The sequence below is a fragment of the Bombina bombina genome, chromosome 3 (assembly GCF_027579735.1).
Source record: "Bombina bombina isolate aBomBom1 chromosome 3, aBomBom1.pri, whole genome shotgun sequence".
In the NCBI taxonomy this organism is placed as follows: domain Eukaryota; kingdom Metazoa; phylum Chordata; class Amphibia; order Anura; family Bombinatoridae; genus Bombina; species Bombina bombina.
This window is the reverse complement of record NC_069501.1, coordinates 274,837,456-274,909,544: the sequence shown is the minus strand read 5'-3', so window position 1 is coordinate 274,909,544 and position 72,089 is coordinate 274,837,456. Positions and strand designations below refer to the sequence as shown.

The window sequence follows — 72,089 nt, the reverse complement described above, 5'->3', positions numbered from 1 at the left end:
GTAGCGGCGACGTTGGGGGGGGCAGATTAGGGGTTAATATATAATATAGGTGTCGGCGATGTTAGGGGCAGCAGATTAGGGGTTCATAGCTATAATGTAGGTTGTGGCGGTGTCCGGAGCGGCAGATTAGGGGGTTAATAGTATAATGCAGGTGTCAGCAATAGCAAGGGCGGCAGATTAGGGGTTAATAAGTATAAGGTTAGGGGTGTTTAGACTCGGGGTTCATGTTAGGGTGTTAGGTGCAGACTTAGAAACTGTTTCCCCATAGGAAACAATGGGGCTGCGTTGGGAGCTTAACACTGCTTTTTTTTTCAGCCCAAACTGCCCCATTGTTTCCTATGGGGGAATCGTGCACGAGCACGTTTTGCCAGCTTATCGCTACCATAAGCAACGCTGGTATTGAGGGTTGAAGTTGCGGTAAATTCGGCTCAACGCACCCTTTTTTGAGCCTAACACAGCCCCTCAGACAACTCTCAATACCAGCGTTGTTTGGAAGCAGCGGTAGGAAAAAAAGCTGCGTTAGCTATGCAGGTCTTTATCGACAAAACTCTAAATCTAGCCGTTAGACTTTGAGAAAGAAAGTATGATACTAAAGAATCAGCTGAGGGAGAGAGGCTATAAAAATAAAGTCATTAACAGGGCTTATTTAGAAGTCACCAGAATATCAAGAGATGATATTATACGGAATGACCGAGATAGGCAAGAAGTAGAATGTATAAAGTTTGGTGCGGATAAACCAGTTTTTATAACTACATATAGTCCCCAGTATAATGCTATCTGTGATATAGTTAATATAGTTAATAAACATCTCCCTATCCTGACAGCAGAAGATAGATTGAAAAACTATGCCTCACAAGGATGTACTTTGGGAAATGTCCTTTCCCCTAGCATGCTTAAAGTAGATAACAAAACTGGTAGTAGTTGGCTTCAAGCTAAGGGCCATTACAAATGTCATTACAGTAAATGCATAGCATGTAATTATGCTAAAACTATACATACTTTTCAGTCCAAAGTGACTCAGAGAATGTATAACCAACTTGATCTGACCAATTGCAGAACTACTCACATAGTGTATCTTGTCGAATGTTCTATGTGTGATAAAAAGTATGTTGGGTGCTCAACAAGGGAAGCAAGGACACGTATTAGAGAGCATCTAAAAAATATGGAACAAAATTATGATTGTTCAGGTTTAGCACAGCATTTTATTCAGATGCACAATCAGAATGTTAGTAGCTTCTCTGAAGCTGTGTATATGAGTGTATTATTCAAATTATATATCTCTCTCTTAGTACATACTGGTACTGTACCTTTAATAAGTTTGCAATCCTCAGCAGGACATGATTAAGCTAATCAGTCTAGAGCTATTTATGCCCTGTCTGGTGAAAGATAGCTATGTCTATGAGTAAGGCGTGTAAACAGCCGAAATGCGTTAGACACAAGTCCTGCTGAGAGACTTTGTCTTAGTTTTAATAATTTTTTCTTATGATGTTTGTATCCAGCTCAGAATAAAGAAATATTTTTTTATACTAAACGCCTGGAGGTTTGCCGGAGTATTTCTGTTTTCATGTTTGCTCTCACCTTTACTCGACTTGAACACTACTGCTTTACTAGCAGCAGTGTGCATCTTGAGGTCCACCCGGATCCAGCATTGGATGTCACCACGTCAGACCCGGATACTGTGGGAGGAGCACATCCGAGAAAGCAGAGCGGCAGCACGAAGACCGTGATGGAGGCACCGGATCTTGGGCTTACTGTCAAGATGGCGTGCATGCAAGCCAACGGACTTGTACTTACAAGGATCTGATTGAAGATTTTGCTCGCTGCCAATCCACAAGAGTAAAGGGGACCGGGTTACCGGATTTATGGTGAGAACTTTCTTTCCTCCTATTTACTAACTGCTGGGTGTGCTTTCATGTCCGGATAACATATCCCTATGCATGCATAGAGGGTGGACGAACAATTGATGTGCCTGTACTAAAACGCATTGTAGCCGAATTTGGGAGAGTGTATGCTGCTTATGAACTGTTGACTCATTGTTTTTCTCCTTTGGATCGGCGTTATCACACTGCTGTTATTTGTACAACTGACACATAGTGTTAATTCCTTTATTAGCCCTACGAAATAAAAGGGTTTTTGTTACTGTGGACTGTATTTTGGGACTTTTATACCCAACACACTAAGGGTAAAAATGGAGACAGGAAATACAAGCTCATTCTCATTGAAACAGTTGACTGAGACAGACACTGAGAGACTGACTTTGGATGATACCTTTATAAAACAGAAAGAAACACTTAACATCAGTGAGACTTTCCTATGGATGGAAAAAATGCTCTTAAAGGAGTATAAAGTTTGGTGGGATAAAAGGGCCATGGAAAAATATCTTATGATGGACTTAATCCCACGAGGACTGAGATTAAACAAATTTCCAACATTCCAAGTGGATGATGTGGACTTCATAAATGAGTGGAACACTACCTTAAGTGACTGTTCTAAGAAATTAATGGGCATGATTAATATCCCTATGCATACATAGAGGGCGGACGAACGATTGATGTGCCTGTACTAAAACGCATTGTAGCTGAATTTGGGAGAGTGTATGCTGCTTATGAACTGTTGACTCATTGTTTTTCTCCTTTGGATCGGCGTTATCACACTGCTGTTATTTGTACAACTGACACATAGTGTTAATTCCTTTATTAGCCCTACGAAATAAAAGGGTTTTTGTTACTGTGGACTGTATTTTGGGACTTTTATACCCAACACACTAAGGGTAAAAATGGAGACAGGAAATACAAGCTCATTCTCATTGAAACCGTTGACTGAGACAGACACTGAGAGACTGACTTTGGATGATACATTTATAAAACAGAAAGAAACACTTAACATCAGTGAGACTTTCCTATGGATGGAAAAAATGCTCTTAAAGGAGTATAAAGTTTGGTGGGATAAAAGGGCCATGGAAAAATATCTTATGATGCAATTTATAGTAGTAGTGGTATTCTAGCGCTAAGAGTGCCCTAAGCTGTGACCAAAAAATGGGGTCTAACCTACCCCAGAAAAAAGGGTTTACTGAGACAAAGGAATCAGTCCAGCGCCAAAAAAGGCCAAGGGACAAATATACAAAACTGCCAATACTTTAAAATGTGGATTTAATACAATCAAATACAGCGATATACAGTAAAACAGGAGTAAAAACAAAACAATGGCAATGGATGCCGAGCATATATTTAAAAAATGCAATAAAAGAAAATCAGTTTAAAACAATAAAATTGCTAGCAAAACAAAAATCGATATCAGCCTGACAAACTGGTTATCAACATAGAAGTCTTGGGTACATATTGGGTAAACCAAGCTATCTAAGCATACAGAGCGTAGGAGGCTGTGGGTTGTGGTTGTCTGTTATGGATCCATAGTGTGGTGTGCACCGTGGTAAAAATAAGGGAGATTCGTGTTGCGTGATGTGTAGCGTGATGTGAATGATCCAATGAAAGATCAGACCTGGGTGTGGATGCTTACAAATTACAACAACAAAAAACAAAAATACAAAAATACAATGTGGCAAGTTACAACACAATAGAAATTTGTATAATGATGAAAAAAACCTATAATTATGAAAAAAACATCATGAAAAAACCACAAAAAATGATGCTGAGTGGAGACTAAGACTCCAATACAAAAGGTAGTGATCGATCCTGAAGACAAGTGAAAAGTCAATCAAAAAAAGGCAAATAAACAGTCAATTAAAAGATCAGAAAAAATTCAGAAAAATTTTTCTTCAACAAAGGATGGTGGAGAACAAAGTTGATGTAAATAACAGTACAAAAATTTTTTTCAAAAATCCAAAAAATTCCAAAAGTTCAAAACAATGAATAAAAAAGGTAAAAAGGGGGGGTGGCAGAAAATTTGGCCAATCCAAATAAAGGCACAGTGGTGTGCTAAAAGACAAAGTCAAACCACGACAGAGCAGAGTGAGGAAATAGGAATGTAGAAAATTTGAAAAATTGTAAAAATGTAAAAATATATAAAGGTGTGACAGGATAAATTCCAAGGATCCCAAAAAACTTTAGGCAATCAGCGGCTCTTAATGTCGTCCCAAGTAGATACCTGTAACCCAAAATAGCAACATAGCGTGATACAGTTTAAATTATAGTAGTAATCAAATGGAAAGATGCTTACCAAAGGGTCTACGCGTTTCGGTCCTCAATAGACCTTTTTCAAGACTGATCCAGTGGTAAGCAAAGCATCTTTAAATAGGGGTTTGCTGGATTACCCGGATGTGGCTTGCAAAACATTCCACTTCCGGTTCCGCTTAGTATTTTGAAATTAAAGTCCCTTATTTCTGAAATGTAGGGATGATCTATGAGCATAATTAGTGTTATATATGGTTTACTTCCATGGCCGTACTATCGGCAATGATAACTGCATATTTTTAAAATCTATCTGAGGTGGAAATCGAAAAGCCGTGACTTCACTTCCGGTTTAGGTACCGGATCGGCCCACCTCTGTGTTCAGTACATCAAGATAGATTAGAGTCTTGCAGTAGCAAACCAATTAGCAATGGTCAACTTCAAAACTCCTGACATTTGGGTATTGCCCAAAATTGGCTAATAAAATCTAATACAATATTGTGTGCATCTATTTGTGTATATATGTATTTTGTACCATTTCTGGAAATCAAAGTTGCTGGGAGTAAAATATTGTGGAGAGCATAATCAGTGTTTAAATATTTCTATTAGTGAACTCGGCTAGTTTTGATATGTCTTCATAAGTATGTACGGTATATGTCATTATCGTTACACCATAGCCCATTTGTTATAGGCGGGGTGTATATAGCAATCTCTAACATAGTCAAAAAGGTCTAGGTAGCTGTTATTGATAAGTTTGATAAATGTGAATTTTTCTATAGGTATATTTTAGCCCTTATTGGTTCTTTTTGGGCTGTACTAACCGTCAAGAGGCGGTTATTTAGAGAAATGAGGGCAAATTTAACATTTTAGGTCAGAGTTAAGGGCAGACTGAACATTTTAGGTCCAAGTCTTCTCTATTGTTTTGAGGTTATCCTATACTTTAGTATGAGGTGATAGATTGATTTTTAGAGGTGGAGCAAGATATCGGATGTAATTTACATATAAAGAGACCGGGTGAATGTATAAAAACAGGGATTGATGAACTTATCGGGTTTGTATCAAACCCATAAATGGTTTATGTGTAAATAGCAATTTTATTATGTGGTCCTAAGGTAATATACCATTGATCCTTATGTATGAGTTCCTTTAAGAGAGAAGAGATTTCTATTTATCTTTATTCCTGACTACCTATCTTAAGAGTCGGCTGAGTTATAGTTGGAAATTTTCATATGTGTGGGAAGAGAACGGGCCTAACAGATAATTTAAGTCATGAGTGGGCATAGGAGTAGATTCTCATTACTAGTTGAAGAGGTGGGCTAAGTCCTCTCTATTGTTTAGACCTTTTGGGTGTAGGCAGTCCAAAAGGAAAATCCATTTCGATTCTGCCCTGAGAAGGATTTTTTCGAAGTCCCCTCCCCTCCAGTTTTTAATTATTTTTTGTAAAATAATTAAAAACTGGAGGGGAGGGGACTTCGAAAAAATCCTTCTCAGGGCAGAATCGAAATGGATTTTCCTTTTGGACTGCCTACACCCAAAAGGTCTAAACAATAGAGAGGACTTAGCCCACCTCTTCAACTAGTAATGAGAATCTACTCCTATGCCCACTCATGACTTAAATTATCTGTTAGGCCCGTTCTCTTCCCACACATATGAAAATTTCCAACTATAACTCAGCCGACTCTTAAGATAGGTAGTCAGGAATAAAGATAAATAGAAATCTCTTCTCTCTTAAAGGAACTCATACATAAGGATCAATGGTATATTACCTTAGGACCACATAATAAAATTGCTATTTACACATAAACCATTTATGGGTTTGATACAAACCCGATAAGTTCATCAATCCCTGTTTTTATACATTCACCCGGTCTCTTTATATGTAAATTACATCCGATATCTTGCTCCACCTCTAAAAATCAATCTATCACCTCATACTAAAGTATAGGATAACCTCAAAACAATAGAGAAGACTTGGACCTAAAATGTTCAGTCTGCCCTTAACTCTGACCTAAAATGTTCAATTTGCCCTCATTTCTCTAAATAACCGCCTCTTGACGGTTAGTACAGCCCAAAAAGAACCAATAAGGGCTAAAATATACCTATAGAAAAATTCACATTTATCAAACTTATCAATAACAGCTACCTAGACCTTTTTGACTATGTTAGAGATTGCTATATACACCCCGCCTATAACAAATGGGCTATGGTGTAACGATAATGACATATACCGTACATACTTATGAAGACATATCAAAACTAGCCGAGTTCACTAATAGAAATATTTAAACACTGATTATGCTCTCCACAATATTTTACTCCCAGCAACTTTGATTTCCAGAAATGGTACAAAATACATATATACACAAATAGATGCACACAATATTGTATTAGATTTTATTAGCCAATTTTGGGCAATACCCAAATGTCAGGAGTTTTGAAGTTGACCATTGCTAATTGGTTTGCTACTGCAAGACTCTAATCTATCTTGATGTACTGAACACAGAGGTGGGCCGATCCGGTACCTAAACCGGAAGTGAAGTCACGGCTTTTCGATTTCCACCTCAGATAGATTTTAAAAATATGCAGTTATCATTGCCGATAGTACGGCCATGGAAGTAAACCATATATAACACTAATTATGCTCATAGATCATCCCTACATTTCAGAAATAAGGGACTTTAATTTCAAAATACTAAGCGGAACCGGAAGTGGAATGTTTTGCAAGCCACATCCGGGTAATCCAGCAAACCCCTATTTAAAGATGCTTTGCTTACCACTGGATCAGTCTTGAAAAAGGTCTATTGAGGACCGAAACGCGTAGACCCTTTGGTAAGCATCTTTCCATTTGATTACTACTATAATTTAAACTGTATCACGCTATGTTGCTATTTTGGGTTACAGGTATCTACTTGGGACGACATTAAGAGCCGCTGATTGCCTAAAGTTTTTTGGGATCCTTGGAATTTATCCTGTCACACCTTTATATATTTTTACATTTTTACAATTTTTCAAATTTTCTACATTCCTATTTCCTCACTCTGCTCTGTCGTGGTTTGACTTTGTCTTTTAGCACACCACTGTGCCTTTATTTGGATTGGCCAAATTTTCTGCCACCCCCCCTTTTTACCTTTTTTATTCATTGTTTTGAACTTTTGGAATTTTTTGGATTTTTGAAAAAAATTTTTGTACTGTTATTTACATCAACTTTGTTCTCCACCATCCTTTGTTGAAGAAATTTTTTTCTGAATTTTTTCTGATCTTTTAATTGACTGTTTATTTGCCTTTTTTTGATTGACTTTTCACTTGTCTTCAGGATCGATCACTACCTTTTGTATTGGAGTCTTAGTCTCCACTCAGCATCATTTTTTGTGGTTTTTTCATGATGTTTTTTTCATAATTATAGGTTTTTTTCATCATTATACAAATTTCTATTGTGTTGTAACTTGCCACATTGTATTTTTGTATTTTTGTTTTTTGTTGTTGTAATTTGTAAGCATCCACACCCAGGTCTGATCTTTCATTGGATCATTCACATCACGCTACACATCACGCAACACGAATCTCCCTTATTTTTACCACGGTGCACACCACACTATGGATCCATAACAGACAACCACAACCCACAGCCTCCTACGCTCTGTATGCTTAGATAGCTTGGTTTACCCAATATGTACCCAAGACTTCTATGTTGATAACCAGTTTGTCAGGCTGATATCGATTTTTGTTTTGCTAGCAATTTTATTGTTTTAAACTGATTTTCTTTTATTGCATTTTTTAAATATATGCTCGGCATCCATTGCCATTGTTTTGTTTTTACTCCTGTTTTACTGTATATCGCTGTATTTGATTGTATTAAATCCACATTTTAAAGTATTGGCAGTTTTGTATATTTGTCCCTTGGCCTTTTTTGGCGCTGGACTGATTCCTTTGTCTCAAAAATATCTTATGATGGACTTAATCCCACGAGGACTGAGATTAAACAAATTTCCAACATTCTAAGTGGATGATGTGGACTTCATAAATGAGTGGAACACTACCTTAAGTGACTGTTCTAAGAAATTAATGGGCATGATTGTTAAATTTAAAACTAATCAATTAACCAATATGAGATGAAGTGGTTAAGATACAGGTTCAGCTATATCATTTTACAGATCATCCTAAATTTAATGACCTGGATAAATTGTTACAGGAGACAGTAGATAGATTTAGAACAGAATTAGACAACTTTAAATTGAAGAAATTTAACAGAGATAACACTGATTACGTTACTAATAAGGTATATGTGTGGCATAACCACTCTGGTACCACTAACTCCAGACAAAGGAGATTCAGATCTCGCCAAAGGTTTAGAGAAAACAGCTCAGCTCATGTTCAAGAAAAGAGAGTGACCTTTAGTGATACAGAATTCTCTGATGAGGACAGAGTTGACTCAGGCTCTAGACGGGGTCTAGTGGTATGTCAGATGAAAAAGTACCAGTAGTTAGACCAAAAATAAACAGTGTTGTTAGGATAGATCCCATTATCACTAGGAACTCATTGAGATAAGCTAACGTAGAGATAAGTAGTACAGAACAGCTCCTAGATGATCGGAGATTAGAGTTCCTTAGTGACAGTGAGGGGGATATTAGGCCCCTAACCCACCCAGGGAAACCATGCATTAAAAGTAACGATAAACAGGTTTTTCAGATGGATATCAAGGAAAGAGAGGGGGGAGGAGACAGAGGAAGAGGCGTAAGAGGAAGGCAGGGTCACAGAAGAGCAAGGGGAGGACGCAACAAGTACACAATATGAAAATCATTAACCTGTCTGATATTACAATTAAATCAGAAGAGGAACAGGTATTAAGTCTAGGCTTGGGTTTTGTGCCCACATGTAACTTCGACTTCTTTAAAACTATAGTCGATATTAACAGATTAGTCAGAGATTTAACCTTAAAAAAGTTCTTCTGGAAAAGAGGCCTAAATGAGAATATGTCAGATGGTAATAAACAATTGGATCAAAATGTAGAACATAGCGACATAAATAATCCCTCTGACCTTACAGATTTTGCGGATACATGTGATTATTTCTCCTTACATGACCTTCTTTCTGAATCCCGTGCTTATGATTTAATTCACAACATGAAAAGTACACATGTGGGTTTTAAACCTCGCTCAGTATTTTATCCCACTAGAGAGTGGGGCCCCTTTTTAGAAGCTTTCCACCGCAGAATAGAGGAGGATCTCATTGATCTAGCTAAAAATCAGAAGCATGTCTTTCCAAATTTGAATATATTGCAACAACAGGCTCTTACACAACTTAAGGACAAGAAGAATATCATTATTAAAGACTCCGATATGGGAGGCAGTATAGTTATTATGAATAGGCTAGACTATATTGTGGAGGCAAGAAGACAACTTTATGATGTTAATGTATATGACAAATTAAAGGGTAACCCGGTTGAAGGCTATAAAAATCAACTGTGGGATCTTATAGATGATGGAATGCAGGAGGGTGTCATCAACCAAGATACCAGAGATTTTCTCTTTATAACTAGGCCTATTATTCCTATCTTCCACCACCTCCCGAAGGTACATAAATCGCTGGAGCAGGTGCGTGGAAGACCTATTATATCAGGTATTGGCTCACTTTTTGAAAAACTTTCTAGTTGGGTTGAAACCCTCTTGCAGCCTTTTGTCCATCTCCTACCCTCTTTTGTCAAAGACACAAAACATCTTCTGAATACACTTGAAAAAGTGAAGTGGGAAGCAAACTGCTCATGGCTTACTATCAATGTAGTAGGGCTTTACTCAGCCATACCCCATACATACGGTGTGGAGGCAATAGGAAATGTACTAGATATGTATAGCAACTATGATAGTGGATTGAAAGAATATCTCTTGAGGGTAATTTACTTTTTATTACAACATAACTTTTTTTAATTTGGAGGGGAGTTCTTTCTGCAGAGACGTGGGACCGCTATGGGGGCTGTTTGCCCGGCATATGCCAACCTCTTCATGGGCTGGTGGGAGCGGTCCCACGTCTATGCGGAAAGAAACCCCTTTAGAAACTGTATCAAGATGTATAAAAGATACATAGACGACTTGCTGTTGGTGTGGACAGGTACACAACTAGAAGCACAAGAGTTTGTTGAATTTTTGAATAGTAACAGAGTCAACTTGGAATTTACATTTTCACTGAAATTCCATATTTAGATGTCATCTTGATGGTGGATGTTCAAAGTGGTAAAATAAATACAACCCTGTATCGAAAACCCATTACATAAAATGCACTTTTACACACACGTAGCAACCACCCACCACATACGGGTTTTGGGGTTGCTAAAGGGCAGTTTATCCGTATTAAGCAGAACTGCTCAAATAACTTAGACTTAGAGAAAGAAAGTATGATACTGAAGAATCAGCTGAGGGAGAGAGGCTATAAAAATAAAGTCATTAACAGGGCTTATTTAGAAGTCACCAGAATATCAAGAGATGATATTATACGGAATGACCGAGATAGGCAAGAACGTATAAAGTTTGGTGCGGATAAACCAGTTTTAATAACTACATATAGTCCCCAGTATAATGCTATCTGTGATATAGTTAATAAACATCTCCCTATCCTGAAGGCAGAAGATAGTTTGAAAAACTATGCCTCACAAGGATGTACTTTTGTTGCTAAAAGGGGTTGTACTTTGGGAAATGTCCTTTCCCCTAGCATGCTTAAAGTAGATAACAAAACTGGTAGTAGTTGGCTTCAAGCTAAGAGCCATTACAAATGTCATTACAGTAAATGCATAGCATGTAGCTATGCTAAAACTACACATACTTTTCAGTCCAAAGTGACTCAGAGAATGTATAACCTACTTAATCTGACCAGTTGCAGAACTACTCACATAGTGTATCTTGTCGAATGTTCTCTGTGTGATAAACAGTTGGGTGCTCAACGAGGGAAGCAAGGACACGTATTAGAGAGCATCTAAAAAATATCGAACAAAATAATGATTGTTCAGGTTTAGCACAGTATTTTATTCAGATGCACAATCAGAATGTTAGTAGCTTCAAATGGCAGGTTATTGAGTATATCAGACCCTCACTGAGAGGAGGGGATAGGGGAAGAGAGTGCTATATAGAAAAGCCTTCTGGATTTTCCAATTAAAAACTAGGAGACCAGGAGGGCTCAACATAGATTTTGATGTCATAAATTTTTGGCAACAAGAATGACATAGTAAATATAGTGTATATTTGTCCACTGTATAGACATAGTATAGTCAGTGATGTCGCGAACATAAAAATTTGGGTTCGCGAACGGCGAACGCGAACTTCCACAAATGTTCGCGAACCGGCGAACTGGGCGAACCGCCATAGACTTCAATAGGCAGGCGAATTTTAAAACCCACAGGGACTCTTTCTGGCCACAATAGTGATGGAAAAGTTGTTTCAAGGGGACTAACACCTGGACTGTGGCATGCCGGAGGGGGATCCATGGCAAAACTCCCATAGAAAATTACATAGTTGATGCAGAGTCTAGTTTTAATCCATAAAGGGCATAAATCACCTAACATTCCTAAATTGTTTGGAATAACGTGCTTTAAAACATCAGGTATGATGTTGTATCGATCAGGTAGTGACAGACCAAACTCCCCGTTTAACGCACCGCACTGCATTATTCTAGGGCCAAAGGGAATCACAGCACCACAACCACGACAGCCCCTGCGGGGTGGCCTGCCTCTGCCTGTCATTTTTTTTTTCGATTAGTGGTACTATGCGTGCAAGCTACTGTGACAACAGATATGAGTGGCACTGTGCACTGGCAGAAGTTGGCAGAGTAGACGCTGTAGGCCTGACACACACGCTTGCCGACAACTAACTGCTATTCAATCTATTACAGTCAAAATTGTATTTTTTTTTTAAATGTACACTACTGTTACACCAGATATGAGTTGCACTGGTGTGACACTGTGCCCTGGCAGGCCCTGAAACAAACACGTGTGAAGGAAACTGACTGCTATTATTTCACAGTCAAATTTCTAGGTTTTTTTTTAATGTACACTACTGTTACACCAGATATGAGTTGCACTGGTGTGACACTGTGCCCTGGCAGGCACTGAAACGCATACGTGTGAAGGAAACTGACTGCTATTATTTCACAGTCAAATTTTTAGGTTTTTTTTTAACCCCTTAAAGGGACATGAAAACCAATTTTTTTTCTTTCATGATTTAGTAAGAGCATACAATTATAAACAACTTTCTAATTTACTTCTATTATCTAATTTGCTTTATTCTCTTGATATTCTTTGCTGAAAAGCATATCTAAATATGCTTAGTAGCTGCTGATTGTTAGCTGCACAAAGATGCCTTCTGTGATTGGTTCACTGTGTGCATTGCTATTTCTTCATTAAAGTATATCTAAAGAATGAAGCAAATTATGTAATAGAAGTAAATTGGAATGTTGTTTAAAATTGTATTCTCTACCTTAATCATGAAAGAAAATGTTTGGGTATAGTGTCCCTTTAAGGACCAAGGCCATTTTTCAATTTCTTTCCCTTAAGGACCAGGGCTATTTTTACATTTCTGCTGTGTTTGTGTTTAGGTGTAATTTTCCTCTTACTCATTTACTGTACCCACACATATTATATTCCGTTTCTCTCGCCACTAAATGGACTTTCTAAAGATACCATTATTTTCATCATATCTTATAATTTATTATTAAAAATATTATAAAATATGAGGAAAAAATGGAAAAAAACATACTTTTTCTAACTTTGACCCCCAAAATCTGTTACACATCTACAACCACCAAAAAACAACCATGCTAAATAGTTTCTAAATTTTGTCATGAGTTTAGAAATACCCAATGTTTACATGTTCTTTGCTCTTTTTGCAAGTTATAGGGAAATAAATACAAGAAGCACTTTGCTATTTCAAAACCACTTTTTTTCAAAATGAGCGCTAGTTACATTGGGACACTGATATCTTTCAGGAATACCTGAATATCCCTTGACATGTATATATTTTTTTTTAGAAGACATCCCAAAGTATTGATCTAGGCCCATTTTGGTATATTTCATGCCACCATTTCACCGCCAAATGCGATCAAATAAAAAAAATTGTTCACTTTTTCACAAACTTTAGGTTTCTCACAGAAATTATTTACAAACAACTTATGCAATTATGGCATAAATGGTTGTAAATGCTTCTCTGGGATCCCCTTTGTTCAGAAATAGCAGACTTATATGGCTTTGGCGTTGCTTTTTGGTAATTAGAAGGCTGCTAAATGCCACTGTCACCACACGTGTTTTATGCCCAGCAGTGAAGGGGTTAATTAGGGAGCATGTAGGGAGCTTGTAGAGTTAATTTTAGCTTAAGTGTAGTGTAGTAGACAACCTAAAGTATTGATCTAGGCCCATTTTGGTATATTTCATGCCACCATTTCACTGCCAAATGCGATCAAATACAAAAAAATTGTTCACTTTTTCACAAACTTTAGGTTTCTCACAGAAATTATTTACAAACAACTTATGCAATTATGGCATAAATGGTTGTAAATGCTTCTCTGGGATCCCCTTTGTTCAGAAATAGCAGACTTATATGGCTTTGGCATTGCTTTTTGGTAATTAGAAGGCTGCTAAATGCCACTGTGCACCACACGTGTTTTATGCCCAGCAGTGAAGGGGTTAATTAGGGAGCATGTAGTGAGCTTGTAGAGTTAATTTTAGCTTAAGTGTGTAGTAGTATAGTAGACAACCCAAAGTATTGATCTAGGCCCATATTGGTATATTTCATGCCACCATTTCACTGCCAAATGCGATCAAATTTAAAAAAAAAATATTTTTTTTTCGCAATTTTAGGTTTCTCACTGAAATTATTTACAAACAGCTTGTGCAATTATGGCACAAATGGTTGTAAATGCTTCTCTGGGATCCCCTTTGTTCAGAAATAGCAGAGATATATGACTTTAGCGTTGCTTTCTGGTAATTAGAAGGCAGCTAAATGCTGCTGCGCATCACACGTGTATTATGGCTAGCAGTGAAGGGGTTAATTAGGTAGTTTGTAGGGAGCTTGCAGGGTTAATTTTAGCTTTAGTGTAGAGATCAGCCTCCCACCTGACACATCAGACCCCCTGATCTCTCCCAAACAGCTCCCTTCCCTCCCTCACCCCACAATTGTCCCTGCCATCTTAAGTATTGGCAGAAAGTCTGCCAGTACTAAAATAAAAGGTTTTCAAATGTTTTTTTTAATTTTTTTAGCATATTTACATATGCTGTGGTGTAGCATCCCCCCTTAGCCCCCAACCTCCCTGATCCCCCCCAAAACAGCTCTCTAACCCTCCCCATCTGCCTTATTGGCGGCCATCTTGGGTACTGGCAGCTGTCTGCTATTATTTCACAGTCAAAAAAGTGTTTTTTTTTTAATGTACACTACTGTTACACCAGATATGAGTGGTGGCACTGGGCAAGTGGGCACAGTATACGCTGTGAGCCTGACACACATGCTGGCAGGCAGGCAAATGCAATTAGATTACACAGGAAAAAAAAAAAAAAGCAGACTGATGTTCTAGCCCTAAAAAGGGCTTTTTGGGGGGCTGTCCTTACAGCAGAGATCAGATGAGTCCTTCAGGACTGTAGTGGACACTGAATACACTAGCCTAGCTATCGATTTCCCTATTAAATCAGCAGCAGCTACACTGTCCCTCCTCTCACTAAAAATGCAGCTTCCGAATGAAGTGTAACACTCAGAAACGCGTTGCTGTTGTTTTTTTATCATTTTAATAAACTTTTTTAAAGTTTCTCCAACCCTCTATTTGCTGCCAACCTATTATTTTCCCTATTCTGGGATTTATCCACCTATTTGGAGCTGTGGACCCTCCCTCCTAGACTCTCCATCCAGGCCTCTGGACCTGTGTGACTGACCATTACTGTAAAGACTTCCTTCCTTGGTATCTCTGGACTCTCCCTGGCGAGACGAGGATTCCCCTTCTATCTATTGGTCTACCGGACGACGGGCGGTTCCGGACTGCTGGTATTGCACATCTGTGCTTTACATTTTGTGAGTAGGATTCTTCTGCCATTCCTGTATCTGTATCTAAATTACTTTATGATATGCACTATGTGGCACCCTCTACTCTGATTTGTTTAGATTTCCTAAACAGAGTGAATGACTGTTTATGGGTGTTTGGGTTTTTTCCTTATAGAACTGTGACTCCTTCTGTTGAATATGTATATTTGAGCAAGTGTAAGCTCTATTTAGACATCCCACATTTTACCTATCATTGCATAACAATGTACATACCTTTTCTCTGAAGCTGTGTATATGAGTGTATTATTCAAATTATATGTCTCTCTCTTAGTACATACTGATACTGTACCTTTAATAAGTTTGCATTTCTCAGCAGGACATGATTAAGCTAATCAGTCTAGGGCTATTTATGCCCTGTCTGGTGAACGATAGCTATGTCTATGAGTAAGGCGTGTAAACAGCCGAAACGCGTTAGACACAAGTCCTGCTGAGAGACTTTGTCTTTGTTTTTATCATTTTTTTAATGATGTTTGTATCCAGCTCTGAATAAAGAATTACTTTTTTATTCTAAACGCCTGGAGGTTTGCCGGAGTATTTCTGTTTTCATATGTAGAAATGTGTATTTATGAATAAATAGAATATATTCTTCTATGTTAAAAACATTGGAATGTTCATATTTTTATGTTGGGTTAGCACACTTGAGAATATGCAATTCCCACTTTTTTTCCTCTAATGACTTCTATGGGTGAATACGTGAATGCGCTCGTGACATTCTAACTTTGGCTTTTTGCGCTTGTAAGGTTAGCGAGCCAGCGAAAACAGTTTAATTTCAAATCATCATACGAGCACAACTCGACAAACGCGAATAGCTTTTTTCTACCACAATTAATGGTCGACTTGTAATCTGGCCCAAAATGATTGTTTACATTTTAATAATAGAAGTAAATTGGAAAGTTGTATCTGACTAATGACGTTAGTCTTCCTTTAAGGGAAGGCAGAAGGTAGCTTTTGTATGGGGGGCATGGAAATCAGTGAAGGTAAAAACCTTAAAGAAAATGTACCTGGTTTTGTATATAAATTCTGCTTGTCTAACTCTCCTTATAGAGGCCAAAAGGCAAATTCTATAACCTGCAAGCAGATCAAATGGCTGGTTAGAGGTTAGAGATTTTGCTTTTTGGTCTATCTAGGGAGTGTGGAACAAAGCACAATTTCTATACAAAAGCAAATGGTGTTTAAAGAGACATTGTACACTAGATTTTTCTTTGCGTAAATGTTTTGTAGATGATTCGTTTATATAGCCCATCTGGGAGCGTTTTTGTAACAATGTATAGTTTCGCTTATTTTTTTATAACATTGTGCTGATTTTCAGACACCTAACCAAGCCCCAAAGTTTCTGATGTAGACCCAAGTCTACCGACTCTTGCTTGCTCCTGTTTGTGTTATGGGTCTTTTCATATGCAGGTGAGGGGGGAGTGTCTGCTCTTCCCTTTCACTGGGTGCCCCAGCCTAACCTCATCAACAGTGCAAATACTATATTAAAGTTATTAACCCTTAATCTGCTGCTCCTGACATTGCTGCCACTAATAAAATGTATTAACTCCTATTCCGCCTCTCCAGACATCGTCACCACTATACTAATGTTATTAACCTCTATTCCCAAGCACAACATTGACCACACTATAATAAATATATTAACCCCTATTCCGTCGCTCCCCAACCTAAATAAAGTTATTAACCCCTAACTCTGTCCTCCCACATCACTACCACTAAATAAACCTATTAACCCCTAAACCGACAGCCCCCCACTTCGCCAAAAACTAAATTAAACTATTAACCCCTAAACCTAACAACCCCCTAACTTTAAATTAAAATTACAAGACCCTATCTTAAAATAAATAAAAACTTTCCTGTGAAATTAAAAAAAAAATAAGTTTAAACTATGAATTAAACTAACATTACTATTAGACTAAAATTAAAATAACTATCAATTAAATGAATTAAATTACACATTAAAAAACTAACCTTACTAAAAAAATTGAATCTACAATTACAAAAAATAAAAAATACTAAATTACAAAAAAAAAAAAAAATAAAGTACAAAAAATAACAAACACTAAATTACGAAACACAACTAACGAAATTATCCAAAATATAAAAAAATTACACCTAATCTAATAGCCCTATTAAAATAAAAAAGCCCCCCATAAACGAAAAAAAAAAACCCTAGCCTACAATAAACTACCAATAGCCCTTAAAAGGGCCTTTTGTAGGGCATTGCCCTAAAGAAATCAGCTCTTTTTCCTGAAAAAAAAAAATACAAAGACCCCCCAACAGTAAAACCCACTACCCAACCAACCCCCCAAAATAAAAAACCTAACTCTAAAAAAAATAATCTACCCATTGCCCTGAAAAGGGCATTTGTATGGGCATTTAAGGGCATTCAGCTCTTTTAAGAAATGCCCAAACCCTAATCTAAATACCCCCCAAAAAAAACCTTAAAAAAAAACCTCACACTAATACCTCTTTAGGCACTCACAGTTGCTGAAGTCTTGCTTGAACGATCTTTATTCCGGCGGCTCCATCTTCATCCAGATGACTCCATCTTCATTCATTGCGGGACCGGCATCTTCTTCATCTCTGCGGAGGAGGAGAGGTCGATGCACAGAGGCGGAGGTCCAGGCGAAGATCCAAGGCGGAGATCCAGAGGATGATCCAAGGTAGAGGTCCAGCCTTTTATACTGGGGGTACCATTGCATTCCTATTGGCTGAAAATTTTAAATCAGCCAATAGGAATTAGGGCTGCTAAAATCCTATTGGCTGTTCAAATCAGCCAATAGGATATAAGCAGCTCTCATTCCTATTGGCTGATTTGAAAACAAAATTCTAACATGCTCTCCCCATTGATGTCTATGGGAAAAAGCGTGCACGAGCACGTAAAAGCAGCGATTGTATTTTGTGCGGTATGGAGCTCAACGCAACAATATCGCACACACAAGCCAGCTTTTTAAAAACTCATAATGGCAGCGCTATGGAAGGTGAAATAACGCAACTTTTGTTGCGTTCCTTAACTACCCTCTATAGCGCACTTGTAATCTAGGTGTATGTTTGCTGAGCCAATCAGGAGCAGCATATGCTTGTATCCGCCAATCTGCATCTACAAACAGCACAGGACCAGCAGAGTATTTGTGAGGTTTGAGCCCATAGCCAAACTCAAGCTATGAGGGGGTTAGGGTGTGTGGAACAGATACAGAGAACAATAAAAGTATTTTTTAAAGCTTTACTGATTGATAAGCAAAAAAACAGTTGGTGGTTCAGACTAAAGATCACAGAAACAGCAAGTTTGAACATAGGCCAAATGCAGAACACTAAAGTCCAATACAAGGTTCAGAATACTTTAAGTAGTTTTCAGTAACAAAGTCCAATGGGCACTGATGCTTAAATTGAACAGTAAAGGTTGAGGTTGTCACAGAATACCTGGTAGGTACAGCAGGCACAGCTAGTGAGAGGAAAACAGACACAGGTTTCTCAGCAGGCATAGGATACCCAGTGGGTACTGATGGTGAGACTGTCACAGGATACCAGATAGGTACAGCAGGCACAGCTAGTGAGAGGAATGCAGACACAGGTTTCTCAGCAGGCACAGCTAGTGAGAGGAATGCAGACACAGGTTTCTCAGCAGACACAGTTAGTGAGAGGAATGCAGACACAGGTTTCTCAGCAGGCACAGCTAGTGAGAGGAATGCAGACACATGTTTCTCAGCAGGCACAGCTAGTGAGAGGAATGCAGACACAGGTTTCTCAGCAGGCACAGCTAGTGAGAGGAATGCAGACACAGGATTCTCAGCAGGCACAGCTAGTTAGAGGAATGCAGTCACATGTTTCTCAGCAGGCACAGGATACCCAGCGGGTACTGATTGTGAGACTGTCACAGGATACCAGATGGTTACAGCAGGTACAGAATACCCAGGGTGTATTGATTGTGAGACTGTCACAGGATACCAAGTAGGTGAAGCAGACACAGCTGTTTGGAAGAAGGCTGTCACTGTTATAGCAGACACAGGTTTCTCAGCAGGCACAGGAAACCCAGCATGTACTGTTGGTGAGACTCTCACGGAATACCAGATAGGTACAGCTTTAGGAATAAGGTGAGCATACACAGGTATCAGTATCAGGTAAGTATGCATGGTGTATGGAACAGGCTGAGCATATGCAGGTACAAGGCAAGTATGGTTGATCTCTAGAACAAGGTGAGCATACACAGGTTTTAGGAAAGTATGATTGGTTTCTGGAACAAGATGAGAATATGCAGGTATCAGGTAAATATGGGTAATGTCTTGAACAAGGTGAGCATACACAGGTGCAAGGTAAGTATGCAAGAGTCTCTGGAGCAAGGTGAGCATAACTAGGTAAGTATGCTTTTGCATCACAGAAACCAGGAACAAGGTTGGAATGCAATAACTCAGCCCAGAGTTATGAGCTGAGTGAGCTTTTATACCTACTTCCACACCTTAGTCCTTCAGGTGGGAGTTCTTTTAATTAAGATGTGGCCAATTTAAATCTATGCAGCGTGCCGCTACATGCCTAGAGAGCTGCAGCCGCAGCTGAAGGAGAACCGGAGTTTTGGCATCCCTCCATGTGGGATGCCAAGATGGAAGAAGGCACACTCTGGTTCGCTGAAACCAGAGGGGCCGGACTGGGAGCTCTCATTGAGTAGCCTTACACTAGAAATAGTAACATAATGTTGAAATGCAACTCTATCGGCTAGATTACGAGTCCTGCGTTAGAGGCTATGCGGTGCTAATGAGCAGTTTTCTCTGACTGCTCACTTACCTGCAGTGCTGGTATTACGGGTTTTTACAAACCCGATGTTAAAAGACAAAAAGTGAGCGTAGAGCAAAATGTTGCTCCATATCTCACTCCAATACCAGCACTGCTTAAGTCAGCGGTGAGCTGGTCGTACGTCCTCGTGCATGATTTCCCCATAGATATCAATGGGGAGAGCCGGCTGAAAAAAGTCTAACACCTGCCAAAAAGCTGCGTAAAACTCAGTAACGCAGCCCCATTGATTCCTATGGGAAATAAAATTTATGTTTACACCTAACACCCTAACATGAACCCCGAGTCTAAACACCCCTAATCTTATACTTATTAACCCCTAATCTGGCGCCCCCCCCGACATCGCGACACCTGCATTATATTTATTAACCCCTAATCTGCCGCTCCAGACACCGCCACCACCTACATTATACTTATGAACCCCTAATCTTACACTTATTAACCCCTAATCTGCTGCCCCAACATTGCCGACACCTACATTATATTTATTAACCCCTAATCTGCCATCCCCAATGTCGCCGCAACCTACCTACACTTATTAACCTCTAATCTGCCGCCCCCAACATCGCTGCCACTATAATAAACATATTAACCCCTAAACCGCCGCACTCCCTCCTCGCAAACATTAGTTAAATATTATTAACCCCTAATCTGCCGTCCCTAACATCACCGCCACCTACCTACATTTATTAACCTCTAATCTGCCGCCCCTAACGTTGCCGCCACTATACTAAATGTATTAACCCCTAAACCAAAGTCTAATCCTAACACCCCCTAACAAATATAATTACAATAAATCTACTTTTGTATTTATTTTAGCTAGGTAGTTAGTAAATAGTTAATAACTATTTAATAACTATTCTACCTAGTTAAAATAAATACAAACTTGCCTGTAAAATAAAAATAAACCCTAAGATAGCTACAATGTAACTATTAGTTATATTGTAGCTAGCTTAGGGTTTATTTTATAGGTAAGTATTTAGTTTTAAATAGGATTAATTTAGTTAATGATAGTAATTTTTATTTAGATTTATTGTGATTATATTTAAGTTAGGGGGTGTTAGGGTTAGGGTTAGACTTAGGTTTAGGGGTTAATACATTTAGTATAGTGGCGGCAACGTTGGGGGCGGCAGATTAGGGGTTTATAAATGTAGGTAGGTGGTGGGGATGTTAGGGACGGCAGATTAGAGGTTAATAATATTTAACTAGTGTTTGCGAGGCAGGGTGCGGCGGTTTAGGGGTTAATATGTTTATTATAGTTGCAGCGATGTCTGGAGCAGCAGATTAGGGGTTAATAACTGTAATGTAGGTTGCGGCGATGTTAGGGACAGCAGATTAGGGGTTAATTATATTAGTGCAGCAGTTTAGGGGTTAATATGTTTATTATAGTGGCGGCAATGTCTGGAGCGGCAGATTAGGGGTTAATAATTTTATTTTAGTGTTTGCAATGCGGGAGGGCCTCGGTTTAGGGGTTAATAGGTAGTTTATGGGTGTTAGTGTACTTTTTGGCACTTTAGTTATGAGTTTTATGTTACAGCGTTGTACCATAAAACTCTTAACTACTGACTTTAAAATGCGTTAGGACTCTTGACAAGGTAGGGTGTACCGCTCACATTTTGGCCTCCTAGGACAGACTCGTAATACCGGCGCTATGGAAGTCCCATAGAAAAAGACTTTACAAAGTTTACGTAAGTCGTTTTGCGGTAAGGCCAAAAAAGTGTGCGGTGCCCCTAAACCTGCAAGACTTGTAGTACCTGCGGTAGTGAAAAAGCAGCGTTAAGACTTGTTAAGGAGCAGCGGTCTTACAACTGCTGCTTTTTAACTTATGGTTCCGGCGAGCATCTGGCAGAGAAAGCAGCATCCGTTGCTTATTAACTCTCCCCCAAGGCCTTAAAAAGCTTAAAGGGCCACTAAACCCAAAATCCTTCTTTCATGATTCAGATAGAGAATAGAAATTTAAACAACATTACAATTTACTTCCATTATTTATTTTGCTTCATTTTTAAATATCCTTAGTTGAAGAAAAAGCAATGCACATGGTGAGCCAATCACACAAGGCTTCTATGTGCAGCAACCAATCAGCAACTAGTGAGCATATCTAGATATGCTTTTCATCAAAGAATATCAAGAGAATAAAACAAATTAGATAATATAAGTACATTAGAAAGATGTTTAAAATTGCATTCTCTTTCTAAATCATAAAAGAAAAAATGTGGGTGGCATGTCCCTTTAACTCACCACTTACATATGAGTGTAAAGTTTTGCCTGCATTAAGATGTTTTGGTTAAAGTATTTAACCATCAACTTGAAAAAACAGATAATGCAAACTGCACTATTGATTGCACTACTCTAATAATCTAGCCCTTTAAAAAAAAAGATTCTTCAAACTCATTGGGGCCCATTTATCAAGCTCCGAACGGAGCTTGAGAGCCTGTGTTTCTGGTGAGTCTTCATACTCGCCAGAAACAGCAGTTAAGACCGCTGCTCCATAACCCTGTCTGCCTGCTCTGATGAGGCGGACAGGAATCGCCGGAATTCAACCCGATCGAGTACGATCGGGTTGATTGACACCTCCCTGCTGGCGGCCGATTGACAGCGAGTCAGCAGGGGGTGGAGTTGCACCAGCAGCTCTTGTGAGCTGCTAGTGCAATGTTAAATGCAGAGAGCGTATTGCTCTCCGCATTCAGCGAGGTCTTGCGGACCTGATCCGCACTGTCGGATCAGGTCCGCAAGAATTTTCATAAATAGGCCCCTTTGAGTTTACTGTCCCTTAAAGTACATATCAGTCCAACCTGATAAAATCCCGGATACGATTTAGAATGTTGCTTACTGCATAAAAAGCAGACATGTAAATGTGTATAGCGCTTCAGCCGTATATTCGTGCACATTCATTTATATATGGGAGCTAAACTGGTGATTAATGACTTACTAAATACTTGTTTGACCATTTGAGTTGTAACAGACATTTACAGTTTTAGAAACTACTTTCTGATGTTTGGAAATTTTCAGTGGTTACACGTTTCAACACCATCCATTTCCCAATTGCAGAGACATTCAGTTTTAAACACATTTATAACACACATCCTCTTGGGATATGTTAAAAAAAAAGTTTTCTTATTTGTATACTTGTGGGTATTTGTCCACCAACAGAGCTGAGGGAGTTGTCTTTATCAGCCAGAGAACAATTGATATTTGGTTATCAGTTGTGCACAAATATGCATTTGCTGCTGGATTCAATACAAAGTTACAAGCTGCAATTAAGGGTTTTCCACAGTTTAATATTACGGGATTTACATTTTTATGACATCTATCAGTATGAACTATGTTTACATGTGCTAAATGTAAACAGATGTGAGTTTGCAGAATAGTGCACAATATGGTGTTACTAGTCCATGATAAAACAGAGTTACCAGCAAATGTTAAAGGGACAGTATACACTCATTTTCATATAACTGCATGTAATAGGCACTACTATAAAGTATAAGATGCACAGATACTGATATAAAAATCCAGTATAAAATGGTTTAAAAACTTACTTAGAAGCTCTCAGTTTAGCTCTGTTTAAAAGGTAGCTGGAAAGCCCACTGCAAGTGGGAAATAAGACACTCCCCCATCCCCCTTCATTTGCATATGAAAAGACCCTTTAGACAAACAGGAGCAAGCTGGAGAAGGTAGCTGACGGTATTCACATAAAACTTTGGGGCTTGGTTAGGAGTCTGAAAATCAGAGCGATGTTATTTAAAAATAAGCAAAATTATAAATTTAAAAAAACAAAAAACTTTATGGGCTTTATAAATAGATCATCTACAAAACATTTATGGAAAGAAAAAATGAGTGTATAATGTCCCTTTAAGCACATCTCTTCAGCATGGCCTATACTTTCAATGGATAGTGAAGCCACGCTAAACATCGCTCATATTGCAAGTTGTGAGCACAACACATAAAAGTGCTAAAAATGTTTGTGACTTGAGACTTTGAGGCCTATTTATCAAAGGTCTTGTGGACCTGATCCGACAGTGCGGATCAGGTCCGCAAGACCTCGCTGAATGCGGAGAGCAATACGCTCTCTGCATTTAACATTGCACCAGCAGCTCACCAAGAGCTGCTGGTGCAACGCCGCCCCCTGCAGACTCGCGGCCAATGGGCCACCAGCAGGGAGGTGTCAATCAACTCGATCGAGTATGTGGCGATTCCTGTCCGCCTGCTCAGAGCAGATGGACAGGGTTATGGAGCAGCGGTCTTTAGACCGCGGCTTTATAACTGCTGTTTCTGGCGAGTCTGAAGACTCGCCAGAAACACGGGCCCACAAGCTCCATACAGAGCTTGATAAATGGGCCTCTTTAATTAAAGTGATAAAAGTATAGTAAAACACATGTAAAACATATTAAAATAAAATATCTGACTCTCTCTTTCTCTCTCTCTCTCTCTCTCTCTCTCAATCTCTATCTCTCTCTCTCTTTCTCTCTCTCTCTCAATCTCTCTCTCTCTCTTTCTCTCTCTCTTCCTCTCTCTCTTTCTCTCTCTCTCTCTCTCTCTCTCTCTCTCTCTCTCTCAATCTCTATCTCTCTCTCTCTCTTTCTCTCTCTCTCTCTCTCTCTCTCTCTCTCTCTCTCTCTCTCTCTCTCTCTCTCTCTCAATCTCTCTCTCTTTCTCTCTCTCTTCCTCTCTCTCTTTCTCTCTCTCTCTCTCTCTCTCTCTCTCTCTCTCTGTCTCTCTCTCTCTCTTTCTCTCTCTCTCTCTCTCTCTCTCTCAATCTCTATCTCTCTCTCTCTCTCTCTCTCAGTCTCTCTCTCTCTCTTTCTCTCTCTCTCTCTCTCTCTCTCTCTCTCTCTCTCTCTCTCTCTCTCTCTCTCTCTCTCTCTCTCTCTCTCTCTCTCTCCAGCTGTATCCTACCCCATCAAAGGGATTGCTTTGTTTAAAACAGTACTTGGAAACAAAAACGTGACATATCTAATTTGCATTTCTTACCCAGAGTTCCCTGGTGCATCAGTAATGATGTATACAGAGTATTTCTGGGGGTAAGCAATAATTAAATAATTCTATGGGGCCGATTTATTAAGGACCCGAACGGGACCGAACGTATCTGTTTCCGCGTGAGCCTTCAGGTTCGCCTGAAACAGGAGTTAAGAAGCAGTGGTCTTAAGACCACTGCTCCTTAACTCGTCCACCACATCTGAGGTGGTGTACAGCAATCTGCCCGATCGTATACAATCGAGTCAATTGACACCCCCTGCTAACGGCCGATTAGCCACAAATCTGCAGGGGACGGCATTGCACAAGCATTTCTAGTGAAATACTTTTGCAATGATAAATGTCAACATTGTATGCTGTCGGAATTTATCGATGTGCGGCAGACATGATAGCTACAGCAGATCATGTCTGTCCACACATTGATAATTTGGCCCCTTAATCTCTTACTTTTATGTAATGGAGGATTTTAATTTAAAATAAAAAACATCTGAGTGAATGATATTTCTTAACGCACCTTTGGCTTTTAGTGCACTTGAGCAAAAGCCATAACAGGGTTTTGTAGAGCACCCCATAAAAGCATATGGGGAGAGGGATCTAGCACAGCCGTGCTATGACCTCCAAAAGTTAGCTCACCTGAGGCTTTCGCTCAAGCGATAACTTTGAACTTGAAATATTACACAAGAATAAGAGCGCAATTAATTTAACTTGAAGGGTGCTAGTGCTAAATAGCGATAATATTTTTGCGCTCCCCTTGTAATCTAGCCTATTATGTACTGAATTGCCTAATTTTATTATTATTATGCTTAAAAAGACATTAACTTAATAAGTAATTCACGATAAAGGGTTTAATAATGCATAGTATAAAAACCAATAGCAATTCACTTTCATTATTTATATTGCATGCTTTTCCTGTAATATTAATCTGAAAGTTGTACTTTTCTACCACCCCAGAGAGGCTGTAGAATTCCCTCTCACATGCAACAGAGTGATATATGCAGAAGCTGAAAACTATTATATTTATACTGACATAATATGTGCCACATTGTGGTAGAAGAGGCCCACGTTATATATATAAAAAAGCATTCTATTGAATAAGAATATGTACATATCTTTTACTACTTGGAGCTAGCTGGAGATTGGTGGCTATACCAAATGTGCTTAGCTAACTCCCAGTAATGCATGGCTTTTCTGGAGCTAGCTTTAATTTTGCAGGGGTTAAACACACAGTTTAATACAAGCAATAGCTCATTAAAGGGACACTAAACCCAATTTTTTTTTCTTTAATGATTTAGATAGAACATGCAATTTTAAGCAATTTTCTAATTTACTCCTATTGTCAATTTTTCTTTGTTCTCTTGCTATCTTTATTTAAAAAGCAATAATGTAGAGCTTAAGAGCCGGCCCATTTTTGGTTGAGAACCTGGGTTATGCTTGCTAATTGGTTTGCTAACTGTATCCACCAATAAGCAAGCAATATTCATGGTGCTGAACCTAAAATGGGCCGGCTACTAAGCTTTAAATTCCTACTTTTTAAATAAACATAGCAAGAGAACAAATAAAAATTGATAGTAAGAGTAAATTAGAAAGTTGCTTAAAACTGCATGCTCTATCTGAATCATTAAAGAAAAAATATGGGTTTAGTGTCCCTTTAATAAAATGTTCTAATATATAAGAACATTTTCTTTTTGCACTTTTATATCCCTTTAAGCAAAATAGTAAAATACTCAGGTAGGTACCGTGCACATGTCTTCAGGACTATATGGCAGCAGTTTTGCATAAAGGCTTGTGAAGAATAGATGGCAGAAGTGGTTTCAAAATGTATAACATTGTTAAAAGCATTGTTGCAAAACTGCTACCATAAAGAGCTTCAGACACGTGCACATTCTTGAGCCTGCCTTCCAACAAATGATTACAATGTAAATTAAAAACAAATTAAATTGTTTTCTGTCTGAATCATAAAACAAAAACTAATTGTTTCATATCCCTTTAACCTAATTAAGAATTGTTGTTGTTTGTATCCTTTTGTGGAAGTAGAATAAGTTAAAATGGTAAAATCGCTTGCAAGATATAATGAAACCCTACAAGACTCTGGTGCCAGGGAGCTGGAGACTCAGTCAGGGAGACCTTTGAGTCATGTTGGTTCTATGAGTCAGAAAAGATGGAGGAGAAGGTTCTCTGTGGGTGGAATTTAGCATTCAGAGGGGGGAATTTGGTGGTCTGGGGGCAAAGATATTTGGGGTGGTGCAATATGCATAAACCAGACTTCAGAAGCTTCACCCTGCTACATGCTACATCACTGTAGTAGTTCATTTACATTGGTCCGTAATTGGAACAGAAAAGGAGATAAGATAAACAATATTCAAAGTGCAACATACAGTCCTGCAACATCTTACTTTTAACAATGTGTTTTTTATTATTATTGTGAAAACACAGTGTATATTATTTAACAGTTTAATTGTAAAATGTATTTGATTTATATATATATATATATATATATATATATATATATATATATATATATATATATATATATATATATATAATAATAATGCTGTTAAATATTTCTGTAATTCAGATTAAAACCATTGTACATCTTAGGAACACAGGGCCAGATATTAAGCTTTGCGGGGGCAGCACATTGTGACCCCAGTGTCTTTAGCTGGGCAGTCATGTTCTAGTAAGTGTTTTTTCTCCTCTTCCAATATAGGAGTATCTTTATATTGCTGTACAAGTCTGTGTCAATCAGAATATCCAGTGGGTGTCACATCTTTCCCTAATGGTTACCAACAGCTACACTCAGTTCCCCTCCCACTGGGTGTCACAATCATAGTTACCTTATAAAGTCTGAATGAAGCTGGATTGTACCATCCAGTGCCCTGAACTGGTTTGTCATATTCCTTACATTGTGACTGTGCCCAGTGTGTAATGACAAGTAGGTGAATTCATTTCTCTCTCTTTAGGATCTGAAGTATGACGTCCTTGTTTTTTGTGATCCTGCTGGTCTTTGGATTGGTACAGATGAACTCATCCTCCTTCTATGGTAATATTTAATTTTCCTGCATCCTGCACACTTTAAACAGTATATAGAGAATGTAGATTAGTGTAACTACTGCTAAGCAATCTACTTTATATGATTAAACTACATTTTATACATTAAACATCCATAATAGCTATTTTTATCTGATTATAATTATCTATAAATGTTTTATTCTATTTATTATTTTTAGCACCAGGCAAACCTGAGCAATTACAAGTATAACAAGCTGGGTCATTTCCATAGTTTTTTTTTTATATAGATGGTTCAGAAATTAATCACCACATTGCAAAAGATCTTTTCACAAATATATGTCTTATAGTATCTTTAATTTTGTTAGCAAAAAAGTGCATTGTTTTGCAGTTCAAGGATATATCCCTTGAGCATTGTTTATAATATCTTCCTTGCTAAGGCCAATTAGGAAGAAATCTAAAAAGTGCCTGCACATATCAGTCTTTAAACCCTGGGCAGCAGGAATGAGGAGGAGAGTTCTGAATGCCCAGAATGCACTCCAGTCTCTATGGTTGTAGTAGACAAACTGCTATTTTCAGAATGTAATCAATGATACATGAACCCAACATTTTTCTTTCCTGATTCAGATAGAACATGCAGTTTTAAACAATTTTCCATTTTACTTCTATTATCAAATTTGCTTCATTCTTTTGGTATTTTTATGGTATGATTTGTTGAGGGAGCAGCAATGCACTACTGAAAGGCTGCTAGCTGAACCCATTGGCCAATGACATCAGGCATTTATTTGAAGCCACCAGTCAGCAGTTAGCTCTGTTTAGTAAATTGCTGCTCATGAGTCTTTCTATGTTAACACAGGATACCAAGAGAATAAAGCACATTAGCTAATTAGTAAATTGGAAAGTTGCTTAAAATTCCATGCTCTGTCTCATTAATTAAAATTTAGTTTTTACTTTACTGTCCCTTTAAAGTAAAGACTGGCAAAATAGGTAATGAGCACTGCAAATTGTATTTAACTGTGCAGAAACATTTTGGTTCATATTACAAGTTTAGTGCAAAATATTGCTTTTGCAAAAGCGTTATTTGTGCTCGACTTAGTAATACCAGCGCGATCAAATGTGCGCTGGTATTACAAGCTAGGTGCAATGTGAACACGACTTTGCGTTCGCATTGCATGGAAGCATTGAGCTCACTATAGAGTGTGCTTCTATAGGCTCCAAAGATGTCGTGCAAAGATGGGTAGCAAATATAAATGTATTTCCCATAGACCGCTATGTAAAGGCATTTTTAGCGCTGTTTTATTTTTCTAACACCCCCCAAATCTGCCACTTTTAACCCCTAAAATCTGCTTAGTGTGGTTTCTTTTTTTTAATGCTACATTTTTTAATTATTATTTTTTTTTTTTTTTTTTTTTTTAAACGACCTCACGTGTTATTTTGGGGGCAATTGCAGGACATTTAAAAAATTAACCAGAGGTACTCATAATGGCTGGTTATTTATCGCACGCCTGTAAACGGGCACATTTGCCTGTTTACAAGCATGCAATAAATTAGCACCCCACTTTTAATCTAGCCCTTATGGAAAATCATATTTTGAGTTAAATATTTCTTAAATTAAAGTTTGTTGAATAGCAGTTAGATTTAAAACAAGGCAGACACATCAGTCAGTGCCACTTTATTTAAAAGCTTACTCATCTTAGACCTTGAACTAGCATCTGTTCTTACCGGACAGGACATTAAACATCTCTTGCTTTTGTGTAAAATCGGTGCTTGTCTCACGCTCCCTTCGAGGCCAAAAAGCAAATTCTGTAACCTTGAAATGCTGCAAATCAAAAAATTGATTTATGTACTTTCCAGCATTTTGAAAACTTAGGCTACAGATTTTGCTTTTTGCCTCTCTAGGGAGCGTGGAACAAAGTAAATGTTTTACACAATATCATGAATTATTTAATATCCCTATAACTCAGTGGAACCCATTCACTAGAAAATTGAGAGGCTTCAGTGAATGGTCTCTAGAGAACAGCAAAGCAGCTGTTAACTGAATATATTGAACATGAAGATCCCGAGCAAGGCTCTTGAATGACTTATTCCAAGGGCTAAAATTCACTAAAACATCTCTCCATTATCTCTAATGTCTATGTTTACTAGCTCCTTCATTATACTATGCAGCAGATTCACTTCACGGGTGAGATTTAGTGCATGAGCTGCATAGAATAGCATAACTGTTGAAACTGAAGAGGCTGAACAAATTGGAGAGACTGGAGAGATATTTTAGAGAATGTTGCCAATTTTGCAACTTCCTGATAAATAATATATAACCAGGCTGAACCAATCAGCAGAAGGCAGTCAGAGGACTCTGCCACATACTCAGAGAGTTGAGTAGACAAAATCGTTTAATGCAATTTACAGGAAAAGTTTACAATTTAAGTAACACTGGCATAGATTTTTTTAAACAAGTTTGTTAAACATTTATGTGGTGGGTATTGACTGTCCTTTTAATTTGAAAATGAAAATTGTGCAGCTGATATATAAATAGATTCTGTGTCTACCAATAGGTCAACACTTACATTTAAAGGGACATGAAAAAAATAATTTATTTCATGATTTAGAAAGAGCATGCAATTTTAAACAACTTTCTAATTGACTTTATTTGATCTATTTTGCTTTATTCTCTTGATATCCTTTGCTGAAAAGCATATCTAGATAGGCTTAGTAGCTATTGATTGGTGACTGCACATAGATGCCCATGTGATTGGCTCACCCATGTGCATTGCTATTTCTTCAGCAAAGAATATCTAAAGAATGAAGCAAATTAGATAATAGAAGTAAATTGTATTATCTAGCTAATTCATGAAAGAAAATGTTTAGGGCTAGTGTCCCTTGAAATGCCTTGACAGAGTTTTAATGCCAAACAAAGTGAGCGTAAATGTTTGTTTCTGTGTGAAATAAACCCACTTTTTGCGGGAGGTGTCCCTATCAGCTAGTGTGCTGTAGAGTCCCAGTACTCAGTTGTACAAAATCATGCACTTCCAGGAAGATTTTACTTTTAATTTAATAAACTTTTACTTAAACTTTTCATGCAAACTATATTTAAGATATTTAACTGCTTCTTTTTTATATATGTTACAAAAATTGAGTACTAGTATGTTAATTATTGGATTATGCAAAGGGAAGGGGTTATATGATACATGCAAACCTTTTTTTTTTGTTTGTTTGTATTTTTGTTTCATTTTTCCATTTATGTTTTAGGGCCCTCATCCAAAGTTTTCTGTATGATATATTACATTTGTGTGCAGCATACTTTTATTAACCATCTCCCTTAAAGGGACACTAAAACCATTTTTTCTTCCCTTAAGATTCAGACAGTGCATATAAATTTAAACAACTTTCCAATGTATTTTTATTAGCTAATTTGCTTCCTTCTCTTGATATCCTTTCTTGAAAGGTTCAGGTAGGTTCAGGAGCTGCTAATTGGTGGCTGAACATATATGCCTCTTGTCATTGGCTCACCCAATATGTTCAGCTAGCTCCCAGTAGTGCATTGCTGCTCCTTCAACAAAGGATACAGACAGAATGAAGCAAATATGATAATATAAGTAAATTGAAAAGTTGTTTAAAATGCTATGCTCTATTTGAATAATGAAAATTGTGGAGAGCTCTCCACATACATCGCTAGAAAATAGTATGTGCTTAATTTCCCTATTGATAAATAAACAAAGCTTTAAAATTCACAAAATCCATTTTTTTTATATGAAAGTGATGTTGAAATATGTTAAAAATGTTATAGTTCTATTTAATAAAACATAGCTAAATGTCCCTGTTTATAAAATATTACATTATTACGTTAAATATTTGTATGTCACTTAGCTTCGGTGATAATGCTTTACGTTTGTTTTCTGACAGATGGAGTTGAGGAGCTGAACAATGACTTTATTCTTAGTTGTGCAAAAGATGCAAAACAGCTGGTGGATACTGCTTACAAAAAAACTCGCCACATGTGAGTTTTATTATTGCTTATTATGCTCAGACATAAATGGGAGGTGGGATTTAATCTTTCTAAAATTATTGTCTTTTATTTGCAATTAGATTTTTTATACAATAAATATACACTGAGCAATGAGAAAATCACTAATAATGAAGGATATGATGAGAATAGCTTACATGCAATAACTAAAGGGATCTCAGATCAGATCTGGCCACCCATCCAACACTATAGAACCTGGTAGCTCCCGTACTCAATGCAGTTTACTATAAGAAATGACTGAGGAAAGTATAATGCATAAGGGGTGTGATGACATCAGCATGATGACAGCACAAATCAAATCATAATGCCATAATGAAGGCAACCAGGGCATGGCACAGCAATAACTGATAGAATTCAAGTTCTAAACATCCTAGTAATGGCTAAGAATGGACCAATCAGTACATGTGGAAGTGGAAGTCTTCTTCACTGACAGGGTCATTCTTGTGGAGAGCAAGCCAATTAGAACAAAAATAAAGTGTAAATGCCTTGTCTGCCTGATTGACAGTGAATTCTGGGACTCGGTCATCTGGTGTAAGCATGAAAGAGGCTGCTGCCTACAAATAACTTTATATAAAGGTGTCCAAACATATATGTGAGTGGGGGGTATAAATAAGCAAATGAATATATGTATACATTCTGGCACTCTCTCTTGCAAGCACCAGCTAGATTAAAAGCAACATGGAAGAGTTAGTTACAGCATTTAGCCAAATGGCGAAAGGCCCAGAACCATGATAAGATCTCTTCTTCCCTGGGCCCCTAACCTACAGCCTCACAATGCAGCCTTCAACCAAACACTGAGATACAAACAAGGGTGGCACAGGCCCATAATAATCTACCTAGACACATACAAAAAGCAGAAATGGACAGCACTCTCAAACCGCCCTGGGTTTTGTAATTGTAGGTGTTGTGTGTCAATTGTGATCATTCCAATTTAAGCAATCTGCATCAAATTTGCCATTGCCATATTGAATACTTCATGTGGTTTTGTAAGATTAAAAATATTAAAAATGTTATTAGGATAAACTACTTAACAAAAACTAGATTTTGTGAACTGTATCCTGTTTCTATATACAGAACTACTATATTTTCCAATCCAGATAATAAAAATTGATTATATTATATTCACAAATGTAATACATCAATATTAGATTTTTATCTAGTTATGTCCCTGATGGAAAGGCTTATTATTTTCCACTTATTTGATTAACTTTCATCAAAACCCTCTTTCCATCTCATTACTGACCACTGCAAATTACATAAAGCTCCTTTCCTATTCCAGCTTGAAGGAGCGTTTACGGACGCAGACCGCAACTGCTACTGATGTCATGGCGTATTTCAAACAACCTGTGGCTGGCAGCAGGACAGCCATACGATCTGCTGACTATATGGGCACCACTCTCCAACTCCTGACAGAGAGAGTGAAAAAATTTCATCAGGGTCGTTTCAATATCACAGGTAAAAAAGAATAAACACCCTGCGTTCCCTTACTATACACAAACCTGCCTGCTGCCCGAGGAGGCAAATTATTTTCCACATGGCCAATACCATAAAATGATTAAATGACACTTTGTATTTTTTGTTTACTAAACAATTACTTGACAGTTGCATCATTAACTTTTTAGTTTATTCATTTGTTATTGTAAGCCATTTAATTATCCCCCATTTTTTGTATATTATATAGTAGTTTCTTTCAGCTTTTCTCTTAAGTGGCATAAATAAAAGGGAATAAAGAATTAGTGGAATGGCAACACTCATGCTAGTAGCAGCAGAATAACATAGAATGTTGTCCTTCAGATATTCTGACAGCTGGACAGTTGGATGGTATTTATAAGGTGACTGGCTGTGCTTACCAGAATCTTCCAAAGGCTTGTCAGGAAAGCCCCTATCGGACAATTACAGGACAATGCAATAACAGGTAAGTCAGCACTATTTCAACAGTTGTGTCTACTGGGGGTATATAGAGAAAGACAAACTTTTCAGGGCAAGCAAGGCAGCTGTCTAGGGTTTCCTTCAGAGAAGGCCCTTGCCTGACTGATCAAGTACTGCAAAATGTACAATCTACCGCTCACTGTATAACAAAAGGTGTGCTCTAAATGTGCACTAATTATATTTAGAGAAGTAAACCAAGTGTATTCAACATTAATATCACTAGGGGTAGTGTGCACAGATCCAGTAAACTTTTTAATGCACATAATCCATAAATAATACATAACTAAATGCAAATGCCCAAATTTAATTTCTTTGAATTTTGGCCCAAGATGGTTTAAGAGTGTCTTTATGCTATATTTCTGCTCTGCGATATGTGCATTTTAAATGAATGGTGGTTTGTTATTCTTAATTTGATATATTCAAAGATTCATTTATTGACAAGGACATTATTTTATTTTTAATTACAAGCAGTGTTATTTCATGAAGCCAGTCAGGGGCTACAACAGCTGAACAGTGCAGCCCTATACATAGTTTAAGTACACTATGGTTGCAAGAAGCAATGCTGTGCAGAAAATAAAAACACCCTGAATAAGGGGACAGGGTTATGAGGTGCTAAAATTAATCTTAACCCCCCCCCCTATTATTATATTTTGGAACCGGGAGGCTTAGGTAGAGTCTGGGTGATCTGGGTGTTGGAGTTGGGCAGACACATGGATGGAGTGTTGCAGTATAAGTACAGTATTGTTAGGAGCTCTGATAATCATTTAGGTGCCTATTTTAACCTATAATATATATATATATATATATATATATATATATATATATATATATATATATATATATATATATAAAATGCTTAGTACAAAGGCTGAACTAGAGTTATTAAGGTTCCCAGATGATAATCAGATCTGGGACTTCATATACACAAGCTATGACATGTCTAGATTTATCCGTTTGAAGACCCTAGATAGAGGATTCCCACACATGTAGCATCAGCTGATTGTTTCACCCGTGCTTTAGTTCAGCTATAATGAAAATCTGGGCTGTTAGGGTTACTTGAGGACCGTGGTTGAGAAACACTGCTATAAAGGGCTTTGTATTGTCTTACTGTAGGTGGAAAGTGATATATTAAATGATACCATTAAAATACTTGTCACATTTAATGACAATTACTGTTTGTAGGAGGAACCCTCTCCTTGGTGCTTCCAACACTGGGTTTACACGTTTGCTGCCAGCTGAATATGAAGACGGCACCACCCTTCCACGTGGTTGGACGCTAGAGCGGCCAATCAATGGTTTCCGGCTACCCTTGGTAATAATTCTCTTAGTGATTTTTTTTCAGCCCTGGTATAAATTCTTTCTGTTTACTGAAAGTTCAGTGAAATAATTAAATGTATTAATTCATTCTATTTATTTTTCATTCTCATTTTTTATATCTGTACCCCATTCTCCTACTTTGTTTTCCTTGACTGTTAATTCTCCGTAGAGTCATTTTTAAATCATTTTCTATAGCACCCTACATTTTGGACCTATGGAACTCCTTAAAGTGAATGTCAATTTTGATGCTATAGTCCCCGGTTTTTAAAAATTTGATTAAAAACAGGGGCACTTTAATTCATCAAAATTTACATTTCACTCCTGTTGAGAAAAAAAAAATACCTTTTAATCTTCACAGTAGCTCCAGCTTCCTCCGGTCGTTGCAAGCCATTTATGACGTCAGAAATGATGGATAGGTCATCCTCCAATCACGGCTTCCCCCCGGGGGAATCAGTGTCTGATTCAACGCCGTGATTGGAGGAAGCCGGGTTCCTCATTTTAGACCCAGGAATAGGCTTTGCGACGGGCGGAGGAAGCTGGAGCTGCTGTGAAAATTAAAAGGTAAGTATTTTTTTCTCAACAGGAGTGAAATGTAAATTTTGATCATTTAAAGTGCCCCTGTTTTTAATCAAATTTTTAAAAACCGGGCACTTTAGCATCAAAATTGACATTCACTGTAAAGGGACATGAAACCCACAATGTTTCCTTTCATGATTCAGATAGAACATATACATTTAAACAACTTTCCAATTTACTTTTATTATCAAATTTGCTACATTCTCTTTGTTTCCTTTGTGGAACTACTGGGAGCTACCAATCAGCATCTAGCTTCTAATAATGCTTTGCTGCTCCTGAGAATACCTAGGTATGTTTTTCAACAGTGGATATCAAAGGAACAAAGCAAATGAGATAAGAGAAGTACTTTGTAATCTTTTATCTGAATCATACAAATTTAACTTTGACATTACTGATATACATTATCTTACATTTCTGCCAGCTTTAATTACAACATGTCACCTCATAGAAAACTCTAACACTGCTCTTGGTAATAAAGCCGCACTTCTGGGGATAATGTGCCTGCTTTTTCCATTGCTGGGTTTCTACATAGTGTTCACAAAAATGATTGTATCTAAAAGCAACACTGCAATTATATGTGTTCAGATGTTTACTTATATATAGAAATGGGAGGTTGGCTGTGCTGTTTCCCTTTTCTTTGTTTATGTCCCAGTTTGGAAATATGGTAAAGCCCTGCCTTTAGAATACACATACCCCTCCCTTAATTATCTTAATCTTGGGGGTATGTACAGTATACATATATGTATCTATCTATCTACAGTATCTATCTATCTATCTATCTATCTATCTATCTATCTATCTATCTATCTATCTATCATCTATCTACCTACCTACCTATCTATCTATATATCTATCTACCTATTATCTATCTGTCTGTCTATCTATCTACCTACCTATCTACCCACCTATTATCTATCTATCTATCTATCTATCTATCTATCTATCTATCTATCTATATGTCTGTCAGTCCATCATCTATCTATCTATCTATCTATCTATCTATCTATCTATCTATCTATCTATCTGTCTGTCAGTCCATCATCTATATCTATCTATCTATCTATCTATCTATCTATCTATCTATATATCTATCTATCAATCTATTTAAAATTATACAATTTCACAGCAAATAGCCGGCACTCACTCATGCAGCACACACACTCATTTTAGAATTGTAATAATAGGCTTGTAGGCAGTACAAAATGTCCTTGTTTCAGGCAATTACATGCCACTAGATATATGATCTATCAAATGCCAGGTATTCTTATGTTGGCAAAATGGAATGAATGATCTAGGTGTAACAATAACTGCATCATCCCCTGCATGCACTGTTTTGTATATGCAATAAAATAAATGTTTTTATATAGTTATATACAATAAACTAAGCAACTAGAATATAACCAAATATAAAATTGTAGAAATAGTAATAAGTGTAAGAGAACACAGTGATACAATTGGCTACATATCAAGCTATTACATTTCAGTCCATAATCAGGGTGTTTAATCAAGGTCTAGAGACATTATATGTACAGTATGTCTTTGGTGCTTGCAAGTGCAGAAGTTCTGTATAAAAATGGATTGCTGAATCTAAAAAAGAGTTTCCAGGTCCATAGAGGAAATTGAATAAAAAAACAAACAAACAATGACCAAAATAGTAAAATTATTTATTCATGTCACAATGTTTTTTTTTTCTAAAGGCTTTTTAAAGGGACAGTAAACACTTTGTAATCACAAGAGATTTCTGTTGTGTTGCTATAGAATATCAGCCTAGTCTTAGTACCAGATTACAAGTGGTACAACATCCCCCCCCCCCCCCGCTCAAGCGCTAACTGTGCTCAAAGCAAAAAATGAGTGCGACTGCATTAGCACACGTATTACAAGTTGAAAGTATAAAGGTAGCGCACTAGGAAAACACTCAGGTGCGATAACTTCGGATATCGCGATTGTGGTAACTCCTTCTCCCTATAGACTTCTATGGAGTGCACTGAAGAAATGCCTTTTAGTTATCGCTAACCTGACACTAGTTAGTTATTGCGCTAGACCAACTGCACTAAAGCGAAAGCCATTAGGAATACTTTTTATTTTTTATGTTCTTTTTATTTTTAAACAGATATTTCTAAATATTTCTGATTATTTCTTTTGTAAAATATATATCTATAACAATATATCTATATGAATATATATAATATATATATATTATACATATATGTATAAATATAATATGACTAGTAAGGGCTCAAAAGTGTATACATATGTACATATCTATATTTATATCTATCTATCTATCTATCTATCTATCTATCTATCATCTATCTATCTATCTATCTATATATCTATCTATCTATCTATCTATCTATCTATCTATCTATCTATATATACATATATGTTTCTATATGTGGACTGTATACATATTTATTTATGTGTTTATATGTGTATATATGTATGTGTGTATTTGTGGACATACATATTTCCGGGTTTAAGTCTGCAGACAACATAGCTAATCACAGTCATAAAGGTAGTAAAAACTAAATTGTTTTTTTGCAATTGTTATTATTTAAAGCGAAGTAGTGACAGTCTTGTAGCAGGGTTATAGCCTTGAGAAGTCAGCATATGCATTTCAAGGTCTGAGGGTTAGACATTGCTCAATTTTCAGAGTTAAATTACATGAAAAGGGAGCAAAATAAATAATATAAAAATATATTGCAAAGTTGTTTAATTTTGCAAAACTAAACAGTTTATATAAACATTTCAAGGTATTTGTCCCTTTCATAGAATTACCTATAAGTCTTAGTAAATACAAAGAGCAAAATACTTTATAAAGTTCTGAGCAGGAAAAAAAAAAAGTTTTTTGCCAGTAAGCTAACAGAGCAACAATGTTAATTAGTAATAATAATGAATAATGTTAAACTAATCTTTCCTTATAGCAAATCTGTAATATATGCTCTCCCTTAATTTCACAGTCACGTGCAGTATCCAATTCGCTTGTCCGTTTCCCTAATGAGAATTTGACTATAGATAGCGAAAGGTCCCTTATGTTCATGCAGTTTGGTCAGTGGACAGACCACGACCTTGATCTCTCTCCTGAGACCCCAGCACGGTCAACATTTCTTGAAGGCCTGGACTGTGACCACACATGTGTCCGAGAGCAGCCCTGCTTCCCTCTGGGGGTAAGTAACAACAATTTACTTAAAGTGGCATGATAACAAAACACTTTCAACTAGATTACAAGTTTTGCGCTATAGAGGGTGTGAAATGAACGCAACAAAAGTTGCGTTATTTCACCCTTCATATTGCTGCCATTACGAGTTTTTGAAAAGCCGCCTTGTGCATGTGATATGGTGATGATGAGCTCCATACCGCACAAAATCCAAGCGCTGCTTTGACGTGCTCGTGCACGCTTCCCCCATAGACATCAATGGGGAGAAGGTATTAGAAAAAAACCTAACACCTGAAGCGCGGAATGAAAAGATCCGTAACGCAACCCCATTGATGTCTAAGGGGGAAAAAAAGTTATGTTTAACCCTAACACCCTGACATAAACCCCAAGTCTAAACACCCCTAATCTGCCACCCCCAGTATCGGCGCCACTGAAATAAATTTATTAACCCCTAATCTGCCGCTCCCGATATCGCCGCCACTATAATAAAGTTATTAACCCCTAAACCTCTAGCCTCCCACATCACTGTCACTAAATAAACCTATTAACCCCTTTAACTGCCAGCCCCCCACATCGTAAAAAACTAAATTAAACTATTAACCCCTAAACCTAACAACCCCCTAACTTTATATTAAAATTACAAGATCCCTATCTTAAAATAAATAAAAACTTACCCGGAAAATTAAAAAAAACCTAAGTTTAAACTATAAATTAAACTAACATTACTATTATACTAAAATTAAAATAACTATCAATTAGATAAATTAAATTACACATTAAAAAAAACAAACACTACTAAAAAATTAAATCTACAATTACAAAAAATAAAAAAATACTAAATTACAAAAAATAAAAAAACACTAAATTACAAAAAATAACAAACGAAATTATCCAAAATAAAAACAATTACACCTAATCTAATAGCCCTATAAAAATAAAAAAGCCCCCCCAAAATAAAAAAAATACCCTAGCCTACAATAAACTACCAATAGCCCTTAAAAGGACCTTTTGTAGGGCATTGCCCTAAAGAAATCAGCTATTTTCCCTGAAAAAAATACAAAGACCCCCCAACAGTAAAACCCACCACCCAACCAACGCCTCAAAATAAAAAACCTAACTCTAACAAAAACCTAAGCTACCCATTGCCCTGAAAAGGGTATTTGTTTGGGCATTGCCCTTAAAAGGTCCTTCAGCTCTTTTTCTTGCCCTGAAAAGGGCATTTAGCTCTTTTAAGAAAAGCTTAAACCCTAATCTAAAAAAAAAACCTACCCCAAAAAAGTTTAACAAAACCTAACATTAACCCCTGACCATCCACTTACAGTTTCTGAAGTCCGGACATCCAGGCGGCGAGAAGTCTTCATCCAGACGGCAAGGTCTTCATCCATCCAGGCGGCGTCCTCTATCTTCATCCAGGCGGCATCTTCTATCTTCGTCTTGGCGGCGCGGAGCTGGTCCATCCTGAAGACATCCAGCACGGAGCATCCTCTTCATGCGGTCGCCGCGGTATACTGAATCTTCAATGCAAGGGAGTCTTTTCAAAATGGCGTCCCTTGCATTCCTATTGGCTGATTTGATTTTTGAAATTCAAATCAGCCAATAGGATGAGAGCTACTGAAATTCTATTGGCTGATTTGAATAGCCAATAGAATTTCAGTAGCTCTCATCCTATTGGCTGATTTGAACAGCCAATAGGATTTTAGTAGCTCTCATCCTATTGGCTGATTTGAATTTCAAAAATCAAATCAGCCAAAAAGAATGCAAGGGACGCCATTTTGAAAAGGCTCCCTTGCATTGAAGATTCAGTATACCATGGCGACCGTATGAAGAGGATGCTCCGCGCCAGATTTCTTCAGGATGGACCCACTCTGTGCCACCGGGATGAAGATAGAAGATGCCTCCTGGATGAAGATAGAGGAAGCTGCCTGGATGGATGAAGACCTCGCCGCCTGGATGAAGACTTCACTGCCTGGATGTCCAGACTTCAGAAACTGTAAGTGGATCGTCGGGGGTTAGTGTTAGGTTTTTTTTTAGTGGGTTTTTAAAGGCAAGAAAAAGAGCTTAATGCCCTTTTAAGGGCAATGCCCATACAAATGCCATTTTCAGGGCAATGGGTAGCTTAGGTTTTTGTTAGAGTTAGTTTTTTTATTTTGGGGGGTTGGTTGGTTGGGTGGTGGGTTTTACTGTCGGGGGGGTCTTTTTTTCAGGGAAAAGAGCTGATTTCTTTAGGGCAATGCCCTACAGAAGGCCCTTTTAAGGGTTATTGGTAGTTTATTGTAGGCTAGGGTATTTTTTTATTTGGGGGGGGGGTATTTTTATAGGGCTATTAGATTAGGTGTAATTGTTTTAATTTTGGATAATTTCGTTTGTTATTTTTCGTAATTTAGTGTTTTTTATTTTTTGTAATTCAGTTTTTTTTTATTTTTTTTAATTGTAGAATTAATTTTTTTAGTTTTGTTAGTTTTTTTAACGTGTAATTTAATTTATTTAATTGATAGTTATTTTAATTTTAGTATAATAGTAATGTTAGTTTAAACTTAGGTTTTTTTAATTTCGCAGGTAAGTTTTTATTTTAATATAAAGTTAGGGGAATGTTAGGTTTAGGGGTTAATAGTTTAATTTAGTTTTTTGTGATGTGGGGGGTTGGCGGTTTAGGGGTTAATAGGTTTATTTAGTGGCAATGATGTGGGAGCCCAGAGGTTTAGGGGTTAATAACTTTATTTAGTGGCTTCAATGTCGGGGAGTGGGGGAATAGGGGTTAATATCTTTATTATAGTGTGGGCGATGTTGGGGTGTGGGGGAATAGGGGTTAATACATTTTATTAGTGGCGGCGATGTTGGAAGCGGCAGATTAGGGGTTAATAACTTTATTATAGTGTTTGCGATGCGGGAGGGCCTCAGTTTAGGGGTTAATAGGTAGTTTATGGGTGTTCATGTACTTTGTAACATTTTAGTTATGAGTTTTGTGAAACATTTTTGTTGCACACAACTCATAACTACTGGTCTCAGATTGCAGAACGGATCGTGTCGGTATAGGCTGTAATGCAAGCATTTTAGCCTTACCGCAAAACTTGTAATGGCAGCACTATGAAAATCCTATGCAAAGACGTCATTTTTTTGAGTGCGGGACTTACGTTGCGTTACAGGCTAAAATGCTTGCGGTACAGCTATACCGACAAGACTTGTAATGGCTGCATTACGGTTTTTACGCTGAAACTGCCATTTTTTCAGTGTTAAAACCGGAAAGCAAAACTCGTAATCTAGGTGTATCTCTGTTCTGTCTAAAAAGAATGTAATACAGTGCTTTGTTTTTGTTTTGAAAAATGGTTGTTCCTGTACTGAGTAAAAACATTTTTTTCTGTGAGAGTTGTGTGCTATCAGCAAGTGAGCAGTAGAGTCCCAGGACTTAGTTGCACATGATCATGTACTACCTATTTGTTTTATTTTACATTTAAACAATATATACTTAGCCTTTTTCAGCCCAAAAAATATTTTAATGTTTTTAAGTGTTAATCTTTCATACACATGTAGGCCCCTATTTAAGAAAGGTCTTGCGGACCTGATCCGACACTGCGGGTCAGGTCCGCAAGACCTCTTTGAATGCGGAGAGCAATACGCTCTCCGTATTCAGCATTGCACCAGCAGCTCACAAGAGCTGCTGGTGCAACGCCGCCCCCTGCAGACTTGCGGCCAATCGGCCGCCAGCAGGGGGTGTCAATCAACCCGATCGTACTCGATCGGGTTGATTTCTGGCGATTCCTGTCCGCCTGCTCAGAGCAGGCGGACAGGGTTATGGAGCAGCGGTCTTTAGACCACTGTTTCATAACTGCTGTTTCTGGCGAGTCTGAAGACTTGCCAGAAACACAGGCCCACAAGCTCCCTACAGAGCTTGGTAAATGGGCTCCGTAGTATGTAACATTATCTCTAAAGTACATGAAATTTAATTCATAGTTTAGATAAGCGTACAATTTTAAACAACTTTCCAATTTACTCCTATTATTTAATTTGCCTCATTTTCTTGGTACCCTTTGTTAAAAAGCATTTCTAGGTAGGCTCAGGAGCAGCAATGCACTACTGGGAGCTAGCTGCTGATTCGTAGTTGCACATATATGCCTCTTGTCATTGGATCACCCAGTTTGTTCAGCTAGCTCCTTGTAGTGCACTGCAGCTCCTTCAACAAAGGATATCAATAGAATAAAACAATTTAATTGGAATCAAAGAAGTAAATTGGAAAATTGTTTAAAATGTTATGCTCATTCTGAATCATTAAAAAAATGGATTTCATGTCTCTTTAAAGGGAATAAAATGGTAATTATATAAAAATCCAGACATTTTCATTAATATTTTTTTTTTTAAATAAAATTATTAAAAATTACCATTTTTCCCACCAGTACGTTGCAGTCTTCTCTACTTGCATCTTTGGTTTGCTTTTTGTGTTCTAAAATGCAAATTCTAGTCTATATTTATTTAGAACAAAATCTATTAACTTTCTGATTGCAGTATTATACTATTGTTCTGATGATACTATATAAATTAAAGTATTACAAATAATATAAAACTACCTTTAGGTTGAATGTATAATCTGTATTATGACATATAAATATTACTTAAATTATATAAGATGTTGTTTACCCAAATTCCCCCTCTACAAACTGTCCCTTTTTACAGAAGTAAATACAGGGAGTGCAGAATTATTAGGCAAGTTGTATTTTTGAGGAATAATTTTATTATTGAACAACAACCATGTTCTCAATGAACCCAAAAAACTCATTAATATCAAAGCTGAATATTTTTGGAAGTAGTTTTTAGTTTGTTTTTAGTTTTAGCTATTTTAGGGGGATATCTGTGTGTGCAGGTGACTATTACTGTGCATAATTATTAGGCAACTTAACAAAAAACAAATATATACCCATTTCAATTATTTATTTTTACCAGTGAAACCAATATAACATCTCAACATTCACAAATATACATTTCTGACATTCAAAAACAAAACAAAAACAAATCAGTGACCAATATAGCCACCTTTCTTTGCAAGGACACTCAAAAGCCTGCCATCCATGGATTCTGTCAGTGTTTTGATCTGTTCACCATCAACATTGCGTGCAGCAGCAACCACAGCCTCCCAGACACTGTTCAGAGAGGTGTACTGTTTACCCTCCTTGTAAATCTCACATTTGATGATGGACCACAGGTTCTCAATGGGGTTCAGATCAGGTGAACAAGGAGGCCATGTCATTAGATTTTCTTCTTTTATACCCTTTCTTGCCAGCCACGCTGTGGAGTACTTGGACGCGTGTGATGGAGCATTGTCCTGCATGAAAATCATGTTTTTCTTGAAGGATGCAGACTTCTTCCTGTACCACTGCTTGAAGAAGGTGTCTTCCAGAAACTGGCAGTAGGACTGGGAGTTGAGCTTGACTCCATCCTCAACCCGAAAAGGCCCCACAAGCTCATCTTTGATGATACCAGCCCAAACCAGTACTCCACCTCCACCTTGCTGGCGTCTGAGTCGGACTGGAGCTCTCTACCCTTTACCAATCCAGCCACGGGCCCATCCATCTGGCCCATCAAGACTCACTCTCATTTCATCAGTCCATAAAACCTTAGAAAAATCAGTCTTGAGATATTTCTTGGCCCAGTCTTGACGTTTCAGCTTGTGTGTCTTGTTCAGTGGTGGTCGTCTTTCAGCCTTTCTTACCTTGGCCATGTCTCTGAGTATTGCACACCTTGTGCTTTTGGGCACTCCAGTGATGTTGCAGCTCTGAAATATGGCCAAACTGGTGGCAAGTGGCATCTTGGCAGCTGCACGCTTGACTTTTCTCAGTTCATGGGCAGTTATTTTGCGCCTTGGTTTTTCCACACGCTTCTTGCGACCCTGTTGACTATTTTGAATGAAACGCTTGATTGTTCGATGATCACGCTTCAGAAGCTTTGCAATTTTAAGAGTGCTGCATCCCTCTGCAAGATATCTCACTATTTTTGACTTTTCTGAGCCTGTCAAGTCCTTCTTTTGACCCATTTTGCCAAAGGAAAAGAAGTTGCCTAATAATTATGCACACCTGATATAGGGTGTTGATGTCATTAGACCACACCCCTTCTCATTACAGAGATGCACATCACCTAATATGCTTAATTGGTAGTAGGCTTTCGAGCCTATACAGCTTGGAGTAAGACAACATGCATAAAGAGGATGATGTGGTCAAAATACTAATTTGCCTAATAATTCTACACTCCCTGTATATAAATTCCTAAATCAAACTATTCCAAAATCCAAACGTTTTCCGGTCCCGAACAAATAATAAATTAATTGACTGAGATGATGCAATTAAGAAGTATGAAAGGAAATATCAGGCAAAAAAGAAGAGATTTTCACAGGCTTCAGGAATATATACTAAAATAAAGTTCCCTTAGGAAAACATTGTAAAAATCCTATGCAGCAATATGTGCATGCCTGCATCATCATTACAATTAAGTTTATATAGTACTCATGTTTTCTTTTATTTACTTCAAAATATATTACATTAGTTTTTTGGGGAGAGAACTTTCGGGCGGTGGCCATGATAGGTCACAAGACTGTCTACTGCTCAAACTCTGAACACCAATCTGCACATAAACCACCTTTACCTACTCAATCGATCATTGTCTAATATGAAATCCTTTACAGTAGAGAAAGCTCCTTTGAACAACATCACTATTGTTGGATTTGATGCATTATTCAGCCTACCGGAATGTCACAAAGGCTGCAGACTACTACATAACCCCCCGGCAGGCCACATGTGTGACTCTGTCGTGATAGAGCAGTAATATCCCGTAGGATACTGCTAAACATTCCCTATATCACTAATCGGGGTAAGAAAGGAGTTATTTTATCTTTATTACAGCTACCTACATAAGAGAGATCGTGTAAGCCCATGATGGAGACTGCTAAATGCATATTAGCGGAACTGAGCTATTTGCTGGATCACTATCAAACTGCCTTTGAACAGTCGCTACAAATGGCGTTTCAAAATACCAGAGATTCCGCTCCCACAAAGCCTATTCAAATGCAAAATGTGCAAGGGAGCAATCTGAAACCTAGACATGCAATTCACAGCAACGATTATCTCCCATTGGAGCTGGACAATATGGAAAGCGAGATCTATGGATACATAGAGGAATCTGAAGCTGTACTAAAGTCTTACAACTGCTGTACAACAAGTTGGTCAACTCCTATTTCCAATCAAGTGGTTGTGAAATCTACAGCATCTGAAAATGAAGCTTGCCGTCAACCCCGAGCCAAAGGTGACAAGCAACTACTAACTTTAAACTTATTGAGTTTTGGAGCCGTTCTATCCAAACAGCGCATCACGGCCGAGCTTCCATACACTTTACTACCAGCTGCTACCCCTCTATGCATAGAGCCAGAGACAGCGACATCTGCAGGAGAAGGTATATGGAGCGATGCCCTTTTGCTTTCCCAACAGCCCTACTGTCAGTTAAAAACCTTTACATCTTGTGCTGAGACATTTTAGCACCATTTGTGACTTACAGACTTTGCTGGAAGATTACCTTATGCGATTGCAGTGGAGTGGGTTAAATATTCTAATAAGGTTACTAAGCCCACTTGATAATTCATACTGCACTCACTACTATCTTAAGCAGTAGTTAATATTAGTTCAAAGTGAGCTTGTATCTGTAGACCAAATCTATAGCCTTGTAGTTATAATTTTTCATGTTATGAATTGCTCCTGTTGGATTCGTTCTGTGACCAGAGACTGTCTGGGGTGGGCTAAGACTGTGAAAAATACAGGTCTACCATTATTTGACGGCATAGTCCACCAAGACAAATGTTTGGTTAATTGCCTCTATTTCACTGCTTGTTTTGTCCCTAGTTACTCCAGTTAAAAGGTTCACATTTAAGATCACACTAGGCACTTAATATGACTAAAATTGAGATTTACAAGGAGGGGATCCAACCCTAAGTTTAACTAATACTTTTACACATTCATAAGTATATACAGTAATGTTAACCATATGCTAAGCAAGAGCTATCTGTCAAATGGACTCTTATCCCTAAGTATTCTATGCCAGTTACCTAAATGATTTGACCATTGGAGGTCTATGAGCAGATGTGCTGGGTTGTTGTTACTAGGGATGGGCGAATGTTTCGCAACATTCGAAAAATGAAACAAATTTTAACACATTCGTTCGTTCGAAATGAATTTCAAATGTTTACATAACATTCTAACATTCGATATTTTAATGTTTGGTTTCAAATATTACGATTACATTCGAAAATATTCGTTTAGAAAAATTTTAATTTATATATTTGTAATAATATTTCTAATGCTTTCTTTAAATGTAATATTTGAATTATGCACTATTCAAATTCAAAAAATTTGAATTTATATATTTGTAATAGTATTTCTATAATGCTTTATTTAAATGTAATATTTGAATTATGCAATATTCGAATTCGAAAAAATAGAATTTATATATTTGTAATAGTTTTTCTAAAATGCTTTATTTAAATGTAATATTCGAATTATGCAATATTCAAATTCGAAAAATTTGAATTTATATGTTTGTAATAGTATTTATAATGCTTTCTTTAAATGTAATATTCGAATTATGCAATATTCGATCGAAATAGAAACATTCAAATTGATATATTTGTATCTATTATGTATCAATTTACTAGATTCCCTACCACATGAACTATTGAACTTCTGAATAGTATTTGTTAAATATAATCTAATTATAAACATTTGAATTCGAACGTGACATTCGAAAACTGTAAATAGCATCGATTATAGAATTTTTAGGAATATTAGTTCGTATCAACATTCGGATTTGTAATTCGAATTTCGGTAATAACATTCGTTCTAACATTCGAATTCGGAAATTTACACATTCGCCCATCCCTAGTTGTTACATATCTCACTGTAAATTAATTTTATGTAGAGGCTAACTGGGTGATTTAACATCAAAGGTACTGTATGTCTACAATCAGGTCTTTACCTGACACCCATAGGTAAGCATATTTTTTTTCTATTTCTCTGTCCTGCTGTCTGCGGCCGATACAGCGGGTCAGACACGCTTTCTCTCCAGATACATATTGCCTCTAGCCCCCACCCTGTGGGCTTGGACAGTAGATACATAATATATTTTCTATTAAATCGAGATTTTAATATTTTATATATATATATATATATATATATATATATATATATATATATATATATATATATATATATATATATATTAGCCTTAACCCCCCTCTCCATACAGTTTACTTAGCAACCATAGGGACAGATACCCCATTCGCATGTTTTCAACTACCAGATGTTATCACTGTCACTTGGGGTCCAAGAATGGCTCCCTCACATCTATGTTTACCTACTACATATTATGTTTACTGCAACATTATGTGGTCCACGAGTGGCCGCTTAAACCATACAGTAGGTATATAGTGTGAGCGGCAAATATTGTTTGTATTGAAAGTGTAACTTGTCATCTAACTATACAGTACATTTATCTGATCTGTAGCGTACTCTGTAATTATTTTCTCTTTATATTGTGTATTGACAACTGCTATTTGTTTGCCTTGAAATGAACCTCAATAAAAATAAAGAAATAAATAAATAAATAAAAAAAAAAGAATAATCACGTTATTTAAAAAAGAAATAAAAAAAAAGTTTTTTTGAAAAATACATATTCTTATCTTGGTTATACAAACATTTGTTGTCAAGCTTACATAGGTGTGTCCCTCGCCACCAATAGAGTGGTGGGATTTGTCTTTATAAGTCAGTTGGCATTTGTATGAGGTATACTTCTGTATTACTTTCAATTTAAATTTGAACAGGTGTTACATTTTCTTAGATAAATAAACTTGTTCATAAGCATGACAATGTTTTTGACTAGGGTCCTTTTAAAGAGACAGTGTACTGTAAAAGTATCTCCCCTTTAATATGTTCCCAATGATTCATTTTACTTTCTAGAGTGTATTAAATAATTTTCAAACAGCTCCTTTATCTTTATTTTGACATTTTAAATAGCATATTTTGAGCTTGTTTCCATTCAGTTCATACAAATGGAGTCGTAAGCTACCAAAGTGGCTGACAGCCAAAAGTAGTTAATGGCTCCATTTTAGGTCCATGATTCCATTGAAATATTTTGCGCAGTGCGTGCAGTCACTCTTTTTGTGTAGGTGTCCGAAGTTGGATTTCTCAAAAATCCAAACAAATTTGTTGTTATAGTAACCCGACCTTACACTATAAAATGTACGTTTAACGTCTGCACTCGTTATCTGTGATCACTTCTAGAAAGAAACAAAAATAAAGATACATTTAATACATTACAACATAAAATAAAAAATGTTTTATTTAATGAAACTACTTTTTTTTAATTATATTTAACAATTTATTGATACATGTAATATTTTGTGCTTCCCTAGGCATAGGTCTAGTTGGAATTTTGGATATATGTGCTTGAATATATTTTTATATGTAAATACATATTGATATTTACATAAGAATATAACTGCAACTATTCCTATACATGAGCCATCACTAAATATTACATATAACAATCTATTTCAAAAGTGAAACACTTGTATTATTTGCAAACATTAATATTTCAATGGGAACTAGGCCTCAAAAAAGCAAATGTTTCCTCTTTTACACCTACTTTTTGGTAATTTTGTATAACATGCCATCGGAAGCTGTCAATAAGCGTATGTAATTTTGTATAACATGCAATCGGAAGCTGTCAATAAGCGTAATTGCTTCCGACAGCATATTTTTCATTTTGCAACCTTGCAAAAACCCAATTGCGGATCAATGGAAGTGAGTCCTTTGCCTGTTAAAACCGACCCCTATACAAAAAATATGAATACTTTTATATGAATCAGCACCAGCCCAGTGGGGTGAGTGCATGGAAATGACAAATATTAAAATGTTAACCTTTAATTACTCTTTAATATCAGCCTTTGTGTATAGACAAAGAGATAAGATAAGGAGGCATGTGTGTAAAGAGAAATATGCAAGATAAGAATGTCTGTTCTTTCTGCAAGCTCAATCCAACTAAATGAGATGTGTTTTCGATGAGCAAATAGCTCTATTTAATTTAAAAAAATAAACATAAAGGAGCAATTTCTGATCTAGTTTATACTCTGCAGCTGATATAACAAGTCTTTGGTAATACATTAATGGGAAACCAGTTTTACAATACAATGTCCCTTTAAGTTTGTGGGTAATTTTGAGAGCTCTGTCATATTTCATAGCTTAATCATTTTAATATTACCTTTCCTATCTCTCACACCATCCTTTCTATCTATTTACCTTCTGGTCTTTTTTTGTCTTAATCTTAGATCACTCTCCCATGAGTGATGTTTTCCTCCCATTAAACATCTGAAGCTGCTGGTAAAGCTATAAGCATCGCTAGAATCTGTTGTGTTGTATAGCAGCAGTCACATGTATAAGATGTAACATTGTTGTAATAATGTTGTTTGCTTTTTACAGGAAATATTATACTGGAGATGGATTTACACTAAAATATGTGTAGTCAGTGCTACACGCACATTAATATATGTAATGTATTTATATACACACAGATCAGATTTCTTATGCATTATCTATCTTTGCAGATTCCACCAAATGATCCCAGGATTCGTAATCAGAGTGACTGTATTCCACTTTTCCGTTCAGCTCCTGTGTGCGTTCCTGGATCTCCTGTACGTGAGCAAATTAACATTCTCACCTCGTTCCTTGATGGAAGCCAAGTGTATGGTAGTGATTGGGCACTTGGTACTAAGCTCCGTAACAACTCAAACCAATTGGGTCTGATGGCTATTAACCAGAATTTTACTGACAACGGACTCCCTTACTTGCCTTTTCAAACCGATGGGGTGGATGGAGTGGATTTCTGTGTCCTGACAAACAAATCATCTGGAATACCTTGCTTCTTAGGAGGTGGGTGCTGGATAGCAGGAAAGACTAAAAAGAAAATGCACAACTTGTATATTAGAGGAACATGCATTAAATATTACACAGTAGGTTTGTTTTGAAAGTTAGTGAGCTGATGTCCTCAGTCCATCATTTTTTTTCTTAATATAAATGTCACTGCAAACATTGTTCTACCCATCATTCACTACAATGAAAAAACTTTTTTTTTTATGAAATGTAACTGATTTGTCAGCATGAGGAATGGAGGAGCTGTTGACAATCTGTTTTGGAAGTAAATAAGTTTTATAAAATATAGACAATTAAAAATAAAATTATTATTTGTGTGTTTTTGCTTCCCTTTTGGAAAATCCCTTAAAAAGGAATTAGTAACTAACATAAACTGACATGGAATTAAAAATTAAAGTTTTTGAGGCCCCATTTAAGAAGCTGTGAATGCAGCTTTGGAGCTGCTTCTTAACCTACTACGCTAACACTAAAGTGGCGTTTCTCAATCCCCCCGGACTTCTCCAACTGGGGTGATTGACAGCCTCTGCTCTCATGCAATTGGCAGCGCATGAGCAAGCGGCAGCATTGCACAAGCAATGGCTTGTTCAATGATAAATGAGGGCAGCATATTGCTGCCAGCTAGCAGTGATGCTGGGAAGACACGGGTGGAGATATCAGTCTGGGGGTTAATAAATGGAGGCCTCAGAGTGTGTAGTTCTTAAATGGTTTCTAATTCCCTTTTATTATCACATTATTTTCTCATGGTATACTTTATTAAAACTTTGTTATTGTCCATTACAACATACTCAGGTAGGCATATGAGTGTGAACATGTCTTGAGCAATTTAATTTTGACTTCCATACTCCTTTAAGGTAAATGCAATGTTATCTTTCAGTTGCGGAATAATTAATAGACATGACATCTAATCCAATTTGCTTTTATAACTTTTGAATACTTTTCTATATGTTTAAATTTTCATATTAAAAAAACATGTTTTCATATTATAACCTGAATATTCACTAGAGGCCAAAATTGCTGGCTTTTTTAGTTGTTAGAAGGTTTACTTTTTTTTTTTTTTTAATTATGCTTGCATTGGTTACAGGAGACCCTCGTGTCAGTGAACAACCTGGTCTCACAGCTTTTCACACCATTTTTGTGCGAGAACACAATCGTATTGCTACAGAACTGCGCAGATTAAACCCTCGCTGGTCAGGTGAAACTCTGTACCAAGAAGCTAGGAAAATCGTAGGGGGGATCTTACAGGTACTGTGTGATTTTCTCTTCACAAATTCTATTGGCTAACTTTGCTTCTTTCTTCATTTAATCTATTCTTATTTGCTTTGGCAGAAAATAACCTACAAAGATTGGCTGCCCCTTTTGCTGGGCTCAAAGCTGAATCAGGTCATTCCTCCATACAGAGGCTACAATGAGTCTGTAGATCCAAGAGTAGCCAATGTCTTTACTGTTGTCTTCCGCATGGGTCATACACTTATACGGCCATTCATCTTCCGGCTAGCAGACGGCTATAGACCTTTGCAACCAGAATCCATGGTGCCACTGCACATGACCTTCTTTAACAGTTGGAGGGTGGTCCGAGAAGGTACAGTCTCTTCATATGTGAATCTCTTTCAAATGGATTTAATATATTATCATTTTACTTCCAGGTGGTCACTTATTCTACGCTTTTTGTTTTATGTCATAGTAGTTATAGGGACAGTAAACAGATTGTAAAATAACTTTGCAATGTACTTTCATTATTTATTTTGCTTCTGTTTTCTGTATTTTAAGTCTGAACATTGTGGATTTTCCAATCCTAAAAACTGATAGAACACATGGTAGACTTCACAAGTCTAACCGTGCCACATATCTCTCCTTAATTTTCAGTTTTTTATCTTTTCTGCTAAAGACAAACAACAAAATAATTGCAGCAAATAAGGTGTTAATCTATTCTAATAAAGTTCAGACTCGATTAATATGTTAATCTCTTGAAATACTGCAGAAAACTATTGTAATTACAAGTTGTTTACTGTCTCTTTATAGGAAAAGTGCGTTATCATTCTAACCTTCCTCTAACATTGTAATGAAAAATCTTATGATGATTCTATAGTTATAAGTCTTGGCTGGATATATTTCATTTAACCACATCCCTTAATTTAAATTGCATAGTCATCTCAGTTTCTTTTACACAAGTTATATTATCTTGTGTCTCCTACTTTTTAACAGGAGGAATTGATCCACTTCTCCGCGGCCTTATGGCAACCCGAGCTAAACTGAATCGCCAAAACCAGATTGTGGTTGATGAGCTCAGGGAGCGTCTTTTCAAGCTTTTTAAACGCCTTGGCCTTGATCTGCCAGCCATCAACATGCAACGTGGTCGAGAACATGCCATACCAGGTATCAGATATCTCTAGATCTATAAGAAAATACAAAGATTTTACAGACGCCAGTTGATACAGCACATTTGTGTGTAGTGAAACTTGCAAGGGATTTACAATACACTGAATAGAGCTATCCCCCTGCACTGCTTCTCATGTGTAGCTATATAAATTATATGGCAAGAACACTCATTTGAAAGACGGGATCCTGATTGTTCAAATAAGCAATTAAATGTCCTATAGCTGTGATATATTTTTTTGGTATTAGTCATTAGCTGGCATCAACTTGCAGTAGTGGAACTGATATATTTAAAGGGACAGTATACACCAATTTTCATATAACTGCATGCATGTAATAGACACTACTATAAAAAAAGAATATGCACAGATGATAACCTAAAAATCAAGTATAAAACCTTAGAAGCTCCCAGTTTTGCACTGGTTAGGCTGGGACACCCAGTGAAAGGGGTTGTGAAAGCAGGAAGATCAGACCTCCCTCCCCTGCATATGAAAAGACCCATTACACAAACATGAGCAAGTAGGAGTCGATAGACTTGGGTCTACATCTGATACTTTGGGGCTTGCTTAGGAGTCTGAAAATCAGCACAATGTTATAAAAAAAATAAGCAAAACTATACATTATTAAAAAAAACACTCCCAGATTGGCTATATAGATGGATCATCTACAAAACATTTATGCAAATAAAAATTTAGTATACAGTGTCCCTTTAATAGTAAAGCAAGAGGAAAAGTAATTATAAACTTTAGGGTATTTTTGTCAGACAAAATATCCTTCTTGTAAATACAAATTTAGGGTACCTTGAAGGATCATTAAATACATTAGAATTATGTATTCCACAAATTTCATAATAAAATAAAAAGGTATTGCAAAACCACTTACTATTCTAGATGAGCAGTATAATTTTTTGTGATAAATTCACCATTTGATAATATAAGTAAATTGGAACATTTTTTTTGTTTAATTTTATGCTGAATAATGAAAGAACATTTTTGACTCAAGTGCCCCTTTAATACAATGAAAAAGTAAAGTAAAATATATAACACTTTATTGTAGACCAATATATGATCATTATTATGATTTATATTATTTTTTGGGCCCTGCTAAGACAATGTTCTTTGTGTATGCTAACAAACAGTCTTAGTTGTGCACCTTTCTTGTATATTGGTTGTTATTATATAGTAAAAAATGAATGCTATTGAAGCTCAAAGGGACAGTAAAGTAAAAACTTAAAGGGCCATAATACCCAAATTTTTAAACACTTGAAAGTGATGCAGCATAGCTGTAAAAAGCTGACTAGAAAATATCTCCTGAACATCTCTATGTAAAAAAGAAAGATATTTTACCTCAAAAAATCCTCAGTAGCCACCTCCCATTGTAAAGGATTTCTAAGCAGCATATTAGTGTGTCTGTCCCAGGACAACTGAAGGGATGAGCGTCGTGAACTCTCATATTATTTAACCAATCAGGTAAAGGAAGCTTACTATGAAATCTCATGAGAGTTAAGTCAAATCTCATGAGATCACAGTAAGAGTTCATGACCTCAGCACTGCTGATGCTGATTGGCTGCTGTTCATTTCTTAATTTTTTTTATTTTTTTACCTGCAGCTGGGAGCAGCTGAGTATAAATTTTTACACAGAACTAACTCTACTGAGCTGAGGAGATTGTGAGGTAAAATATCTTCCTTTTTTACATAGAGATGCTCAGGTGATATTTTCCTGTCAGCTTTTTACAGTTATACTGCATCAGTTTCAAGTGATTTAGCATATGAGTATTATGTCCCTTTAAACTTATAGGATAGAGCATGCGATTTTAAACCACATTGCTTCTATTTTCTATTGTACTTTGTTCTTTTTGTATCCTTTGTTGAAGAGCATGCTTAGGAAGGCTTAGTAGTAGCAATGCACTGCTGGGAGCTAGCTACTGATTGGTGGCTTCACATATATGCCTCTTGTCATTAGCTCACCTGATTCTAGATCCCAGTAGTGAACTGCTGCTCCTTCAACAAAGAACAACCACTTGTAGCTTATCAGCCTATGTAGCAGGGGCAAAGCTACCACTGGTGTAGCAGGTGCAGTGGCCCCAGGGCTTAAGTGCTGGGGGCCCATAGCAGCCAATCTTTATATAGGAATATGCAGAATATGCAAAATCTTAATGCAGAGGAGCATTTTATTAGTGTTGGTCGCAGGTCTATCTATCTATCTATCTTTCTTTCTATCTATCTATCTATCTATCTATCTATCTTTTTATCTATCTATCTATCCTCAAATGATAAAAAAGCAGCATGTATATTATTACTATTGCTTACTACTGAGATTAGTGTTGTCACCTCGGCCATGTTTTCCTGGACATTTATGAGTTACACATGCTGCAGGGTGTGCAGAAAGTAAAATGCATTGTGTTTCTGGACAGCTCTAATCATATTCCACCCTGCACACCCTGAAGCATGTGTAACTCATAAGTGTACAGGAAAATATAGCTGAGGTGGCAACCCTAACTGAGATACCTTTGGGAGGCCCCAGAACAAAGCTTTGCACCAGGGCCCTCTGTTGAGTTAGGGTTGCCACCTCGGCCATATTTTCCTGGACACTTATGAGTTACACATGCTGCAGGGTGTGCAGAGGGGAACATGAATTGCACTACTGGACATTACAAGAATAGTAACACTGGACAGCACCATTCATGTTCCTCCCTGCATACCCTGCAGCATGTGTAGCTCATAAGTGTCAAGGAAAACATGGCCGAGGTGGCAACCCTATGTTGAGTAGATCTGCTACTGCTGGGTAGACTCAAAATTACAGGCACCTGGGCAGGGCGGGACCGGCCTTGACCTTGTTCATAGACATAGCAAGAAAGTGAGAGGCAGGACAGGCATGGCCCTGCATCATGTATAAATAATAATGCTGGCAAATGGGCTGGTCCAGGCAACAGACCCTGGCACGCAACTGGGTTACATAAATTTAACCCCTTAATGACCGAGGACGTACGCCATACGTCCTCAGAAAAAAGGCAGTTAACGCCTGAGGACGTATGGCGTACGTCCTCGGTTTGGAAAGCAGCTGGAAGCGATCCTCATCGCTTCCAGCTGCTTTCCGGTTATTGCAGGATGCCTCAATATCGAGGCATCCTGCAATAACAATCTGTACCCCTCCGGTGCAGAGAGAGCCACTCTGTGGCCCTCTCTACACCGGACATCGATGGCCGCAATCGTTGGTGGGTGGGAGCTGCAGTGGGAGGCGGGTGGGCGGCCATCGATGGATTCAGAGTCACAGAGGGGGGCGGGATCGGGGGCGGGAGAGTCAGGGGCGCGCACAGACACGCGCGCGTGCACGGGGGATCGGCGGGCGGGCGCGTGCACGGGAGGGAGCGGGTGGGAACCGCTTACACTACAGAAATAATTATGTAATAAGTGGGAGGAAGAGGGGGAATAAATGCCCCCAAAAAGTAATCTAAGGGATCTGGGAGGGGGTGGGGGTAGGGGTTGGTCTTGGGGATAGCTACACTACAGAAAACTGTTAAAAAATTAAATAAAAAAGATAAAAAAATATTGTTAACTGGGTACTGGCAGACAGCTGCCAGTACCCAAGATGGCCCCCAATAAGGCAGGGGGGGTTAGAGAGCTGTTTTGGGGGGGGGATCAGGGAGGTTGGGGGCTAAGGGGGATCCTACAAAGTAGCATATGTAAATATGCTAAAGATGTATTTTTTTTTTTTTTTTTTAAAAACTTTTATTTTAGTACTGGCAGACTTTCTGCCAGTACTTAAGATGGCGGGGACAATTGTGGGGTGGGGGAGGGAAGGGAGCTGTTTGGGAGATATCAGGGGGTCTGATGTGTCAGGTGGGAGGCTGATCTCTACACTAAAGCTAAAATTAACCCCGCAAGCTCCCTACAAACTACCTAATTAACCCCTTAACTGCTAGCCATAATACATGTGTGATGCGCAGCAGCACTTAGCGGCCTTCTAATTACCAAAAAGCAACGCCAAAGTCATATATGTCTGCTATTTCTGAACAAAGGGGATCCAAGAGAAGCATTTACAACTATTTGTGCCATAATTGCACATGCTGTTTGTAAATAATTTCAGTGAGAAACCTAAAATTGTGAAAAATTTAGCGTTTTTTTTTAATTTGATTGTATTTGGCGGTGAAATGGTGGCATGAAATATACGAAAATGGGCCTAGATCAATACTTGGGGTTGTCTACTACACTACACTGAAGCTAAAATTAACCCTAGAAGCTCCCTACATGCTCCCTAATTAACCCCTTCACTGCTGGGCATAATACACGTGTGGTGCGCAGTCTCATTTAGCAGCCTTCTAATTAGTAAAAAGCAAAACCAAAGCCATATATGTCTGCTATTTATGAACAAAGGGGATCCCAAAGAAGCATTTACAACCATGTATGCTATAATTGCATAAGTTTTTTGTAAATAATTTCAGTGAGAAACCTAAAGTTTGTGAAAAAAATTGTGAAAAAGTGAACAATTTTTTTTATTTGATCGCATTTGGCGGTGAAATGGTGGCATGAAATATACCAAAATGGGCCTAGATCAATACTTTGGGATGTCTTCTAAAAAAAAATATATACATGTCAATGGATATTCAGGTATTCCTGAAAGATATCAGTGTCCCAACGTAACTAGCGCTAATTTTGAAAAAAAGTGGTTTGGAAATAGCAAAGTGCTACTTGTATTTATGGCCCTATAACTTGCAAAAAAAGCAAAGAACATGTAAACATTGGGTGTTTCTAAACTCAGGACAAAATTTAGAAACTATTTAGCATGGTTTTTGTTTGGTGGTTGTAGATGTATAACAGATTTTGGGGGTCAAAGTTAGAAAAAGTGTGTTTTTTTCAATTTTTTCCTCATATTTTATAAAATTTTTTATAGTAAATTATAAGATATGATGAAAATAATGGTGTATTTTGAAAGTCCATTTAATGGCGAGAAAAACGGTATATAATATGTGTGGGTACATTAAATGAGTAAGGGGAAAATTACAGCTAAACACAAACACCGCAGAAATGTAAAAATAGCCTTGGTCCCAAACGGACAGAAAATGGAAAAGTGCTGTGGTCATTAAGGGGTTAAAGAAGATGTTTTTTCTCTCACATTATCAGATACAAAAGTTCCCTTTAATTCTTCTGAGAGAGGATTAAATAACATATTATAAAAAAATAAGTTTAGGGTTTCATTTTGTTAAGTACATAGTTAGGGTGTTGCTCAGGAGCTTTGCTATAGAAAATTGAATTGCATGGTGCGCTTTCATTTTTTATTTACTGACACTGATAGCTCAGAGGAAACAGGCTTTATGCGACATTGCTATAATAATAGTATAGTATAGTTGAGCAAGAAGTCTTTTCACAGGGCCACATAGTATGTTGTCTACTTTATCTATTTTGTGGGGGGGGTTAGATTTTTTGTGACAATGTTGATACACATAATAGCACTGATATACAAGATTTATTGGAAATTACACATTTTTCTAAATATTATGACACTTACACTATACATAGTGTACTGACTAATGTTCTCCCCAATAAATAATCACTGTGCATATCCAGAAATCTTATCTCCATGATTACTAAATCCTTCTCTCTTGCTATATATATATATACACACACACATATATGTGACACCAGTGGTTGGGACATTTTAACTGGCAATTTTAGCACAAGATAAGCTACTGTAGCATGGGGAATTGGCCTATAACTGCTGATCATGTTTCGTTCTCCTAGGGTACAATGCATGGAGGAGGTTTTGTGGTCTCTCTCAGCCTCGGAATTTAGAAGAGCTGGCAGCAGTGCTACGAAATAGAGAGTTGGCTCAAAAATTCATGAATCTGTATGGGACACCTGCAAATATTGACATCTGGATGGGAGGTGTCGCTGAGCCTCTGGTGCCAGGAGGCAGAATTGGTGAGCTGCTTTCTTGTCTGATTGGGAACCAGCTCCGTAGAGCACGTGATGGGGATCGGTAAGTTAAACTGTTCTATGATAAAAAGCAGTTCCCAGATATTTTTTTTAAAATATAAAGGGCTATATTACAAGTGGAGCGCTAATTTATTGCGCACGCACAACCAGGCAAATTACAAGTGGCTGTTTATTGCTACCACAAGCTCGCGATAACAATTAGCGCTTATAAAATTAACCAGAGATCAGATCTCTGGTTAATTTTATAATTGTGCCCTAAATATAGTGTAGTGTATTTTATTAAAAAATAAAAATTGTTTCATTTTTATTTTTTTATAAAATAACTGCACTAGACAGCATTTTGGGGGTAAAGTTGGTGGGTGTGGGGTACTGAAAAGTGCCCTCACATAGCAGTCTATTGGAACTGTGTGTTCCCAGTAAATATATATTTATATGCTTATATACATATATATTTATGTGTTAATATGTATATATACACATATTAACACATAAATATATATGTAAATAATCATATACATATATATTTACTGGGAACACACAGTTCTAAAAGACCTCTATGTAACGTCACTTTTCAGTAATCATATACACAGGGGCGAAATTACTGGGGGTGCAGAGGTCGCAATTGCGATTGGGCCCCCAAGAGTGGGGGCCCATCTTCCAAAAAAAAAAAAAAAATTTAAATTAAAAACGTTGACCTGCCTGCACTGATATGATGTGAGTGTGACATGATGCTTCACTAGTGTCTCTGACTACAGGGGTTAGTGTTTCTGTTTTACCCATTGGTGTTTGTGTGTGTGTGTGTGTGTGTGTATGTATGTATGTGACTATGTGTGTATTTATGCATGTCTTAGATTATTGCACCTGGGCCCTGTGGTTTCTAGTTAACCCTCTGCATATACATATATATTTACTGGGAACACACAGTTCCAATAGACCTCTATGTAACGGCACTTTTTAGTAATCATATACATATATATTTACAATTTGCTGCCATCGCTGCACAACTTACCCCCTTCGTTGTCTTTGGAAACGTGTTCTAGTGAGCGCAATGCTTCCCAGCAATGCGAACGCAAACTCAAATTTGCATTGCTGTTAACTTGCAAAACCAGCGCACATTAGCATACATTGGTATTACTCAGTAAAGCAAAAATATTGCTTTCACAAAAGTGATATTTAGAGCTATACTTGTAATCTGGCCCAAAGCATTCTATTAAATCAAGAGGTGGATTATAGCTTTTCAATTATTCCTGGCAGTTTGGGACGGATGCAATGTTTTCACCATAAAATATAACAAATCCTTTGCATTTTCTACATAAGATAAAAACCTCTATGAATGTACTCTCTAATAGAGGAGCCTAGAATACAACTGGTTGTATCATATAAGTCATTACAAAGTAGGCTATATAATATTTCAAACACTTTCACTTGATTACAAGAAACATCTGAACTAAAAATACTTTTGCATAATTACCTATATAATGAGCACCTCCACCTGCCTCATGATCCTGTATTGGTATTTAGTTGCTTTAGCATTTTTAGGGCTATATAGACAGTATGCACACTTTCATTCATTGCATGCCCATGTGCGCAAATTGCTAGGTATTCCCTGAGAACATCACGTAGAATTATTCTTATCAATCTGTACCTGTGTTAGCACTGATGTCACCATCAGAAGCTTTGCACTATTTATTTACGTGGCTATCCAAACCACATCTATGTAAGTTTATGTAAATAGAAATCAGTCCGACAGGATTCCATTGTTTTGAGGCTGTGAAAAGACTTTGATCCCACAAGGATCTGTCCCCCCCCCAAAAAAAAAAAATACATAATCCAGCAGGGTCTAGATTAGTAAAGGATAGATAGACAGCAGAAATGTCTTGTTGGGGAGCCAAGCAGAATCATATTTCAGGGCAGCCTGTTTAAGGAACTGCGTTTTTTCTAATCACCACTAGAGGCTGCTAAACTTGTGGTAAATGAAAATCAACTGTGAATAAAAAAGCTCTGCACAGAAAGCAATCAGTTTGCTGTGGAACATTTTTCTTAGTGCTGTAATGTTTGTTAGGGGTGTTTGCAAAGCTGTGCACCAACTCCCTCTTGTGTATGTGTGTGCACATGCCTTTGTATGTGCATGTGTTCTTGTTGTGTGTGTGTGTATGTGCATCTGTTTGTGCGCATGTCTGTGTTTATGTTTGTGTTTGTATGTGTGCATCTGTGTGTGTGCATATGTGCATGTATGTGTGCATGTGTTTGTGTAGGCGTCTTTAATGTATGTGTGCGCACATGTATTTGTGTGTGTGTGTGTGGGTGTGTATATTTTTATTTATGTATATATGTGTGAGTATATGTGTGTATGTGTATATATGTGTGTGTATGTGAATATAAAATACTTACAGGTACTGTATATATGATTATAAACATTTTCTAACATTCTTATATTTTTATTTTGGACAGATTTTATTATGAGCAAACTTCAGTATTTAATGCAGCTCAGAGGAGATCAATAGAACGGGTAACTTTGGCTCGTGTCGTCTGTGAGAACACCAGGATTACTGAAGTCCCTGTAAATGTGTTTATGGGTAACAGCTACCCTGCAGATTTTGTAAGATGCTCCCGGATCCCTGCTCTGGACTTGAGACCCTGGAGAAGAAGGGAAAATGGAGCAGGTAAGTAAGGCATTAGTAAGGAAATAATCTCAGTAATTTGCTTTCATATAGTAGTTATTTTATAATTTAGTTGATAATTCTGTGTGTATATTTGTATGTGCTGTGTATTTTGTGTTTTCCAACCCCATGGTTACAGGAATACTTACCCCATAACTGCCCAAAGCTGGAGAAAATAGTTGTTAGGTGGGACAGCCAATCAGAAACTGTATTAGCCAACCGATTACAAACAACAGACCACATTGGGGTAGCCCTGCCCTCTCCTATTCCTGTAAGATGGTTTAGCACTGATTCCGTTTAGTTCATTAACAATAAGTTATTAAAGGGATACTAAACCCACATTTTTTTTTTCATGATTCAGAAAGAGCATGCAAGTTTAATCAACTTTCTAATTTACTCCTATTTTCAATTTTTATTTGTTCTCTTGCTATCTTTATTTGAAAAGCAGTAATGGAAAGCTGAAGAGCCGGCCCATTTTAGGTTCAGCACCCTGAATAGCACTTGCTTAGTTGTGGCTACATTTAGCCACCAATCAGCCAGTGTTACCCAGGTGCTTAACCAAAAATGGGCTGGCTCCTAAGCTTAAAATTCCTGCTTTTCAAATAAAGATAGCATGAGAATGAAGACAAATTGATAATAGGAGTAAATTAGAAAGTTGCTTAAAACTGCATGCTCTATCTGAATCATGAAATAAAAAAAGTGGGTTTCGTATGCATTTAAAAGGGGAATTTAAACAAACATACATATATTTCTTTCTAATTTCGATCTAATAGCTAAATATCCATATATATTTTTATATACAATAAATTTCACACCTAAACTATTGTATGCCCACTTATATTGCAAATAATGATTTATCAATCATCATTGTTGATGCAAAATTGATAATCTGCCTTTAAAGGATATGAAACACATTTTTTTGATGATTCAGATAGAGCGGGCAATTTAAAATAGCTTTCAAATTTACTTTTATTATCATTTTTTCTTTGTTTCTCTTGGTATCTTTTGTTGAAAAGCAGGTACTCCATTTCTGGAGCACTAAACGTTTTGCATGAATATTATCCATTTGCAAGACCACTAGATGGCAGCACTATTTCCTGTCATGTAGTCCCTCAGATGCCTACCTAGGAATCTCTTCAACAAAGAATATCACAGGAACAAGCTAATTTAATAATGGAAGAAAATTGGAAACTTTTTTAAAATGGTATGCTCTGTCTGAATCACAAAGGGAACATTTTGGATTGCATATCCCTTTAAGAGAGCAAATGCCAAACGAGACAATCTAAGGGGGAGAGAACCACTATTTCACACTATTTCCCAGAACTGTGGATAACAGTATTAACCCTAGCCTCCCTGATAGAAAGTGCAACATTCAATATTTTAAAATGTATTTTACAGTAAAAGGTTGCCAAATATATTATGAATGTGCATTGCAATAATGTTATACGGGTACAGATCCTGAAATTACTAAAAATTACTGTTTTAATTGCCAGTAAATCCCAATTTTCTCTGCTCGTGTGTTTGGTTTTGTTTTTGTGTTCTAAAATGCTAATTCTAGTCCTTACTTATTTAAAACAATAACTGTCTGATTACAGAACTCTATTAACTTTCGGAAGCTACTATGTATGTAAAAGTATAAGAATAATATAAAATTACATTTAGGTTGCATGTATAAATTGAGTAAATGACCTAAATAGCTAAACCCGAAGAAAATGCTTTTATTATTTTTATATATATATATATATATATATATATATATATATATATATATATATATATATATGTTTGTGTATATATGTGTTTATCTGTGTATATATGTATGTATATACATATATAAATATATAAATACCCATATATATATATATATATATATATATATATATATATATATATATATAAAATATATTCACACATATATATATATATACTGTATTTATACGTATATACATACAGCATACATATATATGCATACATTCATACACATGTTTAGACTTACTGTATATGTATTCTAGCCCTTACCATTCAAATACATTGTCATAACCCATATAAATTTAGACCCTTATAAAAAAAATATAATTTTTATCAGATAGTGTATATATGAGTGTAACAGTTTATTTTAATGTATTCATGTTTGGTGCACTTTTTTTTAACACTTAGCCATTTTGAAAGGACTAAAACGACTAGCGCAAAAAAAAAAAAAGCAAATGCTTACTTTCAACTTGTAATACACGTGCAAGTTAAAGTGGTCTCGATATTGCTTACCTTGCACAAACAATAGTGTGCCACTTGCAATCTAGCCAATAGGGTTTGATCACAATCTTTTAGAAAATTGTATCAAATGATTTCTCTACAAAAATCCCCATTGACTTTAAAGGGACACTCAGCTCAAATTAAACTTTTATGATTCAAATAGAGCAGGCAAGTTTAAAACAACTTTCCAATTTACTTCCATTAACAAAACGTGCAATTACATTTTTGGAGTTACCAGTTCCTACTGAGCATGTGCAAGAATTCACAGAATATATGTATATGCATTTGGGATTGGCTGATGGGCTGTCACATGCTAAAGGGGGACTGGAAATAGCCAGTATATTACTATTCCACTAAAATGCCTCTTGCAGCTAAATGTTTATGACTCAGGCTTGTTACAGGTCCAGTTTGTGTTTAAAATATAAGCAAGATATTCTATGTTCTTTATTTGTCTTCTGAAATAATTGTGTGTTTTTTTTTCTTTTTATTCTAGAGCCTGAAGATTTCTCTTACTAGGAACATACACATAAGATCTACAGAGTGAAAATGTTAATTGGAAGTGCAGTGCTCACGCATCTTTTTTTATAAAGCACGTTGTGCCATTTGCTTTTCTTGATAATCATATTTTGTGGATAGTTCCATTTAAAGCAAAATCTTCAGATAAATGTACAATATCTAATAAAGATTGTATCTGAAAGAGATATGTTATTATTAAACATTGTGCATATACATTTTAGAGTACAGTGTAAGCATTTTGGTTGACATTTTTTTATTTGGGAAAAGGTTGCATAAATATGTTTGAAACACCTCATATACTAAATCATTGCAAAGGATGTGCGTGTCTATGTGTGAATAAAAGTGTTTATGTGTCTATGTATATATGAGTGTGTATATCTGAGTGAGTGTGTGTATATGTGTGAATGAGTGTGTGTGAGTGTGCATGTATGTGTATATGTGTGAATTAATGTGTGTATCTGAGTGAGTGTGTGTAAGTGCATATATGAGTGTGTCTGTGTGTGTGTGTTTATGTACTGTATATGAGTGAATGAGTGTGTATATCTGAGTGAGTGTGTGTGCGAGTGTGTCTGTGTGTGTGTGTATATTTGTGAATTAGTGTGTGTATGTGAGTGAGTGTATATCTGTGAATTAGTGTGTGTATTTGAGTGAGTGTGTGTGAGTGCATATTTGTGAATTAGTGTGTGTTTGTCAGTGTGTAACAGTTTTAAGTATAAGTATCAGCTATAAATATACTACATTGACCTACAGACAGCTGACAAGGGGAGGTTAGGGCCAGAATATTGTTCCCCATCATTATTAGCATTTTGCAACAGAAATGTAATTTTTTTGCTGCATGCAAATGTGGGTTGATCACATTTCTTTAGAAAAATGTGTCAAATTATTTATCTACATAAATCCCCATAGATCTAAATAGTGATTTTCTTTTGAAAAATGAAGTAAGTTTTTCTAAAGGATTTTGGTCGACCCCTGTGTTAGTAATATTCTAGTTATGCATTTATCATCCTTAAGGCATTAGCTTTCTTTCCAAGTGATTTTTATTGCTCGTTACAGAAGTTACTCAGATGTGAATGGTAACTGTAGTGATTTTTACAATAAATGACATTTAAATCAATCTGTTTAATGCTTTGTATAGTTTTGCATACTAAGTGCTATTAGATACATTTCCTTGTCTTCAGCATTCCATTGTGTACATGTAGCCTCTGTAAAATATGTGATTATTAGCAATTATGAGTTAGACATGTTCTCTGCAATTATTAATCTATAAATTAAGTTTTGCATAGTTTACACCATGGCCTCCATTACATATGCAGTCTTTTTTGGTATCTCATATATGACGTAACATAGAAGTTACACACGTATATTTCACCCGTCGCCCGCAATATTTACTCCCATAAGCTAACATGGGGCCGCGTCGTAAATCAGTATCCAGTAAGAAATCTTACTCCATTTTTACCTCGCCATAAAAGGCAGCCGTAGCAAGCCTTGCTCTGAGTATGGGAGCACCGTAACTCCCGAAAATGCCTGCAAAAATAAACTAACACCTAACGCATGCGCAATGTCTATCTACCTGTCAACTGCAATCCCCCACCACAATAACTAATAAAGTCTATTAACCCCATATACGCCATCAAACCCACACCGCAGGTAATAACTAAATTATTAACCCCTAAACCGCCATAGCCCACAACGCAATTAACCTATTTAATTATTAACCCCTAAACCACCATAGCCCACAACGCGATACACCTAACCCCTAACCTAACACCCCCTAACCTAATCCCCCTAGCCTATCACCCCCTAAATGAACTAAAATTACCTAATTTACAAAATACTAAAGTTACTCTTAAATTACAAAACACTAACACTACTTTAAAAATAAAAATTAACTAAGTATTAATTAAAGGGGCATTCTAATCAAAATTCTGGAGTAGACTGTCCCTTTAAGCTAGAATTACAGAAAATAATAAAATCTAAGATTACAGAAAATAATAAAGAAAATTACAAAATTTTAAACTAATTACACCTAATCTAATCCCCCTAATAAAATAAAAAAGCCCCCCAAAATAATACAAATCCCTACCCTATACTACATTACAAATATCCCTTAAAAGGGCCTTTTGCGGGGCATTGCCCCAAAGTAATCAGCTTTTTTACCTGTAAAAAAAAGTACAATACCCCCCCAACATTAAAACCCACCACCCACACACCCAACCCTACTCTAAAACCCACCCAATCCCCCCTTAATAAAACCTAACACTACCCCCTTGAAGATCACCCTACCTTGAGACGTCTTCACCCAGCCGGGCACAAGTGGTCATCCGATCCGGGCAGAAGTCTTCATCCTATCCGGGCAGAAGAGGACATCCAGACCGGCAGAAGTCTTCCTCCAGGCGGCATCTTCTATCTTCTTCCATCCGGAGCAGAGCGGGTCCATCTTGAAGACATCTGACGTGAAGCATCCTCTTCTTTCTTGATCCGACAACTAAATGACGGTACCTTTAAGTGACGTCATCCAAGATGGCGTCCCTTGAATTCCGATTGGCTGATAGGATTCTATCAGCCAATCGGAATTAAGGTAGGAAAAATCTGGCTGATGCAATCAGCCAATCAGATTGAAGTTCAATCCGATTGGCTGATCCAATAAGCCAATAGGATTGACCTTGCATTCTATTGGCTGTTCCGAACAGCCAATAGAATGCAAGGTTAATCCTATTGGCTGATTGGATCAGCCAATCGGATTGAACTTCAATCCGATTGGCTGATTGCATTAGCCAATCAGATTTTTCCTACCTTAATTCAGAATTCAAGGGATGTCATCTTGGATGACGTCACTTAAAGGTACCGTCATTTAGTCGTCAGTCAAGAAAGAAGAGGATGCTCCGCGTCGGATGTCTTCAAGATGGACCCGCTCCGCTCCGGATGGAAGAAGATAGAAGATGCCGCCTGGATGAAGACTTCTGCCGGTCTGGATGTCCCCTTCTGCCCGGATAGGATGAAGACTTTTGCCCGGATCGGATGACCACTTGTGCCCGGCTGGGTGAAGACGTCTCAAGGTAGGGTGATCTTCAAGGCGGTAGTGTCTGGTTTTATTAAGGGGGGATTGGGTGGGTTTTAGAGTAGGGTTGGGTGTGTGGGTGGTGGGTTTTAATGTTGGGGGGGTATTGTACTTTTTTTTTACAGGTAAAAGAGCTGATTACTTTGAGGCAATGCCCCGCAAAAGGCCCTTTTAAGGGCTATTTGTAATGTAGTATAGGGTATTTTTGGGGGGCTTTTTTATTTTATTAGGGGGATTAGATTAGGTGTAATTAGTTTAAAATTTTGTAATTTTCTTTATTATTTTCTGTAATCTTAGATTTTATTATTTTCTGTAATTCTAGCTTAAAGGGACAGTCAACTCTGGAATTTTGATTAGAATGCCCCTTTAATTAATACTTAGTTTATTTTTATTTTTAAAGTAGTGTTAGTGTTTTGTAATTTAAGAGTAACATTAGTATTTTGTAAATTAGGTAATTTTAGTTTATTTAATGGTGTTAGGCTAGGGGGGTTAGGTTAGGGGGGGTTAGGCTAGGGGGGTTAGGTTAGGGGTTAGGTGTATTGCGTTGTGGGATATGGCGGTTTAGGGGTTAATACTTAAATAGGTTAATTGCGTTGTGGGCTATGGCAGTTTAGGGGTTAATAATTAAATAGGTTAATTGCATTGTGGGCTATGGCGGTTTAGGGGTTAATACTTAAATAGGTTAATTGCGTTGTGGGCTATGGTGGTTTAGGGGTTAATACTTAAATAGGTTAATTGCGCTGTGGGCTATGGCGGTTTAGGGGTTAATAATTTAGTTATTAATTGTGGTGTGGGTTTAATCGCGGATATGGGGTTAATAGTTTAAATAGGCATATTGCGTTGTGGGGGGTTGTCGGTCTAGGGGTTAATACATTTATTATTAGTAGTGAGAGGGGGGATTGCGGATATAAGGGTTATACGTGTCGGGCTTATTTTGGGAGGCGTGTTAGACAGTTACGGGAGATTTTAGATCTTCTTTACTTTTCTTAGGCACCGGCAGTTTCTAAAGTGCCGTAAGTCACTGGCGACTCCAGAAATTTGTATTTACTCTTATTTCTGGACATCGCTATTTTATCCGACTTACGCCACATAGGAAATGCCGGCCCCATATATGTAATACCCCGATGTGCGAGGTGAAATTACGGGCGGTGCAGGTTTCCATGCTTGCGCCGAAACCTGCGCCGTATATGTGATTGCGCCCCATGTGCGACCAGAATGTGTAACCATAGATCTGTAAGTGCTGACCAGTAGATCACATAACTGTGTGACCAGTAGGTGTAACCGTAGATCTGGAGTAGAAATTATCAGCTAGATTATGAGTTTTGCGTTATGAGTGAAAAAGCATTGTTATGCTTCATAACGATGCTTTTTCCCTAACGCCGCTATTACAAGTCTTGTCAGAATAGGTGTACCGCACACCTTTTTGGCCGTCACGCAATGTCAGTACCGCACTTTTTAAAAAGTCCTTTTTTAATGGGACTCCCATAGAGCCGGTATTATGAGTTTTGCGGTGAGGCCAAAAAGTGAGCGGTACAGCCTAAAATTACAAGATCTGTACCGCCATATAAAGTCAGTAGTTATGAGTTTTATGCTACAAAGCTGTAACATAAAACTCATAACTAAACTGTCACAAAGTACACTAACACCCATAAACTACCAATTAACCCCTAAATCGAGGCCCTCCCGCATCGCAAACACTATAATAAAATTATTAACCCCTAATCTGCCACTCCGGACATCGTCACCACTATTAAAATGTATTAACCCCTATTCCGCTCCCCGACATTGTCACCACTATAATAAACCTATTAACCCCTAAACCGCCGCCCTCCTGCATCACAAACACTATTTAAATATTAACCCCTAATCTGTCGTTTGCCCACACAGCCGCTATAATAAACCTATTAACCACTAAACCGCAAGCCCCCACAACAAAATAAACTAAATTAAACTATTAACCCCTAAACCTCTGGCCTCCCACATCACTGCATAAATATATTAACCCCTAAACCTAACCCTAACGTAACCCTAACCCTAAGCACAAGTCTAACCCTAACGTAACCCTAACCCTAACACCCCCTAACTTAAATATAATTAAAAAAATCTAAATAAACCTTACAATTATTACCTAAATAATTTAAAACTAAATACTATTTAAAACTAAATACAAACTTACCTGTAAAAAAAAAACCTAAGCTAGCTACAATATAACTAATATAGTTACATTGTAGCTAGCCTAGGTTTCATTTTTATTTCACAGGTAAGTTTGTAATTATTTTAACTAGGTAGTCAGGTTAGTAAATAGTTATTAACTATTTACTAGCTACCTAGTTAAAATAATTGCAAAAAAAAGTAAACATTAGATTAGGAGTAATTTATAGTTTTTATTTTTGATAATTTTGTTTTTTATTTTGTGTAATTTAGTGTTTATTTTTTTTGTAATTTAGATAATTGTATTTGATTAATTTAATTTATTTTATTTTATTGTAATGTTAGTTTTTAGTGTAAGGCAGGTTAGGTTTTATTTTACAGGTAACTTCGTATTTATTTTAACTAGGTAGCTAGTACATAGTTAATAACTGTTTACTAACTAGTCTACCTAGTTAAAATAAATACAAACTTAGCGGTAAAATAAAAATAAAGCCTAAGCTAGCTACAATGTAACTATTAGTTATATTGTAGCTATCTTAGGTTTTATTTCACAGGTAAGTTTGTATTTAGTTTTAAATATGAATTATTTAGGTGATAATTGTAAGGTTTATTTAGATTTATTTAGTTAGGGGGTGTTAGGGTAGGGTTATGCTTAGGGTTACGTTAGGGTTAGGGTTAGGGTTACATTAGGGTTATATTTAGGGGTTAATATATTTATTTAGTGTTAGTGATGTTGGAGGCCATAGGCTTAGGGGTTAATAACTTTAGTATAGTGGCAGCGACATTGGAGGTGGCAGATTAGGAGTTAATAACTGTAATGTAGGTGGCATCGATGTAAAGGGTGTCAGATTAGGAGTTAGTAACATTATGTAGGTTGCGGCGATGTCGGGGGCAACAGATTAGGGGTGTTTAGACGTGGTTTTTATGTCAGGGTGTTAGGTTTAAACGTAACTTTTTCTTTCCCCATAGACATCAATGAGGCTGCGTTACGGTGCTTTTCTTTCCACGATTGCAGGTGTTAGGCTTTTTTTTTGCCGGCTCTCCCCATTGATGTCTATGAGAATCGTGCACGAGCACGTCTAAGCAGCACTTGTATTTGGGTGAAGCATGGAGCTCAACGCCACCATATTGCCCGAGCAAGCCGGGTTTTTGTACACCTGTAATAGCAGTGCTATGAAAGGTGAGCGATGAAAATAGCGTACACAAAATTAGCGAGCAGTCATAACGACATAACTTGTAATCTAGCCATATGTAAGATGTGAATACAAAAATCTGTATGCAAATGACATAAGAACACAATACTCTCCTTAGATAGTGGACCGCTGCCTTCTTGCAGTCTCTCCCAAGGGACTGTAGTAAATAGCGTAGTAGAATATAGATTTCGCAGGTCCTATGGGAATTCTTGTCTGACTTTAAAGATCTCTGATAATAAAGGAGAAGGGCTTGATGTATTTGTAAATATTCAGTAATAAGAGTGCAGTATACTCACTCCATATAATCTGTATGTTCGGCCCGTCTGAGAAATGAACCCCTCAGTTTTCAAAACACATCCAAATCCATTAAAAAGCGAAATCCAGCATTGTCACAGCAAAAACAGCACAAGATACAAGTTAAGATAAAAGCAAAAAACAAATCTTTAATGTAGCTCAACGCGTTTCAACAATAAAATATCTTTTTCAAGAGCAAATAAAATAAAGTGAACAATTGCTGTGCTGTGAATAACATTTTAGACTTATATACAGATTGCATATGTTCCAATTTCCGGTTTATCCGGAAAGCGCACTCACAATAAATTTCAAAATACCCCAAGTTATCAGTTTGTTTATAAACAGGAAAAGTGCATAACTAGTTAAAAATTGTTGAGAATGTTTAAATGAAGATTGGATTAAATTTTAAAATTATTTTTGATTTACATATTTCCTGGGTATCAACAAATTTTATTTAGACCATTCCGAGGTAAGAATTTAAAAATTGACCAATAGGAATGCAAATTTCTAAGTCCTCAAACAGGTAGTTACATTTTAGAAGTTCCGTCTCAGGTCCGTTAATCGTCACATGACTTTTTAAAGCAATCAAAGAGGAATTTAAACGGTTCATAATAAAGAAAGTTGTGTCATTGCCGTCCTATTCAAAGTTCAAAATGCATTTTCATTGGATCTTTGCTGTCCAATCATAGCGTATTTGTGTCCCAAAATTTTGGCTGAGAGAAGAAATTATCCGGAGTGACGATATTCAATTCTATAAAAATTTACAAAAA

At 37.1% G+C, this 72,089-nt stretch overlaps 1 protein-coding gene across 1 annotated transcript; it reads left to right on the top strand.

Moving 5' to 3' along the window:
* The first annotated feature begins 27,792 nt into the window (after positions 1-27,792).
* On the top strand, positions 27,793-65,737 carry LOC128653168 (eosinophil peroxidase). Its single transcript, XM_053706296.1, has 13 exons — positions 27,793-27,974; positions 31,841-31,934; positions 33,241-33,416; positions 33,756-33,876; positions 35,073-35,202; positions 38,744-38,950; positions 50,567-50,891; positions 51,973-52,133; positions 52,218-52,470; positions 53,094-53,264; positions 59,003-59,240; positions 61,649-61,860; positions 64,601-65,737. Exons 1-13 carry the CDS (start codon positions 27,905-27,907, stop codon positions 64,621-64,623), a joined length of 2,181 nt encoding a protein of 726 aa, XP_053562271.1. The 5' UTR covers positions 27,793-27,904; the 3' UTR covers positions 64,624-65,737.
* Positions 65,738-72,089: the final 6,352 nt, after the last annotated feature.

Excerpts from the sequence above, each read along its gene's own strand:
- LOC128653168 (XM_053706296.1), top strand. The coding sequence starts at position 27,905 with ATGACGTCCTTGTTTTTTGTGATCCTGCTGGTCTTTGGATTGGTACAG. Across the intron at positions 33,417-33,755 it reads GGGTCGTTTCAATATCACAG|ATATTCTGACAGCTGGACAG; the intron begins GTAAAAAAGAAT and ends GTTGTCCTTCAG. Across the intron at positions 59,241-61,648 it reads AGAGCACGTGATGGGGATCG|ATTTTATTATGAGCAAACTT; the intron begins GTAAGTTAAACT and ends TATTTTGGACAG.